Source organism: Bos indicus, chromosome X (assembly GCF_029378745.1).
Source record: "Bos indicus isolate NIAB-ARS_2022 breed Sahiwal x Tharparkar chromosome X, NIAB-ARS_B.indTharparkar_mat_pri_1.0, whole genome shotgun sequence".
Classification (NCBI taxonomy): domain Eukaryota; kingdom Metazoa; phylum Chordata; class Mammalia; order Artiodactyla; family Bovidae; genus Bos; species Bos indicus.
In genome coordinates, this window is record NC_091789.1 from 66,585,060 (window position 1) to 66,657,148 (window position 72,089).

Below are 72,089 nucleotides of genomic sequence, written 5' to 3' on the forward strand. Positions count from 1 at the left end.
ATGTTTGAGCCAGAAGTTGCATTTTATATGGTTCTGACCCAATATCCTGGCGAACATTAAGATATTCTTCTAGAGGGGCACACTGTGCTTTGAGAGGCTGAATCACCTTTTTAAATTCTGAGTTAGCATTGTCATAAGCAAGAACTTGCATCAGTAAATCTCTCAAATCAAGTTGTGAGACTGTTTTATTTAAATTTTGATGTAGAGGGGCAGTCCTAAGATGGCAGAGGAATAGGAAGGGGAGACCACTTTCCGCCCCACAAATTCATCAAAAGAACATTTAAACACTGAGTGAAATCCACAAAACAACTTCTGAATGCCGGCAGAGGACATCAGGCACCCAGAAAAGCAGCCCATTGTCTTCGAAAGGAGGTAGGAAAAATAAAAAAGATGAAAAAAGAGACAAAAGAGTTAGGGACGGAGCTCCGTCCTGGGAAGGCAGTCTTAAAAAGAGAGAAGTTTCCAAACACCAGGAAACACTCTCACTGCTGAGTCTATGCCAAGCCTTGGAAGCACAGTTCAGTTCAGTTCAGTCGCTCAGTCATATCCAACTCTTTGCGACCCCATTAATCGCAGCACGCCAGGCCTCCCTGTCTATCACCAACTCCCGGAGTTCACTCAAATTCATGTCCATCAAGTCGGTGATGTCCATCCAGCCATCTCATCCTCTGTCGTCCCCTTCTCCTCCTGCCCCCAACCCTTCCCAGCATCAGAGTCTTTTCCAATGAGTCAACTCTTCCCATGAGGTGGCCAAAGTACTGGAGTTTCAGCCTCAGCATCATTCCTTCCAAAGAAATCCCAGGGCTGATCTCCTTCAGAATGGACTGGTTGGATCTCCTTGCAGTCCAAGGGACTCTCAAGAGTCTTCTCCAAAACCACAGTTCAAAAGCATCAATTCTTCAGCACTCAGCCTTCTTCACAGTCCAACTCTCACATCCATACATGACCACGGGAAAAACCATAGCTTTGACTAGGAGAATCTTTGTTGGCAAAGTAATGTCTCTGCTTTTGAATATGCTATCTAGGTTGGTCATAACTTTCCTTCCAAGGAGTAAGCGTCTTTTAATTTCATGGATGCAATCACCATCTGCAGTGATTCTGGAGCCCAAAAAAAATAAAGTCTGACACTGTTTCCACTGTTTCCCCATCTATTTCCCATGAAGTGATGGGACCAGATGCCATGATCTTCGTTTTCTGAATGTTGAGCTTTAGGCCAACTTTTTCATTCTCCACTTTCACTTTCATCAAGAGGCTTTTTAGTGCCTCTTCACTTGCTGCCATAAGGGTGGTGTCATCTGCATATCTGAGGTTCTTGATATTTCTCCCAGCAATCTTGATTCCAGCGTGTGTTTCTTCCAGTCCAGCATTTCTCATGATGTACTCTGCATATAAGTTAAATAAGCAGGGTGACAATGTACAGCCTTGACGTACTCCTTTTCCTATTTGGAATCAGTCTGTTGTTCCATGTCCAGTTCTAACTGTTGCTTCCTGACCTGCATACAGATTTCTCAAGAGGCAGGTCAGGTGATCTGGTATTCCCATCTCTTTCAGAATTTCCCACAGTTTATTGTGATCCACATAGTCAAAGGCTTTGGCATAGTCAATAAAGCAGAAATAGATGTTTTTCTGGAACTCTTGCTTTTTCAATGATCCAGCAGATGTTGGCAATTTGATCTCTGGTTCCTCTGCCTTTTCTGAAAGCAGCTTGAACATCAGGAAGTTCCCAGTTCACATACTGCTGAAGCCTGGCTTGGAGAATTCTGAGCATTACTTTACTAGCATGTGAGATGAGTGCAATTGTGCAGTAGTTTGGGCATTCTTTGGCATTGCCTTTCTTTGGGATCGGAATGAAAACTGACCTTTTCCAGTCCTGTGACCACTGCTGAGTTTTTCAAATTTGCTGGCAAATTGAGTGCAGCACTTTCACAGCATCATCTAGGGCAACATAATAGGGAGGAAAAATAAATAAATAATTAAAACCCACAGATTACGAGCCCAACATTAACTCCCCCAGCAGAGAAGCAGCAGACGCCTGTGCCTGCCAGTAGCAAGCAGGGGCTGGGCAGGGAGGCACGGGCTGCATTGCTTAGAGTAAGGATCGGGCCTGAATGCCCCTGAGTGTAATCAGAGCGAACTAATTTGGGCTAGCAAACCAGACTGTGGGATAGCTACCACGCAAAAAGCCCTAAGACACCACCAGGCCCACACACAGAACAAAGGGTGGAACAGAACTAGCCAGCTGCAGACCATCCCCCTCCGGTGACAGGCAGCCAGAGCTGGAAACGGGCAATCACAGCCCCAGAGAGACATTATCTACCAAACTGCAAGCAGGGTTCTTTGCTTATTAAGACTTCTTGGGGTTCTGGACAGTCATCCGCCTGAGAAGGTGCGCTGGTTGTACACCCAGAAAACTGAGTGGCAGGGACGGGGAGGCGATAAGTCGCAGTGACCACACTAACCAAACACCTCATCACCCGAGTTGCTCTGAGCTGGGAAGGGCACAAAACGCAGGCCCAACGGAGTCTGTGCCTCTGAGGACTACCTGAGTGCCTGAACCTGAGCAGCTTAGACTTGGGAGGTACATGCAGCCCAGGGCTGGTCTCCGACGGTTTACAGGGGAGCAACCTAGAGCCTGAGCTATGTGGGCAGGGAGGGTGCATGCGCCATGAGCAGGGGCAGGCCCAGTGTAGCTGAGACACTACCAGTACACGCCAGCGTTATTTGTTTGCAGCGTCCCTCCCTCCCCACAGCGCCACTGAACAAGTGAGCCTTAAAAAAGTGTCCACCACCGCCCCCTTGTGTCAGGGCGGAAATCAGACACTGAAGAGACCAGCAAACAGAAGCTAAAACCGAGGGAACTGCCTTGGAAGTGACAGGTGCAATAGATTAAAACCCTGTAGTTAGTACCGACTACATAGGAAGGGGCCTATAGATCTTGAGAAATATAAGCCAGACCAAGAAACTATCCAAAAATGAACTGACCCCACAATGCCCACAACAACACCAGAGAAAGTTCTAGATATATTTTTACTATTTTTGCAATCATTCTTTTTTTCTTTTTCTTTTCTTCTTTTATTTTTTTAACTTTTTAAAATTCTTAAGTCCTCTATTACTCCTTTGATTTTCATTTTTATAACCTACTATTACTTTTCAAAAAAAAGACTATTTTTAAAGCAAACTTCATATATATATATATTAATAACTTTTATTACTTTTTTTTTCTTCTTCTTCTTTTCTTTAATATTGTATTTTTGAAAATCCAGCCTCTACTCTAGAATTTTAATCTTTGTTTTTTGGTATTTGTTATCAATTTTTTACCTTTAAGAACCAAATCTTCAGTACCTATTTTTACTTGGGAGCGAGAGTACTGGCTTGACTGCTCTCTCCCCGTTTGGACTCTCCTTTCTCTCCACTAGGTCGCCTCTGTCTCTGCCCTCCCCCTTCTCTTCTCTACCCAACTCTCTGAATCTCTGTGTATTCCAGACGGTGGAGGACACTTAGGGAACTGATTAATGGCTGGATCTGTCTCTCTCCTTTTGATTCCCCCCTTTTATCCTCCTGACCACCTTTGTCTCCTTCTTCCCTCTTCTCTTCTCTGTATAACTCCATGAACATCTTTAAGTGGTCCATACTGTGGAGCACACATAAGGAAGTGTTTACTGGCTACCTTGCTCTCTCCTCTTTTAATTCCACCTCATCTCATTTGGGTCACCTCTAACTCCCTCCTCCATGTAACTCTGTGAACCTCTCTGGGTGTCCCTCACTGTGGAGAAACTTTTCATCTTTAACCTAGATGTTTTATCAATGGTGTTGTATAGAAGGAGAAGTATTGAGACTACTGTAAAAATAGGACTTAAAACCAGAAGCTGGAGACTTAAGTCCAAATCCTGAGAACATCATAGAACACCTGACTCCAGAGAATATTAAGCGATAGGAGCTCATCAAACACCTCCATACCTACACTGCAACCAAGTACCACCCAAGGGCCAACAAGTTCCAGAGAAAGACATACCACAGCAACACAGGAACACAGCCCTGAGCTTCAATATACAGGCCGCCCAAAGTTACTCCAAATCCATTGACATCTCATAACTCGTTACTAGACACTTCATTGCACTCCAGAGAGAAGAAATCAAGCTCCACCCACCAGAACACCGACACAAGCTTCCCTAACCAAGAAACCTTGACAAGCCACTGATACAACCCCACCCACAGTGAGGAAACTCCATAATAAAGAGAACTGCACAAACTGCCAGAATACAGAAAGGCCACCCCAAACTCAGCAGTATAAACAAGATGAAGAGACAGAGGAATACCCAGCAGGTAAAGGAACAGGATAAACACCCACCAAACCAAACAAAAGAGGAAGAGGTAGGAAATCTACCTGATAAAGAATTCTGAATAATGATAGTGAAAATAATCCAAAATCTTGAAATAAAAGTGGAATCACAGATAAATAGCCTAGAGGCAAGGATTGAGAAAATGCAAGAAAGTTTTAACAAGGACCTAGAAAAAATAAAAAAGAGTCAATATATGATGAATAATGCAATAAATGAGAACAAAAACAATCTGGAAGCAACAAATAGTAGAATAATGGAGGCAGAAGATAGGATTAGTGAAACAGAAGATAGAACGGTAGAAATAAATGAATCAGAGAGGAAAAAAGAAAAACAAATTAAAAGAAATTAGGACAATCTCAGAGACCTGCAGGACAATATTAAACACCACAACATTCAAATCATAGGAGTCCCAGAAGAAGAAGACGAAAAGAAATACCATGAGAAAATACTTGAGGAGATAATAGTTGAAAACTTCCCTAAAATGGGGAAGGAAATAATCACCCAAGTCCAAGAAACCCAGAGAGTCCCAAACAGGATAAACCCAAGGCAAAACACCCCAAGACATATATTAATCAAATTAACAAAGATCAAACACAAAGAACAAATATTAAAAGCAGCAAGGGAAAAACAACAACTAACACACAAGGGGATTCCCATAAGGATAACAGCTGATCTTTCAATAGAAACTCTTCAGGCCAGGAGGGAATGGCAAGGCATACTAAAAGTGATGAAAGAAAATAAGCTACAGCCCAGATTACTGTGCCCGCAAAGGATCTCATTCAAACATGAAGGAGAAATCAAAAGTTTTACAGACAAGCAAAAGCTGAGAGAATTCAGCACCACCAAACCAGCTCTCCAACGAATGCTAAAGGATATTCTCTACACAGGAGACACAAAAACAGTGTATAAACTCAAACCCAAAACAATAAAGTAAATGGCAACAGGATCATACTTATCAATAATTACCTTAAACGTAAATGGGTTGAATGCCCCAACCAAAAGACAAAGACTGGCTGAATGGATACAAAAGCAAGACCCCTATATATGTTGTCTACAATAGACCCACCTCAAAACAGGGGACACATACAGACTGAAAGTGAAGGGCTGGAAAAAGATATTCCATGCAAATAGAGATAAAAAGAAAGCAGGAGTAGCAATACTCATATCACATAAAATAGACTTTAAAACAAAGGCTGTAAAAAGAGACAAAGAAGGACACTAAATAATGATCAAAGGATCAATCCAAGAAAAAGAGATAACAATTATAAATATATATGCACCCAACATAGGAGCACAACACTATGTAAGACGAATGCTATATAGTATGAAAGGGGAAATTAACAATAACACAATAATAGTGGGAGACTTTAATACCCCACTCACACCTATGGATAGATCAACTAAACAGAAAATTAACAGGGAAACACAAACTTTAAATGATACAATAGACCAGTTAGACATAATTGATATCTATAGGACATTTCATCCCAAAACAATGAATTTCACCTTTTTCTCAAGCGCATATGGAACCTTCTCCAGGATAGATCATATCCTGGGCCATAACTCAAGCTTTGGTAAATTCAAAAAAGTTGAAATCATTCCAAGCATCTTTTCTGACCACAATGCAGTAAGATTAGATCTCAATTACAGTAGAAAGAATATTAAAAATTCCAACATATGGAGGCTGAACAACATGCTGCTTAATAACCAACAAATCACAGAAGAAATCAAAAAAGAAATCAAAATATGCATAGAAATGAATGAAAATGAAAACACAACAACCCAAAACCTATGGGACACTGTAAAAGCAGTGCTAAGGGAAAAGTTCATAGCAATACAGGCATACCTCAAGAAACAAGAAAAAAGTCAAATAAATAACCTAACTCTACAGCTAAAGCAACAAGAAAAGGAAGAAATGAAGAACCCCAGGGTTAGTAGAAGGAAAGAAATCTTAAAAATTAGGGCAGAAATAAATGCAAAAGAAACAAAGGAGACCATAGTAAAAATCAACAAAGCCAAAAGCTGGTTCTTTGAAAGGATAAATAAAATCGACAAACCATTAGCCAGACTCATCAAGAAACAAAGGGAAAAAAATCAAATCAATAAAATCAGAAATGAAAATGGAGAGATCACAACAGACAACACAGAAATACAAAGGATCATAAGAGACTACTATTAGCAATTATATGCCAATAAAATGGACAATGTGGAAGAAACGGACAAATTCTTAGAAAAGTACAGCTTTTGAAAACTGAACCAGAAAGAAATAAAAAATCTTAACAGACCCATCACAAGCATGGAAATTGAAACTGTAATCAGAAATCTTCCAGCAAATAAAATCCCAGGTCCAGACGGCTTCACACCTGGATTCTACCAAAAATTTAGAGAAGAGCTGACACATATCCTACTCAAACTCTTCCAGAAAATTGCACAGGAAGGTAAACTTCCAAACTCATTTTATGAGGCCACCATCACCCTAATACAAAAACCTGACAAAGATGCAACAAAAAAATAAAACTAAAGGACAATATCACTGATGAACATAGATGCAAAAATCCTTTAATAAAATTCTAGCAATCAGAATCCAACAACACATTAAAAAGATCATATACCATGACCAAGTGGGCTTTATCCCAGGGATGCTAGGATTCTTCAATATCTGCAAATCAATCAATGTAATTAACAAATTGAAAAATAAAAGCCATATGATTATCTCAATAGATGCACAGAAAGCCTTTGATAAAATTTAACATCCATTTATGATAAAAACTCTCCAGAAAGCAGGAATAGAAGGAACATACCTCAACATAATAAAAGCTATATATGACAAACCCACAGCAAACATTATCCTCAATGGTAAAAAATTGAAAACATTTTCCCTAAAGTCAGGAACAAGACAATGGTGCCCACTCTCACCACTACTATTTAACATAGTTTTGGAAGTTTTGGCCACAGCAATGAGAGCAGAAAAAGAAATAAAAGGAATCCAAATTGGAAAAGAAGAAGTAAAACCCTCACTGTTTGCAGATGACATGATCCTCTACATAGAAAATCCTAAAGACTCCACCAGAAAATTACTAGAGCTAATCAATGAATATAGTAAAGTTGCAAGATATAAAATCAACACACAGAAATCCCTTGCATTCCTATACACTGATAATGAGAAAATAGAAAGAGAAATTAAGGAAACAATTCCGTTCACCATTGCAACGAAAAGAACAAAATACTTAGGAATATATCTACCTAAAGAAACTAAAGACCTATATATAGAAAACTATAAAACACTGATGAAAGAAATCAATTGCTACTGCTAAGTCGCTTCAGTCGTGTCTGACTCTGTGTGACCGCATAGACTGCAGCCCACCAGGCTTCCCCATCCCTGGGATTCTCCAGGCAAGAACACTGGAGTGGGTTGCCATTTCCTTCTCCAATGCATGAAAGTGAAAAGTGAAAGTGAAGTCGCTCAGTCGTGTCCGACTCCTAGCAACCCATGGACTGCAGCCCACCAGGCTCCTCCATTCACGGGATTGTCCGGGCAAGAGTACTGGAGTGGGGTGCCATTGCCTTCTCTGAAAGGAATCAAAGAGGACACTAATGGAGAAATATACCATGTTCATGGATTGGAAGAATCAATATAGCGAAAATGAGTATACTCCCCAAAGCAATCTATAGATTCAATGCAATCCCTATCAAGCTACCGATGGTATTTTTCACAGAGCTAGAACAAATACTTTCACAATTTGTATGGAAATACAAAAAACCTCGAATAGCCAAAGCTATCTTGAGAAAGAAGAATGGAACTGGAGGAATCAACTTGCCTGACTTCAGGCTCTACTACAAAGCCACAGTCACCAAGACAGTATGGTACTGGCACAAAGACATAAATATAGATCTATGGAACAAAATAGAAAGTCCAGAGATAAATCCACGCACCTATGGACACCTTATCTTTGACAAAGGAGGCAAGAGTATACAATGGATTAAAGACAATCTCTTTAACAAGTGGTGCTGGGAAAACTGGTCAACCACTTGTAAAAGAACGAAACTAGAAAAACACTTTCTAACACCATACACAAAAATAAACTCAAAATGGATTAAAGATCTAAATGTAAGACCAGAAACTATAAAACTCCTAGAGGAGCACATAGGCAAAACACTCTCTGACATACATCACAGCAGGATCCTCTATGACCCACCTCCCAGAATATTGGAAATAAAAGCAAAAATAAACAAATGGGATCTAATTAAAATTAAAAGCTTCTGCACAACAAAGGAAACTATAAGCAAGGTGAAAAGACAGCCTTCAGAATGTGAGAAAATAATAGCAAATGAAGCAACTGACAAACAACTAATCTCAAAAATATACAAGCAACTCCTACAGCTCAATTCCAGAAAAATAAATGACCCAATCAAAAAATGGGCCAAAGAACTAAACAGACATTTCTCCAAAGAAGACATACAGATGGCTAACAAACACAGGAAAAGATGCTCAACATCACTCATTATCAGAGAAATGCAAATCAAAACCACTCTGAGGTATCATTTCATGCCAGTCAGAATGGCTGCGATCCAAAAGTCTACAAGCAATAAATGCTGGAGAGGATGTGCATAAAAGGGATTGGCCACTGTTGGTGGGAATGCAAACTAGTACAGCCACTATGGAGAACAGTGCGGAGATTCCTTAAAAAACTGGAAATAGAACTGCCATGCGACCCAGTAGTCCCACTGCTGGGCATACACACCGAGGAAACCAGAATTGAAAGAGACACATGTACCCCAATGTTCATCACAGCACTGTTTATAATAGCCAGGACATGGAAGCAACCTAGATGTCCATCAGCAGACAAATGGATAAGAAAGCTGTGGTACATATACACAATGGAGTATTACTCAGCCATTAAAAAGAATTCATTTGAATCAGTTCTAATGAGGTGGATGAAACTGGAGCCTATCATACAGAGTGAAGTAAGCCAGAAAGAAAAACACCAATACAGTATACTAATGCATATATGGAATTTAGAAAGATGGTAATGACAATCCTGTATGCGAGACAGCAAAAGAGACACAGATGTATAGAACAGTCTTTTGGACTCTGTGGGGGAGAGGGAGGATGATTTGGGAGAATGGCATTAAAACATGTATAATATCATTTAAGAAATGAATCGCCAGTCCAGGTTCAATGCAGGATGCAGGAAGCTTGGGGCTGATGCACTGGGATGACCCAGAGGGATGGTATGGGGAGGGAGGTGGGAGGGGGGTTCAGGATGGGGAACACGTGTACACCCATGGCTGATGCATGTTGATGTATGGCAAAACCAATACAATATTGTAAAGTAAAAAATAATAATAATAATAAAAATTAAAAAAAATACATTTTGATGTAGCCTAGCAATAAAATCTACATAAGGTTCCCCATTTTATTGTTTAATTTGGGTAAATGAAATCGAGGCTTTTCCAGGTGGATTTATTCTCCCCTAGGCTTTTAGACATATCATTCTTACTTGAGTGTGTAATTGATCATCAAATTTTAACTGAGCTTGAATGCCAAAATGTGTCCCAGTACCCATTAGTTGATCAAGTGTTATATCAACTTACAGGTTTGCTCTCACATTTCTTTGAGCTTGTTGATTTGCCTCATCTTGCCACCAGGTCCTAGATTGTAAAACTTCTGAGGTGGATAGGCAAGTTCTGGCTATCATTTCCCAATCATAAGGAATTGACAGTTCAGCTTGTGAAAGTCCCTGAATTAGTCCCATGGTATAAGGAAAATTAGTTCCATATTGGGTACATGCCTGTTTTATTTCCTTTATAGTTTTAAATGGAATGGCCTTATAATCATAATGCATTCCTCCTTGTGGGAATTGAGGATCTGCTGGGATTTGAGTTACAGCCACAGGGAGAACAAAAGCATCTTCTTCCCCCTGCAATTGTGCCATACGAACTCCTTTTTGTAAAGGTGTCATTTTATTAGCCACAGTTATCTGTGGTTTAAAAGCAAATCCATCAACCCAAGGGGTTTCAGGATTGAAAGGAGGGGGGTCTGCCAAAGGTACAGTTGGTCGAGCAAGAAAGATCTGTTCTTTTGGCTCTTATTTTTCATTTTTATTGATTGTTTCTCTTCCTCATCACATATGTTATCACATAAATTCATTTTCTCCATTTGTTCTTGTATTTATTATACAGAATCCCCTGAATCCCAGGTTTCTGATTGCAGTGGTCCTAAAGCTGTGCTAGTAAGATTCCCTACTGACCATACCGACAAAGGAATCCTTTCGCCACGTTGGTATGCAAGGTGCAGGCAACGCATAACTTCTTGCCATTCCTCATTCCTCAAAGTCCCTTATCTGGATCTAGTCAGGAGCAATATTTTTCAATGGCAGAAAACAATTCTTTAAAAGAGGAGTGAGATACCTCAACCGCCGAACTTCTTAACAAAGTTTTTAACACTTGCATGTAGTCACTATGCTTAGAAGGATTTTGCCCCATTGCCCTGATTGACAATTCTGCAGGGGTATATAGGAAAAGGAGTACGTCAAGGCTGTATATTGTCACCCTGATTATTTAACTTCTATGCAGAGTACATCATGAGAAACGCTGGGCTGGAAGAAGCACAAGGTGGAATTAAGATGGCCAGGAGAAATATCAATAACCTCAGATATGCAGATAACACCACCCTTATGGCAGAAAGTGAAGAGGAGCTAAAAAGCCTCTTGATGAAAGTGAAAGAGGAGAGTGAAAAAGTTGGCTTAAAGATCGACATTCAGAAAACTAAGATCATGACATCTGGTCCCATCACTTCATGGCAAATAGATGGGGAAACAGTGGAAATAGTGGCTGACTTTATTTTCTTGGGCTCCAAAATCACTGCAGATGGTGATGCATCCATGAAATTAAAAGATGCTTGTTCTTTGGAAGGAAAGTTATGACCAACCTAGACAGCATATTAAAAATCAGAGACATTAGTTTGCCAACAAAAGTCTGTCTAGTCAAACCTATAGTTCTTCCAGTAGTCATGTGTGGATGTGTGAGTTGGACTATAAAGAAATCTGAGCACTGAGAAATTGATGATTTTGAAGTGTGGTGTTGGAGAAGACTCTTGAGAGTCCCTTGGACTGCAAGGAGATCCAACCAGTCCATCCTAAAGGAAATCAGTCCTGAATATTCATTGGAAGGACTGATGTTGAAGCTGAAACTCCAATACTTTGGTCACCTGATGCAAATAGCTGACTCATTTGAGAAGACCATGATGCTGGGAAAGATTGAGGGCAGGAGAAGGGGACGACAGAGGATGAGATGATTGGATGGCATCACCAACTCAATGGACATGAGTTTGGGTAGGCTCTTGGAGTTGATGATGGACAGGGAGGCTTGGCATGCTGTAGTTCATGGGGTCACAAAGAGTCAGACACGACTGAGCAACTGAACTGAGACAATAGTATCAGTATTTACATTTTACAGGTGAAAACAAGTAAATTCATAACGTGTAAGTAATTTGTCCAAAGACTGAAGTGCAGGTCTATCTAACAGAAAAGGACATCTATTTGACCACTATGCTACCTGTCCCTCCCACCCTGACGTCCCAGGCTGAAAAGTCAGTCTATTTATGCAGACCAGTAATCTCCTCAGTACACCCTTTATAAACCTTCTCTATCCCCATTCTGTCTTCAGTGAAAAATAACTATTCCACCCTTATCCAGAATTCCTTGTGTGGATACAAAATCAATCTGAACAGTATTTTATTTTTTGTTACTAAAGCTGTTGAAAATAATATCCAGTAATTTTTTGGCCTTTTGTAGTTTTATCCATATCTTGAGGAAAGAGTCAGAGTAGACCCCTCACTGAAGGCTTCTATTCTCTTTCCTGAGATGTAATTGGTGACACAAATCCCACTACCCTAAAAATATAGTTGGAACTTTTTAATAAAGGGGTATCCTTAACACTGGACTTTCCACGTAGCATTAGTAGTAAAGAGCATGCACAACACTGAAGCTCATCTCTCTCCCTTTCAAAAATTTTTGTTATTTTTTTCCTCCATTGATTTTAATTATAATACTACCAGGTATCAAGACTAACCACTTACTACAAGCCAGGCATTGTGCTTTAGGTTCATTTTCTCTTTTAATTCTTATAACCATGGTTTTAGACATCTGTTATTATTAACCTTATTAGGCAAATGAAGAAATTGAGGCTTAGAATGGTGAAGGATGTTTTTCTGGAACTCTCTTGCTTTTTCCATGATCCAGTGGATGTTGGCAATTTGATCTCTGGTTCCTCTGCCTTTTCTAAAACCAGCTTGAACATCAGGAAGTTCACGGTTCATGTATTGCTGAAGCCTGGCTTGGAGAATTTTGAGCATTACTTTACTAGCGTGTGAGATGAGTGCAATTGTGCAGTAGTTTGAGCATTCTTTGGCATTGCCTTTCTTTGGGATTGGAATGAAAACTGACCTTTTCCAGTCCTGTGGCCACTGCTGAGTTTTCCAAATTTGCTGGCATATTGAGTGCAGCACTTTCACAGCATCATCTTTCAGGATTTGAAATAGCTTAACTGGAATTCCATCACCTCCACTAGCTTTGTTCATAGTGATGCTTTCTAAGGCCCACTTGACTTCACATTCCAGGATGTCTGGCTCTAGGTCAGTGATCACACCATCGTGATTATCTGGGTCATGAAGATCTTTTTTTGTACAGTTCTTCTGTGTATTCTTGCCGTCTCTTCTTCATATCTTCTGCTTCTCTTAGGTCCATACCATTTCTGTCCTTTATCGAGCCCATTTTTGCATGAAATGTTCCTTTGGTATCTCTGATTTTCTTGAAGAGATCTCTAGTCTTTCCCATTCTGTTGTTTTCTTCTATTTCTTTGCATTGATCGCTGAAGAAAGCTTTCTTATCTCTTCTTGCTATTCTTTGGAACTCTGCATTCAGTTGTTTATATCTTTCCTTTTCTCCTTTGCTTTTCATTTCTCTTCTTTTCACAGCTATTTGTAAGACCTCCCCAGGCAGCCATTTTGCTTTTTTTGCATTTCTTTTCCACGGAGATGGTCTTGATCCCTGTCTCCTGTACAATGTCACAAACCTCATTCCATAGTTCATCAGGCACTCTATCTATCAGATCTAGGCCCTTAAATCTATTTCTCACTTCCACTGTATAATCATAAGGGATTTGATTTAGGTAATACCTGAATGGTCTAGTTGTTTTCCCTACTTTCTTCAATTTGAGTCTGAATTTGGCAATAAGGAGTTCATGGTCTGAGCCACAGTCAGCTCCTGGTCTTGTTTTTGCTGACTGTATAGAGCTTCTCCATCTTTGGCTGCAAAGAATATAATCAATCAGATCTCGCTGTTGACCATCTGGTGATGTCCATGTGTAGAGTCTTCTCTTGTGTTGTTGGAAGAGGAACCAGAGATCAAATTGCCAACATCCGCTGGATCATGGAAAAAGTAAGAGAGTTCCAGAAAAACATCTATTTCTGCTTTATTGACTATGTCAAAGCCTTTGACTGTGTGGATCACAATAAACTGTGGGAAATTCTGAAAGAGATGGGAATACCAGACCACCTGATCTGCCTCTTGAGAAATTTGTATGCAGGTCAGGAAGCAACAGTAAGAACTGGACATGGAACAACAGACTGGTTCCAAATAGGAAAAGTACATCAAGGCTGTATATTGTCACCCTGTTTATTTAACTTATATGCAGAGTACATCATGAGAAATGCTGGACTGGAAGAAGCACAAGCTGGAATCAAGATTGCCAGGAGAAATATCAAGAACCTCAGATATGCAGATGACACCACCCTTATGGCAGAAAGTGAAGAGGAACTCAAAAGCCTCTTGATGAAAGTGAAAGAGGAGAGTGAAAAAGTTGGCTTAAAGCTCAACATTTAGAAAACGAAGATCATGGCATCCGGTCCGATCACTTCACGAGAAATAGATGGGAAAACAGTGGAAACAGTATCAGACTTTATTTTTTGGGGGCTCCAAAATCACTGTAGATGGTGACTGCAGCCATGAAATTAAAAGATGCTTACTCCTTGGAAGGGAAGTTAAGACCAACCTAGATAGCATATTGAAAAGCAGAGACATTACTTTGCCAACAAAGGTTCGTCTAGTCAAAGTTATGGTTTTTCCTGTGGTCATGTGTGGATGTGAGAGCTGGACTGTGAAGAAGGCTGAGCGCCGAAGAATTGATGGTTTTGAACTGCGGTGTTGGAGAAGACTCTTGAGAGTCCCTTGGACTGCAAGGAGATCCAACCAGTCCATTCTGAAGGAGATCAGCCCTGGGATTTCTTTGGAAGGAATGATGCTAAAGCTGAAACTCCAGTACTTTGGCCACCTCATGCGAAGAGTTGACTCATTGGAAAAGACTCTGATGCTGGGAGGGATTGGGGGCAAGAGGAGAAGGGAACGACAGAGGATGAGATGGCTGGATGGCATCACTGACTCTATGGACGTGAGTCTGAGTGAACTCCAGGAGTTGGTGATGGACAGGGAGGCTTGGCGTGCTGCGATTCATGGGGTCACAAAGAGTCGGACACAACTGAGCGACTGATCTGATCTGATGGTAAAGGAAATTATGCAAGAAGTAGTAAGTAAAAAGTGAAGAAAGAAAGTGTAGGTGAAAGTCACTCAGTTGTATCCGACTCTTTGTGACCCCATGGACTATACATTCCATAGAATTCTCCAGGAGTGGGTAGCCTTTCCCTTCTCTAGGGAATCTTCCCAACCCAAGGATCGAACCCAAGTCTCCCACATTGCAGGCGGATTCTTTACCAGCTGAGCCACCAGGGACACCCAAGAATACTGTAGTGGATAGCCTATCCCTTCTCCAGCAGATCATCCTGCATCAGATATTGAACCTGGGTCTCCGGCACTGTAGGTGGATTCTTCACCAACTGAATTACCAGGGAAGCCCAGTAAGTAAAAGCAAGACTCAAATCTAGATACTTCTAATAGCAGAGTCCAGGCTCCTACACAGTACATTACTACTGATCTACAACCAGAGTCAACCAATGGCCAGCTGTGGGCCAACCCCAGCCTACTGCCTGTCTTCAACAGTAAAATTTTGTTGGAACTCAGTCACACCCATCATTTACATGTTGTCTGTGGGTGCTTTCATGCTGGGACATGCATGCCCACAAACTAAAACATTAACTATCTCTTCTTTTTCAGAAAAAGCTTTGACCCCTGGTCTAAACATATTAGGGTATTCAATTGGACCAGCTCATGGGGCATCTCATTGTTTATATTTCTCATTTAAAATGGCCCATTTGACCCTATTTTTTGTTTCTTGACTCTAAGTTAGTCTCGTCTACATGATGAAGCAATGAAATTTCTGTAGCGGCTTACATACTGTGTTTTAGTAGCCTAAATAAATTTCAGTGGTGATCCATTAACAAATGTCTACGTTCTGCATCAGAGAACTCTGATTATCTGGGTTGGTTATAGGGGACATTTAAAGCTTCCTCCAGACCTCTCCCACCCCAACACTTCTCCTGCAAACACTACTTTTGGCAATTGTCCCGAATTTTCATATACAGATCAAACTTCTTTTCCACTTTAGTTTACCTTCCTGGGTGGCATTCCACCTCCTAGCATGAAACCTAGGCTAATAATCCCATGGCATTTACCTGGCCACTGTGACTGTTCCAGGTGTGGGCTTTTGTCTTAAACATATTTTAAAAGAGTGAATATTATAGCCTTTCTTGAAATGTTAGAAAAATACTCTCATTTTTTCTCCACTGGAATCAAATGTAAACAGATATAGCCCTGATGATTGCTGACATCCCTTCTGACAAAGAGAGGAGAGCCCATTTAAGAGTGGAGGCTTCCTGAGAAGTAGAATTTAGGGGCAAAGAGGAAGAAATGAAGTCCTGATTTTTTTTAAGTATGAATCTTTTGAATGAAATGTGGTTTACTTACAATATTACTTTTAAGTGATGATAGTGGTTCAATATTTTTATAGATTATACTCCAGTTAAAGTTCAGTTCAGTTCATTTCAGTTCAGTTCAGTCGCTCAGTCGTGTCCTACTCTTTGCAACCCCATGAATCACAGCACGCCAGGCCTCCTGTCCATCACCAACACCCGGAGTTCACTCAGACTCACGTCCATCGAGTCAGTGATGCCATCCAGCCATCTCATCCTCTGTTGTCCCCTTCTCCTCCTGCCCCCAATCCCCCCCAGCATCAGAGTCTTTTCCAATGAGTTAAAGTGAATTATACAAAATAAGATATTGGGTTGGCCATTAAGTTTATTTGGGTTTTAATACATTACAGAAAAATCCAAATGGACCTTTTGACCAACTCAATATATCTCCCTATGCTGTACATTACATTCTTGTTGTTTATTTATTTTATACACTGTAGTTGGTACCTCTTAATCCTATACCCCTATCTTACCCCTCCTTCTTTCCCTCTCCCCACTGGGAACCACTAGATTGTTCTCTATGAGTCTGTTTCTGTTTTGTTATATTTACTTGTTTTATTTTTTATATTCTACATATAAGTGATAACATATAATGTTTGACTTCTTTCAATCAGCATAATACCATCCAGGTCCACCCATGTAGTTACAAATGGCAAAATATTTCATTCTGTTTTATGGCTGACTGATATTCCATTATAGATTATGCTACATCTTTATCCATTCATCTGTTGATGGACACCTAGGTTGCTTCTATATCTTGACTATTGTAAATAGTGCTACTATGAACATTGGTGTGCATGTAAGTAATCATATCTTTGAATCACTAAATCCACTTATTCTTGAAGGTGTTTAGCCTTGAAGCTAATTATATTCTTTTACAGAAGCACAAAGAGTTCTGATACAATGATTTTCCCCACAAAAACTATACTATTGTAGCTCAATTTCTTATATCAGTTTGAGGAGTTAATACCTATTAACAGCAAAAAAAAAAAGAAAATTTATATTGCAGTGATGGTAATGGGCAAAGAACAGACTTATGTACTCTGACCCAAGTTTAACCTTCTAATACAGAGAATCCCAGCATTTCTGCCTGAAAAAAAAAAAAAACAAAAACAAAAAACTTTGTAGAGTGTTCTGGATTCATGAGTTTTGTTTGGCCTACTGGACAGATACAGACTGATCCTGTATAAATGCATCAACTTCCAAAAGGAATAGAATGTTCTGCCCCAAAGTCCCGCCATTACTTAAACAAATGTGAGATGGCCACTTAAGATTTTGGGGACAGGTTGTGGCATAGGACTTCTTTTCCCATCATCAACACCTGCACTATGCCAAGTACAAAGGAACACAGCAAAGTACAGCGGATTAAGAGCGAGGAACTCTGACAGAATTCAAATGCTGGACTCCACCTCCCACTAACTAGATGAACATTCTCAGTTTCCTTAACTACTCTGTGCCTCGATTCCCTACTTTGTATAGGATTATGAGGGTTTCCATGGTGTTTCAAACAGTAAAGAATCTGCCTGCAATTCAGAAGACCCGGGTTCAATCCCTGGGTCAGGAAGATTCCTAGGAGAAGGAAATGGCAACCCACTCCAGTATTGTTGCCTGGAGAATTCTATGAACAGAGGAACCTTGTGGACTAGAGTCAGTGGGATCATAGAGAGTCAGGCATGACTGAGCAACAAACACACACAGGATTATGAAGTGTAAGTTAATATTAAAAAAAAAAAAAAAAAACTAAAATAGTAACTAGTACACAATAACCACTATAGAAGTGTTTGTGAAAAAATGAATAAATAGAATACAAGTACTACAACCATTTGAGATAGCTGTAGAGGATCTGTCAAAAAAACATGGTCCCCCCAAAATATAATACATGATGGAAAAACAACATAAATATTTCTGGATAAGAAAGGACCTTTAAATCTGACACATAAGATAGGTCATTCTATCCTATCCAGTCACAATCCCATATCAGGAATTCTTCTTTTTATACATGACAATTGCAGATACAGTCTTGGTTGAAAGCTATATATGGATAGAAGTCAATAGTGAACTCACCATATAGTCTTTCCCTTTTCCCACTAAAGAAGCCTTTATGCTTCTCTCCCTTTACCTAATCTCCAAAATGACACAATCTCTGACTTTTGTTTTATTTTACTAACCTAGGAAAGATTAGGTTCAAACATTCTCAAATTTCTTTTGTCTCCCACATTCCCTAAACACCCTCTGCAAGTTCAGGAATGTCTGACTCTTTGCAACCCCATGGACTATAGGCCACCAGGATCTTCTGTCCATGCAAGAATGTTGGAGTGGGTTGCCATTTCCTCCTCCAGGGCATCTTCCAGATCCAGGGATCGAGCCAAGGTTTGCCGTGTCTCTTGCACTGCAGGGGAATTTTTAACCACTGAGCCACCGGGGAAGCCCCAGGGGAGACAGATGAGACTGTATTGAGGAGACTGAACTTAAACTGAACATGGGAAGAAGAGGGGTTTTAGGTGAAGGGAGAGAGAGATTAAAAGCAGGAGTGGGCATGACTACATGGTCTTAAGTGGAGGTAGGGGCTTGGTTTCCATACATGTAGAATGCAAATAATCATACCTACTTTGTAAGACCACTGTGAGGATTATAAGGTCTAGGAGAGAGGTAACAAATTCTTGTTCAGCATGGTGCAGTTATTGCTCCAGAGCCCACAGCAGACATAAACAGTCCTTCACAACATTCTACCAGAGAAGCAAGTCACAGGCTCAGAATTCTCTTACACACAGCTCCAGATAGTCAGTACTAATCAGAGTATATAGTTGGCATAAATTGGGTACTCAAGAAATCATAAGTGTTATAACCCCTAGAGACCCACAAAATGTTGGGTACTACTAAAGGAATGCAGAACTTGTCCTTCCTAATCTTACCAAATACAAGTGAAACTCTCTGCATTTACAGTGTGTCAGAAGCCTGCCATGTCTTTAGCACTTGAAGGTCTGACAAGAGACTGAGACCCAGTCTGCTACAAAGGTTATCTGCCATATGTTGTAACATCTCTTATGAGCTATAAGTAGCAGCACACTTGATCTTTAGGAGTTGTAAAACCTCCAGAACATGGATACTTTCCCTAATGTCTTCATTTACCTCCCATAGCAATGTGGGAATCCCTCAGGGCCTGAATCAAATTGGCAAGTATAACCAAGAAGCAATAGAATCTGTCTTTGTGATTTCTTCTTGACTCCATGTAATGCTCTGCATTCAACCCTAGTGATGTGATGTCTGCCTAAGGCAATGGCAGCCCACTCCAGTACTCTTGCCTGGAAAATCCCATGGACGGAGGAGCCTGGTAGGCTGCAGCCCATGGGGTCAGGAAGAGTTGGACACGACTGAGTGACTTCACTTTCACTTTTCACTTTCATGCATTGGAGAAGGAAATGGCAACCCACTCCAGTGTTCTTGCCTGGAGAATCCCAGGGATGGCAGAGCCTGGTGGGCTGCCATCTATGGGGTCGCACAGAGTTGGACATGACTGAAGCGACTTAGCAGCAATGGCAGATCACCTTGCCATCCACCCAGCATCCAGATCCTTACCTTACTTAAAAAAGAAAAAAACTCTCCTAGTGTTTCTAGGCCTCCTTCTGTGTTGGACTGAGAGAAAAGAACAGTGTGCAAAAGGGTCGTGTATTGTGGGGCCCATGTTATTGGACAAGTATTGCAGAGACAATGTTATTCTGGATGGTGACTGAGCAGAATCATTCAGACATGCGATGTGGCTGCCAGCAGAGAGTAGGCAAAGGAGACAAGGTAAGTGATGGAGGAGACTGGGAAACATGACATTAAGAGGAATGTTAAACAGGTCCATTGAGCAGGAAAGCTGCTGAAGCTCCTTAATACCATTGTGCACATTAAGAAGGAAAACTGGGAAGCTGAAAGGGAATATTGGAGAGAGTGTTCATGACGTGTTGAACTTTATAAGCAGCTAGGCCATGGGTCCAACTGAGCCAGAGGAAGATTAAAGCTTAAAGGAAGCTGTGAGGTCTGATCTGAGCCATAGCAATGGGCAAATTGATCTCAGCTGGACTGTTCTACATCTGATATGAGGATATCAGGATGGCTTTTCTACCTCATTAACTTACAGAGCAGAGTGAAATAGTGCATAACTCCAAGCAGGGTTAACTCAACTCCTATCCTCTCTCTTGCCTCTGAGCCAGCTACATGTCCCAAGCCTGAGCCAGGTCTGTTCTAGCCCACTGTTTAGAGGTGACCATGTAGCCTCAAATAGACACTAGGAAGGAAGCAATCCACATCTCACACATCTCAGGGGCCATTTTTGGAGTCAGATACATTCTACATAAAAAAATCAAGAGAGTGCCAAAGCAGAAAGGGTGTTTTGAGAATTCTCAGCCTAGAGTGTTTTGGAAAGTGCTGATGGGGAAACTTCCACATCAACATTATCTGTGGAATGTGATTGGAATGCAAATTATCTAGTCTCATCCTAGATCCATTAATTCACACTGCCTAGAGTTGAGACCCAAATATCTGAATGTTAAAATTTCCAGGGATTCTGATGTATCCTGAAGTTTGAAAAACTCTGATAAATATAGGAGTTTTCTGTGGGCAGTTCAGTTTAGTTCAGGCACTCAGAAGTGTCCAACTCCGACACTTCTTCCCATCAGATGGCCAAAGTATTGCAGTTTAAGAATCAGTCCTTCCTATGAATATTCAGGATTGATTTCAAACATTTGGCCACCTGATGCAAAGAACTGACTCATTGGAAAAGACTCATGTTGGGACAGATTGAAGGCCGGAGGAGAAGGGGATGATAGAGGATGAGATGGTTGGATGGCGTCACTGATTCAGTGGACGAGTTTGAGTAAGCTCCAGGAGTTGGTGATGGAGAGGGAAGCCCGGCGTGCTGCAGTCCATTGGGTCGCAAAGAGTGACTGAGTGACTGAACTGAACCGATTACCTTTAAGATTCACTGATTTGATCTCCTTGCAGCCCAAGGGACTCTCAAGAGTGTTATCCAACACCTCTGTTCAAAAGTGCCGGGGACCAGCCCCGGCTGATCCAGGGAATTCGAAGGGGAGACGGCATCGGCGACCTATTCAAATGGTAATTAGAGATATAAAGAGTAATAGAATGAGGATAGCTCAGTAGGAAAATTCAGTGGAGAAAAGAGGCTGAGTAGCTTGGTTTACGCGGGAGACCAATAAAACTTCAAGACAAGAAGTTTGCACCACTTACGTAGGCCGCAGGCGCCCTCTCGAATAGCGGAAGGTGCCCCACCCTAGACACCTTCTCGAGTGGGTCTTAGAAGCCCAGGCATAATTAGTAAGCATGGTGGGTTCCGCGCTCCAGATGGAGACTCAGCTGGAAGTTAAAGGGAAGAATGACATGGGGAGACCAAGCGTTGGTGAGCAAGGCCCGTAGCTTTATTTTTAACAGGGGCTTATATACCCTAAGTTACACATAGAGGATGATAGGGGATGCAAAGTCAGCAGTCTTTGATTCTTATCAAAAACCAGGGTTTCTTTCCTGCAAATTTATCGTATACAAATGGTTTAGGTGATTTACATCATCTTCTGGCCAGAAGGCCTACTAACATTTTATGACTCTTGACAAGGACTTATCAACAAAGACTTATTTTCTCTAAGAGTAATTATTTTAAGGTTTGGCGCCATCTTCCGAAGATAAAATTGCATTCCTATAGGGCGGATGTGTAATGGGTTTACAACAAAGAAAAGAATTTATTACCTTAAGGGTCTAAAGTTACTAACACCAAGGCCACTACTTATTTTTTCTATATACCAACTATATTAATTAATACACATTCAAGGATACAATTCAGGGGATGTGAAAACTTGGCAGCAAGTATTGGCTCATCAATGAAATCCTTTACTAGTCTTATTCTGACAGTTTCTAACTCTCTGAGAGGCTCTAAGCTATTTGAATATCTTAAGCTTCCCGTGCCTCTCGAGGCTGGGAGACTGTAAACAATCATATGCATAGCTGTAGGAGTCAGGGTAAACTTGTCAGGTGAGTTAGAGAGCCATCTGAGGGGTTTGGATTTAAACACTCCTAATTGCCCAGGAACTTTATTAATTGGGGCTCTAAGTTAACTCTTTGACAGAGAGAGCGAGATGGTGGTAGGGGACAGCCCCCAGTAAAGTCAGACGTGAGAGCACAAAGCAATAAAGTAGGCAGACTCTGGTTTTTTGGGGGGAAAATGCTCGAGAATATCCGGGCGGACTCCTGAGGCTCAATCCCGCCTTCGAGTATGCCGAGCCTCCTTCCTCATGACCTTTGTCACGAGTGGAATGCCTCAGCGGCTCCCGGAACAAAAGCATCAATTCTTTGGTGTTCAGTTTTCTTTATGTTACAACTCTCATATCCATACATGACTAAGGAAAAACCGTAGATCGAATAGATGGACCTTTGTTGGCAAAGTAATGTCTCTACCTTTTAATATGTTGTCTAGGTTTATCACAGCTTTTCTTCCAAGGAGCAAGCATCTTTTAATTTCATGGCCACAGTCACCATCTGCAGTGATTTTGGAGACCATGAAAATAAAGTCTTTCACTGTGTCCATTATCTCTCCATCTATATGCCATGAAGCAGTGGGACCAGATGCCATGATCCTAATTTTCTGAATATTGAGTTTTAAGCCAGCTTTTTCACTCACCTCTTTCAATTTCATTCAGAGGCTCTTTAGTTCCTCTTTGCTTTCTGCCTAAGGGTGGTGTCATCTGCATATCCGAAGTTACTAATATTTCTCTTGGCCAGCTTGTGCTTCATCCAGCCTGGCATTTCGCATGATGGACTCTGTATATAAGTTAAATAAGCACGGTGACAATATATATCCTTGACGTACTCCTTTCCCAATTTGGAACCAGTCTGTTATTCAATGTCTGGTTCTAACTGTTGCTTCTTGACCTACATACAGATTTCTCAGGAGGCAGGTAAGGTGGTCTGGTATTTTCATCTCTCTGGTATACTCATTGTAGAAGAATTTTCCACAATTTGTTGTGATCCACACAGTCAGAGGCTTTGGCATAGTCAGTAAAGCAGAAGTAGATGTTTTTGTGGAACTCTTTTGCTTCTTCTATGATTCAACGGATGTTGGCAGTTTGATCTCTGGTTCCTCTGCTTTTTCTAAATCCAACTTGAATATCTGGAGGTTCTCAGTTTATGTACTATTGAAGCCTCAATTAGAGAATTTTGAGCATTACTTTACTAGCATGTGAGATGGTGCAAATGTGTGGTGGTTTGAACAGTCTTTGGCACTGTGTTTCTTTGGGATTGGAATGAAAACTGACCTTTTCCAGTCCTGTGGCCACTGCTGAGTTTTCCAAATTTGCTGGCATATTGAGTGCAGCACTTTCACCGCATCATCTTGTAGGACTTGAACTAGTTCCACTGGATTCCTTCACCTCCACTAGCTTCGTTCATAGTGATGCTTCCTAAGGCCCACTTGATTTCACATTCCAGGATGTCTGGCTCTAGGTGAGTGATAACCCCATTGTGGTTATCTGGTCATTACTATCTTTATTGTATAGTTCTTCTGTGTATTCTTGCCACCTCTTCTTAGTATTTTCTGCTTCTGTTAGGTCCATACTGTCTGCTCTTTATTGTGTCCATCTTTGCATGAAATGTTCCCTTTGTATTTATAATTCTCTTGAAGAGATTTCTAGCCTTTCCCATTCTATTTTTTTTTTTCCTTTAATTCTTTACATTGATCACTGAGGAAGACCTTTTTAGCTCTGCTTGCTATTCTTTGGAACTCTGCATTCAGATGGATATATTTTGCCTTTCTCACTTGCCTTTTGCTTCTCTTCTTTTCTCAGATATTTGTAAGGCCTCCTCAGACAACCATTTTGTGTTTTTGCATTTCTTCTTTTGGTGGATGTCCTGATCACCACCTACCTTGAAATGACACGAACCTCTATCCATAGTTCTTCAGCCACTCTGTCAGATCTAATCTCTTGGATCTATTTGTCACTTCTACTCTATAATCATAAGGAATTTGATTAGGTCTTATTTGAATGGTCTAGTGGTTTTCCATACTTTCTTCAACTTACATCTGAATTTTGCAATAAGCAGTCATCAAATATTGCCAAGGTAAAATCTGAAGACCTCTGATCACAGAATAATTTTGGAATACACAAACATAAAAATGGAAAAGGTCAGTTTTCATTCCAAATCCCAAAAAAAGGCAATGCCAAAGAATGTTCAAACTACCGTACAATTGCACTCATCTCATACGCTAGTAAAATAATGGTCAAAATTCTCCAAGCCAGGCTTCAATGGTACATGAACTGTGAAATTCCAGATATTCTAGCTGGTTTTAGAAAAAGCATAGGAACCAGAGATCAAATTGCCAACATCCATTGGATTATCGGGGAAAAAAAAAAAAAAGAGAGAGAGTCCCAGAAAAACATCTATTTCTGCTTTATTGACTATGCCAAAGCCTTTGACGGTGTGGATCACCACAAACTGTGGAAAATTCTTAAAGATTTGGGGATATCAGACCACCTGAGCTGCCTCTTAAGAAATCTGTATGCGGGTCAGGACGCAACAGTTAGAACTAATAGGGAAAGGAGTATGTCAAGGCTGTATATTGTCACCCTGCTTACTGAACTTATATGCAGAGTACATCATGAGAAACACTGGGCTGGATGAAGCACAAGTTACAATCAAGATTGCCAGGAAAAATAACAATAGCCTCAGATATGCAGATGACACCACCCTTATGACAGAAAATGAAGAAGAACTAAAGAGCCTCTTGATGAAAGTGGAAGAGGGGAGGTCCCATCACTTCATGGCACAGATGGAGAAAGAGTGGAAACAGTGGCAGACTTTATTTTTATGGTCTCTAAAATCACTGCAGATCATGACTGCAGCCATGAAATTCAAAGATGCTTACTCTTTGGAAGAAAAGTTATGACCAACCTAGAGAGCATATTACAAAGCAGAGACAATATATATGGAATTTAGAAAGACGGTAATGATAACCCTATAGTGAGACAGCAAAAGAGACACAGATGTATAGAACAGTCTTTTGGACTCTGTGGGAGAAGGCGAGGGTGGGATGCTTTGAGAGAATAGCATTGAAACATGAATATTATCATATGTGAAACAGATTGCCAGTCCAGGTTTAATGCATGAGACAGGGTGCTCAGGGCTGGTGCACTGAGATGATCCAGAGGGATGGGCTGGGGAGCGAGGTGGGAGGGGGGTTCAGGATGGGGAACACATGTACGTCCATGGCTGATTCATGTCAATGTATGGCACAAACTACTACAATATAGTACAGTAACTAGCCTCCAATTAAAATAAATAAATTAAAAAAATAAACAAATAGAAAGCAGAGACATTACTTGGCGATCAAAGTTCCATCTAGTAAAGGCTGTGGTTTTTCCAGTAGTCATGTATGGATGTGAGAGTTGGACTATAAAGAAAGCTGAGCACCGAAGAACTGATGCTTTTGAACTGTGGTGTTGGAGTAGACTCTTGAGAGTGTCTTGGACTGCAAGGAGATCCAACCAGTCCATCCTAAAGGAAATTAGTCCTGAATGTTCATTGGAAGGACCTATGCTGAAGCTGAAACTCCAATACTTTGGCCACCTGGTGCGAAGAACTGAATCATTTGAAAAGACCCTGATGCTCGGAAAGATAGAAGGTAGGAGGAGAAGGGGACAACAGAAGATGAGATGGTTGGATGGCATCACTGACTCAATAGACATAAGTTTGCGTAAACTCCATGAGTTGTCGATGGACATGGAGGCCTGGCATGATGCAGTCCATGGGGTCGAAAAGAATCGGACACAACTGAGCAACTGAACTGAACTGCAACATAAAAATACAGATTCCTAGGCCTCCTGATAACCCTTGTGAATCGTGATATCTTATCTTGATAAACTTTGAGAAACCTGTCCTTTCATTATGCAGATTCAGAAACTGACCCAGAGAGACGAAGTACCTTGCCCAAGTTTGTCAGTAAAGATGGTGGCAGAGCTGGGGTCACAGCCAAGTCTTCAGATAATTCCAAACAGTATGCCCCTATGGTTACCTTATGAGGGTTATTTGTGTATCAGTTTAGCTCCTATGGGTTTCCCTGGTAGCCCAGATGGTAAACATCTGCCTAGAAGGCAGGAGAGCCAGGTTTGATCCTGGGTCAGGAAGATCTCCTATAGAAGGGAATGGTTACCCACTCTAGTATTCTTGCCTGGAGAATTCCATGGACAGAGGAGTCTGGCAGACTATAGCCCATGGGGTCACCAAAAGTTGGACACAACTGAACGAATAATATGTTCACATTTAGCTCCTATACTGGCACCCCTTAGAATAACCCTAGTTCAAAGTGTCTCCTCCAATTGGTTATGTAGAACAGCTTGAAAATATAACAGGGTGAGGTCTCAAAGATCTCTTAAATGCAGCAGGTTACAGCAGGTCCTTCTCCAAAAGGAGTCTTAGTGAACCCCAGAGTGGTGCAATTTTTTTCGTCTGGGGACTCTCTTAACTATGGCTTAAGGTCAAACTGAAGACAAATATCCAAGTGACCTGCAATAGTGCACTAAGCCTATTTTCACGCTGTTGTTTTCGTAGTTGATACTCATACTGATTAAAGAAAAGTTTAAGCATGTGTAGTTTTCTATCAGACCTGATCCAGGCTCAGAAGGTGGATCCCTCAAGCCTGTTCATTTGAGTTATGAACTCTGTTTCCACTTCATCTCCAAAAGACTGTGGTCTGGAACTCTGCCAGACTGTCAGCTGACTCCTGAGGATCTGCTGGGACAATTCAATAGAAGGCCCTTGACTTCTGAAAGGAGAGCAATTTCCGAAATGATATGGCAAGGTAGGTTTTGGGAGAGTTTAGGCAATTACCATTGACAACAGTGCCATTGTATGATTTGCATTTGGGTTAATGCTTACAGTTTTAGCAAGTGTTTCACCAGTGCCACACTAATTAGGAAACATTAAATGATTTGTCATTTTGAATACATAATTCTGTAAAGAAACTGGAGATTTTAACAGAAGAATTTCTGAGGGTAGAAAGGGCAGAAAGCAGGGACAGAGAAGGAAAAGTAATAATTGTTCATCTCCCCCAAAAGAGTGTGGTAGAGGTGCACAAACACTTATCTTCCATTCTGAAATGAATGCTGTATACAACAGAAGCTACTTTTTTTAAATTAATTTGGTGCCAAAACTCATTTGGCACAAAAACCTGACCTGAACTAAAATGAACTTATTCTTGGAATATTTAGACATTTTTCTTGCAGAAATGTTAAAGGATAAATTATGAGACGTTCTCCCAGATACTATTGGGAGTGTTATATAATAAACTACATACTCTGTGTTACATTCTAAAGTCTGAAAATAATTTATATTCTAAAACACAGACTATGGGCCTAGAATAATGATAGCTAACATTTATGGAGCATTTGCCATCTGCATGGAGCTTTGCTAATCTCTTTTCATCTCATTTAATCCTCATGACACCGTGAGGCAGGTATTAAAATCATCTCCATTTTAAATTTTGCAACTGATTATCAGAGAGGTTAAACAACTTGTCCTGAGTCGTTCAGTTTTTGGAAAGCCAGGGTTTGCACCCAGGTCAGTATGACTCGAGAACCTCCATGCTGAACTCTTGCTCTCTACTATCAGGGAGAGATGAACAGTTCTTAAGGACAGTGAGGGCTCTTTGTGAGCTCTATATGGAGGTAGAATAGGCTACCACCTATTTCATGTCGTTTGAGGGTCAGCCTCCTACCTACAAATGTCACCTCCCCATCCCTACGTCTTTGAAATATCATCTCCCCATCCCTACTTCTCTGAGACGCGCTAATATGGCTTTATTCCCTGATGTTTGTGTGTACGGCTTTTAGGGCTTCCCTGGTGGCTCAGACGGTAGGTAAAGCATCTGCCTGCAATGCGGGAGACCTGGGTTCGATTCCTGGGTCGGGAAGATCCCCTGGAGAAGGAAATGGCAATCCACTCCAGCATTCTTGCCTGGAAAATCCCATGGACGGAGGAGCCTGATAGGTTACAGTCCATGGGGTCGCAAAGAGTCGGACACGACTGAACGAATTCACTTTCACTTTCACCAGCTAAACAAGTCTGCTACCACACTGGTACAGGTTCCAGGTATCCACTCCAGACTCACTGAATCAAAATTGCTAGAGACTGGGACCAAAAAGATTCTTATACACATTAAATTTGAGGGGGAAAAACCCGAATGCCTTGATAAAGGTCAATCGTTAACCTTCAATAATTAATTAACATCTTTTATTAGTTGACACCTAGCTGGGTAGGCAGTAAGAAACTCATGGATGGTCCTGGAAAGTGAAAGATCTCTGAAAGGTAAATAGGAAAATAGATAGGTGGGATATGTTAGAGAAGAAAGGATGTATGACAGTTTCTTCCTACTTCAGTATTATGCAATGAGGGAAGATTCTCACCATTGGCATTGTACACGTACATTGGAACAAACTTGGAAGCAAATCACTCATTTTTAGTTGCTACTCAGAGCACCCGTCTACTGTTTCATTAACAATAATTATTCTACCATTGTTGTCTCATTAACAACAACATTCATTGTTTCATCACAACACCCCTTTTAGGTAGACAGAATAGTCATTCTTAATACATAAAAGAGAAAACTGAGTAGCAAACAAGTCTTCAGTCAAAGCATCCAACTGATGATTTGGGCAAGTTTCCAGCCCAAGTTTCTGCCAGCAATGTTCAATTAATTAATTCTTCCAATAATACCTTCCATAGGTCTAGAGAGGAGGTGCCATCAAATAAAACCGAGGGAATCAAATCTTGCATTCAGTGATACACATTTTTTTGCCCACAAAGGGACAATTTACATGCTGCATAGCACAAGGAAAGGACAATAAGGGGAATTAAATATGTATCAGAAAAGTTCAACCAATATACAAATTATTGGGGTGTGTTTTAAGCGTCTCCTGCTTTCTTAACTCTTGTTATCAATGTAGGGAAAACTGAACATTTTGAACTTTATTACTTTAAGAATATTTTGTTCTTGTTGCCTAGGTTCTCAATCTCACCTCTTCATCTTGCCTGTGATGGCTTAATCATCTCCATGGCAACGGTTGTGACCTCAGAGACCAACTAGAAAGCCAGAAAAAATACATTAACAACCAGCACAGTAATCAGATCCCCACAGCACTGCAGACTATGGTTGGAGCACTGAGGATCCAGTTCAACGAGTAAGTATTCCATTTCTGACTGAGTGTTCTCTAGAGCAGCACTTCTCAAACGTCAGTGAACACTCACATCACCTAGAGAAACTTGTTAAAATGGAATACTCATCCAGTAGGTCTGGGATGGGGTCTTAGGGTCTGTATTTCCAACCTCCCTAGAGATGCCAAAGCTACTTGTTCCCTGAGAATTTTTGGCGTAGCCAGGGCCAAGAACTGTCATTATGCCAAATTAATGTAAGCACAGTTGGAGTCCCAGAGGCAGTGCTGTTTTGGACAGCAGTCCTGATGAACATGACACCTCTGATATTAACTTGTTGTGTGTCCTTGGGTAAATATTTTTACCTCTCTGAGCCTGGTTTTCTTCTCTGTGAAAGTATGAATGTGGTCTGGATGATTTCTAAGATCAGTTTGGATTGTAAACTTGTTTGAGTCTCTTATAAAGAAGGAAAATTTGGAACCACAGGCTTAGTCTGAGCGCAAAATGCCCCTATATTATCAAAGGAATGATGAAAGTAATCTACTATAACTGTTTCCTTTATCTTCTTAATTCCAAATCTTCTGTGTGTCTTCAGGTAATTCATTTCTTCTAAATGGGGATAATATTGGCATTTTCCTAAAGAAGAGGCAACATTGAATGGTGGATAACAGTTTTGAGCATTTCTGAGCTCTCAGCACACCCTTGTGACCTAATAGCTAACAGCTTTGGCTACTTGCTCATGACGCTGTCCCTCTGATCACAGAGCAAAACCACTGTCTGCCCACTGGTATCCAGTTCTGGTACTCAATTCTGCCTAGTCCCATTTCATTCCAGAAGATACATTCGAGAGTTACTCAGAATCACCTCCTACCCTATTGCTCTGTTGAAGCAGTATGAGAAATTTCTTCTTGAGTACCGCAGTCATTTGGTGAGCCCACAAAACAGAAAATGAACCCCCTGGTGAATACTAAGATTGACAAAGAGGACAACGTCTCTCAGCAGGATGACACTACTTTTCAGCTCCTCCCTGAGAATCTAAGATATGATGAATCCAGTCAGAGTGATCATTTCCAAGAAGAACTAGCTGACCCCATTCAGGATGAAGTTAGTGGCCCAGATCTGATGGACAATATCCCAGACCTTGTCATAACTCAGTGTATTCAGTTGCGCAAGAAATGTAGTAACCAGCCAGAGCTTCTACCAAGCTTCTCCAACCGCACACAGCCAGCACCCAACGAAGACCTTATACAGCTGCAAGGAAGCGAGCCACCTCTCACTCCAATCAAAAGAGCCCACCAGCAAAAAATTCAGGCATGCCTCTACTGCAGCCACACTAGTCAGTTCACAATAGATTGCCTTGCCAAAAGCTCTCAAGCCCCAGCAAACATGAATAACCCAACTCATCAGTAAGAGGAACCCAGGCAAGTCACATTGTTAACATACTCTCTCACCTCCAGCCTTACTGACTTATATCCTGCATTAACGTTTAAAATACAGGTGGGGAACTGTGATACCACTTAACAGACAGTCATAAATTCATGCTTCTGAGAATTTCAACAACCAGATCTTGTTCATTTGCTGACCCATCACCAAACATGATCCAACAATGATGAAAACAACTTCCATGCACTTTCTGCACCTGGGACTAACTTTCCAAGAGTACTGAAAGCCTGAAGGAAAAACTCTGCTCATTCGGACCCAATGGAAACCACCCAGACAGTGCACTGGAAGACTTCATCCTCACCAATGGGTAATAGACACCGGGGTTGAGTTTTGTGGCCCTAGTTTTTGTGCCTACACTTGGCCCCAAGCCTCTCACCCTCACTCTCATGGGTCTGTTTGCTAGTTCCCTGTTTTTTTAGGACTTTTGGCTGAAGTCCCAGTTGCATTTCCACATCCTACCAACATTTTCTACTAGAAGCTGAATCCTGATCCACCTGTTGACTAGTTCTACCTTAAAATAAACCAACTTTCATGGAAACACCTTTCTGCCACCGTTTCATATGATAATTTATTTTATTACTATTTAAATGCTTCTGCTTGCCCAACCACCCAAAACTCTTGCTATTGACAAACTAGATGGTATTGACCTCCCAGTGCTCTGCTTGGAACTTTGGGTACACTTCTTTGAGCCCTTCAGGTTGGTACGTGTTTTTCGCCAAGCCCTAGCCTCCTCCCTATTGCTTCAAACCTACTTCAGGTTCCAGCATGTCTTATGGCCAAGTCAAAATGCTCTAGGATGATGACCTCTGATAACTATTTAGTGAGAGTTGGGGAATGTGTTACATCATAGTGACTATGTCTGAAGCATGTCCTTGCTTCCTTATATAGGGGACCTGGCTGACTAAATCTCCCTGAAGACTGGGGATCAGGCCCTTCAGTAGTTTCTGACTCTAGAGGCCTCAGCATGATCTAGGATCTCTGCCCCCTGATGCTAAGCTCTACCCCTATAGATAACCTGTGGGGACCCTTTAACTAGTTGAGGACCTTAAAGAGTAGTTAATGGCAGACAATTTTCTGAACCATCTCATGTTTAAAATCCTGGAGTATATACATCAATGGGCTTCGCTGTTGGCTCAGACAGTAAAGAATCTTCTTGCAATGTGGGAGACCTTGGTTCGATCCCTGGGTTGGGAAGGTCCCCTGGAGCAGGGCATGGCAACCCACTCCAGTATTCTTCCCTGGGGAATTCCCGTAAATGGAGGAGCCTGGGGGCTACAGACCACGGGGTCGCAAAGAGTTGGACGTGACTAAACATACAGCACACATACATCAACGCCATCTGTCCATAAAACTCATAAAATGAGGGTATGATGGTTTGTGCTATGCTTTTGGCATAGCTCCACTCTCCGTATGGATTCCTAATGATACTGAACAAAAGCAGGGCTAGGCTGAAAAGGAAAAATCCCTAAAATGTTAAGGAAATGCAGTGATAATTGGTGTATTCTGGTAAAATGGCTTCCCTGATGTAATATTAGTAAATCAGTATTTCCTAGCATCCAGCAAGGCCACTCAGGACTTGAAGCGCCACTGTAGTTTGTCCTAGAAAATTATGGTTGGACAATACCTAAACCCAACTAGGACCTTATTACCCTTAGCTTAAAGCACTAACAAACAGATATTTTCACCTATCAGTGCCTCACTAACCACTGTGCCAATTCTTATTTGTATTTGCAAGTAGTCTCTCTATCAATAGCTTGCTATATATCCACCTTACTGCATATGCTCTCACAACAAGGAAACCTGAATGCACATATTTCCCCTGTGCTGAGAAATTCCCACAAGTGTACTGGTATTATTTGAGAGCCTCTATCAGGTAACTCTATTTGAAATTTAAGTGACTCTGGCATTACCTGCAGGTATCCTGATCTAGCCCACCGATTCTGTCATAAAGGACTAACCCAATGGCCTCCAGTCACTTTCCTTACTGACTCCAATGTGGTCCTGGTATGTTGATAGGAGCATTCAATTGATGTAACCACCAATCTTTCTTTATCTTAGTGCCACAATTTATCACGGACATCCCAGGTATCACCATGGTTAAGAATCTGCCTACCAAGTAGGAGACAGGAGTTCAATCCCTGGGTCAGGAAGATGCACTGAGGAAGAAATGTCATCCCCCTTCAGTATTCCTGCCTGGGAAATCCCAGGGATATAGGAACTTGGTGGGCTACAGTCCATGGGGTCACAAAGAGTTGGACATGACTTAGGAACTAAACATTGCCAACAACAATTTATCATTAATTTTTATGTTCAGTTCAGTTCAGTCTCTCAGTCGTGTCTGACCTTCTGCGATCCCGTGAACCACAGCACGCCAGGCCTCCCTGTCCATCACCAACTCCCAGAGTCCACCCAAACCCACGTCCATTGTGTCAGTGATGCCATCCAACCATCTGTTGTCCCCTTTTCCTCCTGCCCTCAATCTTTCACAGCTTCAGGATCTTTTCAAATGAGTCAGCTCTCCGCATCAGGTTTCCAAAGTATTGGAGTTTCAGCTTCAACATCAGCCCCTCCACTGAACACCCAGGACTGATCTCATTAAGAATGGATTGTTTGGATCTCCTTGCAGCCAAAGGGACTCTCAAGAATCTTCTCCAACACCACAGTTCAAAAGCATCAATTCTACAGTGCTCAGCTTTCTTTATAGTCCAACTCTCACATCCATACATGACTACTGGAAAAACCAGAGCCCTGAGTAGATGGACCTTTGTTTGCAAAGTAATGTCTCTACTTTTTAATATGCTGTCTAGGTTAGTCATAACTTTCCTTCTAAGGAGCAAGCATCTTTTAATTTCATGGCTGCAGTCACCATCCACAGTGATTTTGGAGCCCAGAAAAATAAAGTCAGCCACTGTTTCCACTGTTTCCCCATCTATTTGCACAAAGTGATGGGACTTGATGCCATGATCTTAGTTTTCTAAATGTTGAGCTTTAAGCCAACTTTTTTACCCTCCTCTTTCGCTTTCATCGAGAGGCTCTTTAGTTCTTCTTCACTTTCTGCCATAAGAGTGGTGTCTTCTGCACATCTGAGGTTATTGATATTTCTCCCGGCAATCTTGATTCCAGCTTGTGCTTCCCCTAGCCCAGCGTTTCTCATGATGTACTCTGCATATAAGTTCAATAATCATGGTGACAATATACAGCCTGGATATACTCCTTTTCCTATTTGGAACCAGTCTGTTATTCCATCTCCAGTTCTAACTGTTGCTTCCTGATCTGCATACAGATTTCTCAAGAGTCAGGTCAGGTGATCTGGTATTCCCATCTGTTTCAGAATTTTCTACAATTTATTGTGATCCACACAGTCAAAGGCTTGGCATAGTCAACAAAGCAGAAATAGATGTTTTTCTGGAACTCTCTTGCTTTTTAGATGATCCAGCAGGTGTTGGCAATTTGATCTCTGGTTCCTCTGCCTTTTCTAAAACCAGCTTGAACATCTGGAAGTTCCCAGTTCACATATTGCTGAAGCCTGGCTTGGAGAATTTTGAGCATTACTTTACTAGTATGTGAGATGAGTGCAATTGTGTGGTAGTTTGACCATTCTTTGGCATTTTCTTTCTTTGGGATTGGAATGAAAACTGATCTTTTCCAGTCCTGTGGCCACTGCTGAGTTTTCCAAAATTCCTGACATATTGAGTGCAGCACTTTCACAGCATCATCTTTTAGGATTTGAAATAGCTCAACTGAAATTCCATCTCCTCCACTAGCTTTGTCCATAGTGATGCTTCCTGAGGCCCACCTGACTTCACATTCCAGGATGTCCCACTCTGGGTGAGTGTGAGTGATCACACCTTCATGATTATCTGGATCGTGAAGATCTTTTTTGTACAGTTTCTGTGTATTCTTGCCATCTCTTCTTAATATCTTCTGCTTCTGTTAGGTCCATCCCATTTCTGTCCTCTATTGTGCCCATCTTTGCATGAAATGTTCCCTTGGTATCTCTAATTTTCTTGAAGATATTTTATGTCCATGTACTTTTGACATGTAAAATGTCCCTTTACATTATGCAGACTTTTCAGGTGGCCCTAATGGTAAAGATCCTGCCTGCCAATGCAGGAGCCAAGAGATGCGAGTTTGATCCTTGGGTCAGGAAGATCCCCTGGAGAGGAAAAGACAACAGAATCCAGTATTCTTGCCTGGGAGATCCATGGACACAGGAACCTGGCGGGCTACAGTACACTGGGTCACAAACAGTCAGAGATGACTGAAGAGACTTAGCACACACACACTTTATTTTATGCAGAAGACTTTCCTTCTGCAGCAACATTACCTTCTTCCCCAGATTTCATAGCCTCTAAGAACAATTACCCGTGGGCTAGGAAGTTCAGTTCACCTCCTACTTCTAGAAGCTACCTGTTGAGAATTTCCCGATGAGGGACCTCTTGTACTCTATGTGATGTAATCCAACAGACTGAGCATATGAAGAGGACACTAGGTCAATGCTTTCCTGCCCACTAGCTAGTGACCATTTTGTTTACCACTTCCACAAGCTGCTGTAGTAATACCATACTCTTCAATTAGCATGAGTTAGCATAAATTTATGGACATTCTGTTAGGTCCATACCATTTCTGTCCTTTATCGAGCTCATCTTTGCATGAAATGTTCCCTTGGTATCTCTGATTTTCTTGAAGAGATCCCTAGTGTTTCCCATTCTGTTGTTTTCCTCTATTTCTTTGCATTGATCGCGGAAGAAGGCTTTCTTATCTCTTCTTGCTATTCTTTGGAACTCTGCATTCAGATGCTTATATCTTTCCTTTTCTCCTTTGCTTTTCGCTTCTCTTCTTTTCACAGCTATTTGTAAGGCCTCCCCAGACAGTCATTTTGCTTTTTTGCATTTCTTTTCCATGGGGATGGTCTTGATCCCTGTCTCCTGTACAATGTCACTAACCTCCGTCCTTAGTTCATCAGGCACTCTATCTGTCAGATCTTGGCCCTTAAATCTATTTCTCACTTCCACTGTATAATCATAAGGGATTTGATTTAGGTCATACATGAATGGTCTAGTGGTTTTCCCTACTTTCTTCAATTTGAGTCTGAATTTGGCAATAAGGAGTTCATGGTCTGAGCCACAGTCAGCTCCTGGTCTTGTTTTTGCTGACTGTATAGAGCTTCTCCATCTTTGGCTGCAAAGAATATAATCAATCTGATTTCGGTGTTGACCATCTGGTGATGTCCATGTATAGAGTCTTCTCTTGTGTTGTTGGAAGAGGGTGTTTGCTATGACCAGTGCATTTTCTTGGCAAAACCCTGCTTCATTCTGTATTCCAAGGCCAAATTTGCCTGTTACTCCAGGTGTTTCTTGACTTCCTACTTTTGCATTCCAGTTCCCTATAATGAAAAGGACATCTTTTTGGAGTGTTAGTTCTCAAAGGTCTTGTAGGTCTTCATAGAACCGTTCAACTTCAGCTTCTTCAGCATTACTGGTTGGGGCATAGACTTGGATTACTGTGATATTGAATGGTTTGCCTTGGAAAGGAACAGAGATCATTCTGTCATTTTTGAGATTGCATCCAAGTACTGCATTTCGGACTCTTTTGTTGACCATGATGGCCACTCCATTTCATCTGAGGGACTCCTGCCTACAGTAGTAGATATAATAGTATTCTGAGTTAAATTCACCCATTCCAGTCCATTTCAGTTTGCTGATTCCTAGAATGTCAACATTCACTCTTGCCATCTCTTGTTTGACCACTTCCAATTTGCCTTGATTCATGGACCTGACATTCCAGGTTCCTATGCAACATTGCTCTTTATAGCATCGGACCTTGCTTCTATCACCAGTCACATCCACAACTGGGTATTGTTTTTGCTTTAGCTCCATCCCTTCATTCTTTCTGGAGTTATTTCTCCACTGATCTCCAGTAGCATATTGGGCACCTACTGACCTGGGAAGTTTCTCTTTCAGTATGCTATCATTTTGCCTTTTCATACTGTTCATGGGGTTCTCAAGGCAAGAATACTGAAGTGGTTTGCCATTCCCTTCTCCAGTGGACCACATTCTGTCAGATCTCTCCACCATGCCCTGCCCATCTTGGGTTGCCCCACGGGCATGGCTTAGTTTCATTGAGTTAGACAAGGCTGTGATCCTAGTGTGATTAGATTGACTAGTTTTCTGTGAGTATGGTTTCAGTGTGTTTGCCCTCTGATGCCCTCTTGTAACACCTACCGTCTTACTTGGGTTTCTCTTACCTTGGGTGTGGGGTATCTCTTCACAGCGACAATAAGAGGAATTAAATATGTAACAGAATAGTTCAACCAATATACAATATGTTTGGGGTTTGTTTTAAACTTTTCCTAGATTGTTTATTCTTGTTACCTTTTCAGGGAAGACTGGACATTATGAACTTTATACTTTAAGACTGGACATTATGAACTTTATACTTTAAGAATACTCTGTTCTTGTCTCTGAGGTTCTCAGTCTCACCTCTTCATCTTGTCTGTGCTATTTTAATCATCTCCATGGCAAACAATGTGACCTCAAACACAGACTAGAAAGCCAGAAAAAATACATTAACCATTACCACAGCAATAAGATCCCCACAGCACTGCAGGCTGTGGTTGGAGCACTGAGGATCAAGTTCAACCAGTAAGTATTCCAATTCTGTCAATGTATTCTCTAGAACAGCACTTCTCAATCTTCAGTGAATATTCAAATCACCTGGAGAATCTTGTTAAAATGGAGTACTGATCCAGTAGTTCTGGGATCTGGCCTTAGAGACGATATTTCCAACAACCTCCCTGGTGATGCCAAAGCTGCCGATTCCCTAATAGGTTTTGGTGTAGCAAGGGCAAAGAATCACGATTATGCCAAAGTAGTGTAAGCACATTTGTAGTCCTGGAGGAAGTGCTATTTTGGACAGCAGTCCTGCTGAACATGCCACCTCTGATATTAACTAGTCGTGTGACCTTGGGTAAACATTTTTCATCTCTGGGTCTCTGTTTTTCTCCTCTGTGAAATTACAAGTTTAGCCTGGATAATTTTTTAAGATCATTTTGGCTTGTGATGTTTAGATCACTAAAATTGTTTGAGTCTCTGATTCTCTGATAAAGAAACTAGAACCAAAGATTAACATAGGGAAAAATGCACATATATTACCAAGAAGGGAGTAGAGAAAGCAATCTACTATTAACTTCGTATTTATATACTTTTTAAAATTAATCTATTTATTATAATTGGAGGCTAATTACTTTATAATATTGTAGTGGTTTTTTCCATACACTGACATGAATAAGCCACAGGTGTACATGTATCTCCCTATCCCAAACCCCCCTCCTACCTCACTCCCCATCCCATCCCTCTGGGTTGTCCCAGTACACTGGCTTTAAGTGCCCTGTTTCATGCATGGAACTTGGACTGGTCATTTATTTCACATATGGTAATATACATGTTTCAATGCTATTCTCTCAAATCATCCTGCCCTCACCTTCTCCCACAGAGTCCAAAAATCTGTTCTTTATATCTGTGTCCCTTTTGATGTCTTGCATATAGGGTCATCATTACCATCTTTCTAAATTCCATATATATGCATTAATATACCATATTGGTGTTTTTCTTTCTTACTTCAGTCTGTATAATATACTCCAGTTTCATCCATCTCATAAAACTGACTCAAATGTGCCATTTTTATTAGCTGAGTAATATTCCATTGTGTATATGTACCACAGCTTTCTTATCCATTTGTCTGCCTGTGGACATCTAGGGTGCTTCCATGTCCTAGCTATTGTAAACAGTGCTGCGATGAACTTTGGCGTACACATGACTCTTTCAATTCTGGTTTCCTATGGTGTGTATGCCCAGCAGTGGGATTGCTGGGTTGATGGCAGTTCTATTTCAGGTCTTTTAAGGAATCTCCACGCTGTTCTCCATAGTGGCTATACTAGTTTGCATTCCCACCAACAGTGTAAGAGGGTTCCCTTTTCTCCACACTCTCTCCAGCATTTATTGTTTGTAGACTTTTTGATAGCAGCCATTCTGACCAGCATGAGGTGGTACTCATTGTGGTTTTTGATTTGCATTTCTGTGATAATGAGTGATGCTGAGGATCTTCTCATCTGTTTGTTAGCCATCTGTATGTCTTGCTTTGGAGAAATGTCTCTTTAGTCCGTTGGTCCAGTTTTTTGATTGGGTCATTTATTTTTCTGGTATTGAGCTACATGAGCTGCTTGTATATTTTTGAGATTAATTCCGTCGGTTGCTTCGTTTGCTATTATTTTCTCCCATTCTGAAGGCTGTTTTTTCACGTTGTTTATAGTTTCCTTAGTTCTGCAAAGGCTTTTAAGTTTAATTAGGCCCCATTTGTTTATTTTTGCTTTTATTCCCATTACTCTTGGAGGTGGGTCATAAAGGATCTTGCTGTGATTTATGTCAGACAGTGTTCTGCCTATGTTTTCCTCTAGGAGTTTTATAGTGTCTGGTCTTACATTTAGATCTTTAATCCACTTTTAATTTATTTTTGTGTATGGTTTTAGAAAATATTTTAGTTTCATTCTTTTACAGGTCGTTGACCAGTTTTCCTTCCCATCACCGCTTGTTAAAGAGATTGTCTTTTCTCCATTGTATATTTTTGCCTCCTCTGTCAAAGATAAGGTATCCATAGACACGTAGATTTATCTCTGGGCTTTCAATTTTTTTCCATTGATCTATAGTTCTGTCTTTGTGCTGGTACCATACTGTCTTGATGACTGTATCTTTGTAGTATAGTCTGAAGTCAGGCAGGTTGATTCCTTGAGTTCCATTCTTCTTTCTCAGGATTGCTTTGGCTATTTCAAGTTTTTTGTGTTAAACAGATCATTCACCATTGCAATGAAAAGCATAAAATACTTAGGAATAAATTTATCTAAAGAAATAACAGAGCTATATATAGAAAACTATAAAACACTGATGAAAGAAATAAAAGATGACATAAATAGATAAAGAAATATACCATGTTCATTGATTAGAAGAATCAATATATTGAAAATGAGTATATCACCCAAAGCAATCTATAGAGTCAATGCAATCCTTATCAAGATATCAACAGTATTTTCACAGACCTAGAACAAATATTTTAAAAATTTGTATTTATATTCTTAATTCTATATCTTTTATGTGTCCCTAAGGTAACTTACTCCTTTTGAATGTGCAGAATATTGACATTCTTCATGAAGAAGTTGCATCATTGAATGGTGGTAACAGTTTTAAGCATTTCTCAGATCTCAACATATTTTAGGGACCTCATAGCTAACAGCTTTGGCTACTTGCTCATGAGGCCATCGCTTTGATCATAGAGTAAAACCACTGTCTGCCCACTGGTATCCAGTACTGATACTCAATTCTGCCTAGCCCCACTTGATTGTGGAAGATACAATAGACAATTATGCAGAAACACCACCTACCAGAGTACTCTATTGAATCAGTATGAGAACCTCCTTCTTGAGTTCCAGCAGTCATTTGGTGAGCCAATAAAACATAAAGGAAACCCTCTGGTGAATACTAAGGTTGACAAAGAGGACAAATTCTCTCAGCAGATGCCACAAGGAGGTTCCACCTCCTTGCTCAGAATCTGAGATATGATTAATCCAATCAGAGTTATCACTTCCAAGAAGAACTAGCTGACAACATTCAGGATGAAGTAAGTGGTCCAGACGTTGGACAATCTCCCAGACTTTATCACTCAGTGTATTAAGTTGAACAAGAAACGTAGTGACCAGCCAGAGCTCCTACATTCAGAGGTCCAGATCCCAAGGTTATCTCCGTGGATCCACCACCAAGCCTTCTTCAACCCCACAGGTCCATCACCCAAGGAAGACCCTATACAGCTGTGAGGAAACCAGCCAAATCTTACTCCAGCCAAACAAGCTCGCCAGCAAGAAATTCAGGCATGCCTCTACTGCAGGTAGGCTAGTCACTCCACAAGATTGACTTGCCAAAACTTCTTGAGCCCCAGCAAGAATAAATAATCCAACTCATCAGTAGGAGGAGCCCTGCTAAGTCACACTGTCAATTGACCCCTTTCACCTCCAGCCTTATTGATTTATATCATGCATTAATGCTTAAAATAGAGATGGGAAACTGTGATACCACTTTACAGACAGTCATAAATTCATGCTTCTGAGAATTTCAACTACCATCAGCAAACCTGATCCAGCAATGATGAAAACTATTTCCAGGAACTTTCAGCAGCTGGGACTAATACTGCAACAGAACTGAAAGCCCACAGGCAAAATTCTGCCTAGTCTGAGCCAATGGAAACCACCCTGGCAATGCATTGGAAAACTCCATCAGCACCAATGGGTAATAGAATCTTGGGTTGAGTTTGTTGGTCCAAGTCTTTGTACCTACAGTTGGGCTGAAGCCTTTCACCTTCATGCTCGCTGTTCTGTATTCTAGTTCCTGTAGGTTTAGGACTCTTGGCTGAAGTCTTGGTTGCATTCCATAAGCAACTAAAAAATAGCAACAATTTATCATTTTGTACTCCTCATCAATGCAAAGAAATAGAGGAAAACAACAGAACGGGAAAGACTAGAGATCTCTTCAAGAAAATTAGAGATACCAAGGGAATATTTCATGCAAAGATGAGCAAAGAGGTGGCAAGAATACACAGAAGAACTATACAAAAAAATCTTCATCGCCCAGACAACCATGATTGTGTGATCACTCACCTAGACCCAGGCATCCTGGAATGCAAAGTCAAGTTTGCTTTAGGAAGCATCTCTACAAACAAAGCCAGTGGAGGTGATGGAATTCCAGTTGAACTATCTCAAACCCTAAAAGATGATGCTGTGAAAGTACTGCAGTCAATATGCCAGAAAATCTGGAAAATTCAGCAGTGGCCAGAGGACTGGAAAACGTCACTTTTCATTCCAATCCCAAAGAAAGACAATGCCATAGAATGCTCAAACTACCGCACAACTGCACTCATCTCACACGGTAGCAAAGTAATGTTCAAAATTCTGAAGACAGGCTTCAACAGTACGTGAACAAAGAACTTTCAGATGTTCAAGCTAGATTTGGAAAAGGCAGAGAAACCAGAAATCGAATTGCCAACATCTGTTGGATCATCGAAAAAGTAAGAGATTTTCAGAAAAATATCTACGTTTACTTTATTGACTATGCCAAAGCCTTTGTCTGTGCAGATTACAACTGTGAAAAATTATTAAAGAGATGGGAATACCAGACCACCTGACCTGCCTCCTGAGAAATCTGTATGCAGGTCAAGAAGCAACAGTTAGAACGGGACATGGAACAACAGACTGGTTCCAAATCGGGGAAGGAGTACATCAAGGTTGTATATTGCCACCCTGCTTATTTAATTTATATGCAGAGTACATCATGTGAAATGCTTGGCTGGCTGAAGCACAAGCTGGAATCAAGATTGCTGGGAGAAATATCAATAACCTCAGATATGCAGATGACACCACCCTTATGGCAGAAAGTGAAGAAGAACTAAAGAGCCTCTTGATGAAAGTGAAAGAGGAGAGTGAAAAAGTTGGGTTAAAACTCAACATTCAGAAAACTAAGATCATGGCATCTGGTCCCATAACTTCATGGCAAATAGATGGGGAAACAATGGAAACAGTGAGAGACTTTATTTTGGGGGCTCCAAACTCACTGCAGATGGTTAATGAAGCCATGAAATCAAAATAAAATTTAATTTTCTCCTTGGAAGAATAAACTATGACCAACCTAGACAGCATATTAAAAAGCAGAGCATTACTTTGCCAACAAAGGTCTGTCTAATCAAAATTATGGTTTTTCTAACAGTCATGTATGGATGTGAGAGTTGAACTATAAAGAAAGCTGAGCACCAAAGGATTGATGCTTTTGAACTGTTTGTTGGAAAAGACTCTGGAAAGTCCCTTGGACTGCAAGGAGATCCAACCATTCAATTCTACAGGAAATCAGTCCTGAATATTCGTTGGAAGGACTGATGCTGAAGCTGAAACTCCAATATTTTGGCCACCTGATGCGAAGAACTGACTCATTGGAAAAGACTCTGATGCTCTGAAGATTGAAGGCAGGAGAAAGGGACAACAGAGGATGAGATGATTGGACGGTATCACCAATGAATTGGACATGAGTTTGAATAAGCTCAAGGAGTTGGTGATGGACAGGGAAGCCTGGTGTGCTGCAGTCCATGGGGTTGCAAAGAGTCAGACACGACTGAGCTACTAAACCGAACTGACTCCTTATGTACTTGTGCTCTTTACATATGAAAACGTCACTTTATTTTATATGGGCTTCCCAGGTGGCGCTAGTGGAAAATAACCCAACTGCTAATATAGGAGACAGAAGAGACATGGGTTCGATCCCTGGGTTGGGATGATCATCTGGAGTAGAAAAAGGCAACCCACTCCAGTACTCTGGCCTGGAAGATTCCATGTACAAGGGAGCATGGTGGGCTACAGAGCATGGGGTTGCATAGTGTTGGAGATGAGTGAAGCGACTAACACATATGCACTTTATTTTATTCAGAAGAGTTTCCCTCTACAGCAACATTACCATCTTCCCCATATTTCATCACCTCTTAGAACAGACAATTAAACCTGGGCTATGAAATTCAGTTCACCTCAGACTTCAAGAAGCCACTTGTTGAGAAATTCCCAATCAGGGACTTCTTGCTCTCTATGTGACACTATCCAACAGCCTGACTGAGTGTATGAATAAGATGCTTGGACAATGCTTTATTGCTTACTAGCTAGCAGCCATTTTGTTTACTACTTCAACATGTTGTTATACTGACACCATTCTCTTTAATTAAAATGAATTAATTACTTAGCATAAAGAGAGTTACATGGATGAGTCCTATACCTAAATGAATTTCTCAGTGAAACTAAGTAAAATCTACAGAGAACAATGACATTCACCCTACTCAAAGATGCAGTCTGAAGTTGCAAAGGCTTGGGGAACCCTCAGGTTAAATCAAGGTTGTAGTTTTATGGGGCTAGATCTGCTACATGATTGATGCCAGCAAGAAGGATAGAAGGTAATTATTTTGCAAGACTGAAGATGAAATTGTTAACAAGAGAATGGTTTTCTTGGGATCTAGAAGTTAGAGGGAGCAATTAAAGAGCCATAGGGCATCACTAATTCTCCAGAGTCAGAGAGGGTATGTTGATGATTTGGCAGGTCCATCTACAATGGCATAGAGTCACCAGATCATCCCAATTTGTGCCATTCACCATTAAGATTGTCACCTAACTCACCTTGCTCTGACTCCATGCTCTAAGATATATTCTAATATTAATTACTTTCCCACATATATTTTGCTAACAAGTTGACATGAAGGTTTCTAGCCTGCTTTGCAGTTAATTCTCATTATAAGTGAATAAATTGGTGTTTGACTTATATATCAATTTCTGTGATTTTAATAGCATCAACTCTCTAGACCCTAATCACCTTTGAGCACACTGGAAACCAAATAAGACTCTCACCATGCAAAGTTAGCATTACCAGTGTGAAGTATAGTGAATTCATGGAGGATTGACCCTCCTGGGAGCTTTGCCTCAATAGTCTCCCTGTTTCTCTCTCTCATATGCCTACAATTCTAATAACATTTCTAATAACCTATGGTTTTCACTTCCTGCACTTTCTTCCACTCATACCCAGTACCATAGTACCTTGCATAAGTAATTGCTTCTTATAATACCATATAGTTTAATCTAATAATCAGAATGTACTGCCCTGGATGAATACACAGCACATGACTGTAGACATGAGCCCCTGACACACACCTTTAGAGAGAGAAGAGTGCATGGCGGACCTAATTCTCACCACCTCCATTCTGTCCAGTTGGCAACACATGAGACTTATGTCACTGCCTTCACCTCTATCCATGATGGTTAAAACAAATATTACTCTTTTTCTGAGAATCTGGAACATATTCACCAGCACCATCTTGCCTATGACCATAAAATTCATTGCTGAAATAAAATCAAGAACTTAAGATATACTGGAATTGGTAAACTCTAACACTTCATGCCCTTGGGAGAGCTCTGGAAGCTCATGTTACATCTGTAAAGGCTTCTACATTGATGGTCATGCTTTCTTACCTCATTATGAATCTTCAGGTCTCACTTTTCCAGGAAAATGGAAAAACATTCAGTGGACTAGGTTGTCATGAATCTTCAGTGTCACCTTTGTGCTAGAGTCACTGCCCACATTTTACAAACAAAAGTCCTGGAAGTGAGTTACACCATTTAGTAGAATCAGTAGAACTCTCTTTGTATCTGGACCACACTTTCCAGTCATTGATTGCCTGTATAACTTTGAGTTTCCATGCAGTAAATTATTGGTATTACTTCCCGGTATTGGCTTTGATTCTGCAGTCTGTTTGAACCTGCTTCTTGCTCACTGATTTCTAGTATATACCTTATGTGGCACTGGTTCTCTGATGTCTCCAATTCAGTGATAAGGCATCTATGTCTGCATTCTACCCAGTCCATTTACTTTCACATGGAAAACCTTGTAGAATTTCAGTTTTCTTTATGAGAGGAAGACTCATCCCTTTGGGCATAAAATCTGGCTTTTTGTGCATCTAGGGAAAGGGAATTAATAAGTGGCTTATCCCAGACACTGTGCTCAGTGCTGTGTTGCTGCTGCTACTGCTGCTGCTGCTAAGTTGCTTCAGTCGTGTCCGATTCTGTGCGACCCCATAGATGGCAGCCCACCAGGCTCCCCGGTCCCTGGGATTCTCCAGGCAAGAACACTAGAGTGGGTTGCCATTTCCTTCTCCAATGCATGAAAGTGAAAAGTGAAAGTGAAGTCGCTCAGTCGTGTACGACTCTTAGCGACCCCATGGACTGCAGCCCACCAGGCTCCTCCATCCATGGGATTTTCCAGGCAAGAGTACTGGAGTATGGTGCCATAATTTCACATTGCTAAAAATTAGAATATTCATTTCTGGCATTTAATGCTCACTACATTATGGGGCAGGTGTTATTATTCAGTTTGAAGATGATGACATGAAAGTTCAGATCAGTTAACTTATCCACCCTAATTCACAGGTAGCTAGTAAGTGGTAGGGCTAAGATTTGAAACCAATATCTTTCTAATGACAGAGCTGATCTCTGTCAGGGGAGGGAAACTCTTTAAGTTACACCCTTCATGATCACCCTAACTGATTTGATTACACCTTCCAAAGCCATTCAGTAGAGAAAGGCCATCCTAGTAACTGGTATTCACATAGCGACTGTTGGAAATGCATGTTCTAGACAAAACATAAAAGAAACACATAGCAAATCAATGCCTTTCAGAACTTTGAGATTTCATTTGTGTTTCTAATAGTTGTAGAAAATTCCTTGAGAAATCTGGACATACACTGTGTCTGTTTTATGTGATGGGATAGGCTCTTGCTTGTTGACTCAGGATTCTAACAAAAGTTTCTGGTTATTACAAAGCCTCTGTTTTTCTGTAGATTTTCATCCAAAGCTATAGTATTTTTGAATAATAGTTCAATGATGTTTATAGTGTTTTTACAATGCCAAGAGACAACAAGGACTTTGAAGTTTTCTGATAGTTGATACCTGCCATTGTCATAGGAATACCAAAATTAAAACAAGAGTTTGATTACTTCTGACAGTAATTTGTATGCCATTTAAACTTGAATTCTGCCCCTACTATATTAACCTCTGGGAATTTTGAGTTAAACAATCTCTCTCTAAGGAACATTTCTGGGAAGATAGTGATGTTCTTTTTTATGTTAACCTTGAGGTTAGCAAGAACTGGAGTGGATAGCTATTTCTTCCTCCAGGGGATCTCCCCAACACAGGGATCAAACCCCCATCTCCTGAGACTTCTGCCTAGCCATCCAGGAAAGATCCTGGAGAAGAAAATGACAACTCACTCAAGTATTTTTGCCTGGAAAAATCCATTGACAGGAGAGCCTGGTGGGGTGCAGACTATGGGGTCCCAGTGAGTCGGATGCTAATGAGCACACACTCACTAGCAAGAACTATCAAACAGCATGTTCCCTTAGTAACCCATGATAAGTCTATCATGTATATATCCTTCATTAAATATATTTTCATTCTCTAATGCTTCATGGGGGCAATGAATACCATTGGCTTACTGTCTGCTATTAATTTCAGAATTCCCTTACTTTCATTAGCTTTATCTAGGTACAATTTAAAGGAATACCCTTCCCCATTGAATAGTTTCAGGATATAAAAGAGTCTGTCTTGATGATGATCACTTCACACATGATTTTAGTGGCTTCAAATAATAATGTCACTGAGTGCTCACTATGTGCTGAACAAAAGATTTATTGGTGTAATCCTTACAGTAGCACTAACAGTATTTGTATTTTATAGCTGAAAACAAGTAAAGCCATAAAGTTTAAGTAATTTATCCAAAGACTGAAGCTAATAAGTCATGGATCCAGGATTCACCTCCACATCCATCTAACAGAAAAGGACACATACTTGACCACTATGCTACCTGTCCTTCCCACACTGACATCCCAAGCTGAAAAGTCTTAGTCTTTTATGCAGGCCAGTAATCTCTTCAGCACACCGTTTCCAAATCTTCTCTATCCCCACTCTGTCTTCAGTGAAAAATAAGTGTTCCACACTTATTCCAGAATTTCTTGTGAGGACACAAATTAAATCCGTACAGCATTTTCTTTTTTGTTACTAAAGCTTTTAAAAATAATATCCAGTAATTTTTTGGCTTTTTGGAGTTTCATCAGTGTCTTGAGGATAGAGTCATTGTAGACCTTTCCCTGAAGGCTGCTATTCTTTTTCCTGAGATGTAATTCATGACACATCTAAAAATGTGGTTGGAACATTTTAATAAAGAGGTGTCCTTAACACTGGACTTCCCAGGTGGCACTAGAGAAAAAGAGCACTTGCAGCACTGAAGCTCCTCACAAAACTGAAACTCATCTTTCTTCACTCTCATAAGTTTTCTTATATTTTTTTCTCCATTGACTTTACAATACTACCACATATCAATATTAACCACTTACTACATGCCAGTCATTATGCTTTAGGTGCATTTTCTCTTTTAATTCTTATACCAAAGCTCATAGACATCTGTTATTTCTATTCCTACTAAACAGATGAGAAAATTGAGGCTTAGAGTAGTAAAGGAAATTATGTATAGAACTAGTAAGTAAAAGGCAAGACTCAAATCTAGATACTTCTAATAGCAGAGTCCAGACTCCTACATAGTACATTACTATCCATCTAGAGTCAGAGTCAACCAATTGCCACCTGTGGGCTAAATCCAGCCTACTGCCTGTTTATTTATTCATTTATTTTTAAAGGAACTGCCTAATTTATTTATTTATTTATTATACAGGAAGCTTGGGGCTGGTGCACTGGGATGACCCAGAGGGATGATATGGGGAGGGAGGTGGGAGGGGGGTTCAGGATGGTGAACACATGTACACCCATAGCGGATGCATGTTGATGTATGGCAAAACCAATAAAATATCGTAAAGTAAAAAATATAATAATAATTAAAAATTTTAAAAATAAATAAAAAAATAAATACTGCCTGTTTTTAAAAATAAAATTTTATTGGAACTCAGTCATACTCATTCATGCTTTTTGGTGCTTTCATGCTGGGACATGCATAGCCAACAAAGCCAAAAGCATTAACTATCTGTTCCTTTTCAGAAAAAGTTTGACCCCTGATCTAAACATATTGAAGCATTAAATCAGACAAGTTCATGGAACATCTCATTGTTTATATTTCTCATTTTAAATGCTCCATTTATCCTTATTATTTGTTTCTTGCCTCTAAACTAGCTAGTCTCATCTACATGATGAAACAATGGGACTTTTGTAGAGGCTTAACATAGGATGTTTTCAGTATTCTAATTAAATTTCATCAGTTGTCCATGTCAAATGCCTACTTTCTGCATGAGACAACTCTAATAGATTGTCCAAATATGGTTGATGGGCATTTTTAAGCTTTGCCTCCCATCCCACTAAACAATGTTGAAGGCGATGGCAGAGGATGATACGGTGAGACAGAATCAACAACTCAGTGGACATACATCTGAGTAAGCTCCAAGAGATAGCGAAGGACAAAGGAGCCTGGCATGTTGCAGTCCATGGGATTACAGAATCAGACACAACTTAGCGACCTAACAGCAACAGTAAGCATTATACTTTTGGCAATGGTCCCTAATTTTCACATAGAGATCCAAATTCTTTCCCAGGGCAGTGTACCTTCCTGGGTGGCATTCCACTTCCAAGCATGAGACCTAGGCCTAAAGCAATAATCTAGTGGCATCGACCTGGCCACTGTGACTGTTCTAGGTGTGGGTTTGTGCCTTAAATGTATCAAAAAGAGCAAATGTTATGGCCTTTCTAGGAAATGTTAGATAAATACTCCTATTTTTCCCCCCACTGGAATCAGATGTAGAAGGATACAGCCTGATGATTGCTGACAGCCCTTCTGACAAACAGGAGAGCCCATTTAAGAATGGAGGGGTACAATTTAGGGGCAGAGAGGAAAAAATCAAGTCCTACTTATTATTATTAAGTATAAATTATTTATTGAAATATAGTTGATTTACAATATTAGTTTTAGTGATGACATGAGATGGCTGGATGGCATCACTGACTCGATGGACATGGGTTTGGGTGAACTCCGGGTGTTGGTGATGGACAGGGAGGCCTGGTGTGCTACAATTCATGGGGTCACAAAGAGTAGGACATGACTGAGCGACTGAACTGAACTGAACTGAACTGAGTGATTCAATATTTTTATAGATTATACTTCACTTAAAGTTATTACAAAATAAGTTACTGAGTTGACCAAAGGGTTCATTTGGGTTTTGATATTGCAGAAAAACCCAAACTGACCTTTTGGCCAACCCAATATACTTACCTGTGCAGTACATGATATCCTTGTAGTTTATTTATTTTATACATAGTAGTTGGCACCTCTTAATCCTATACTTTTGTCTCACTGCTGTACCTTTCCCACTCTCCAAAGGTAACCTCTAGTTTGTTCTCTACATATGTCAGTCTGATTCTGTTTTCTTTTATTCATTTAATTGTTTTATATTTTAGATTCTACATATAAGTGATAACATATACTCTTTGTCTTTGTCTGACTTTTTTCACTCAGCATAATGCCACTTAGCTCTGTCCATGTTGTTACAAATGGCAAAACATTTCATTCTGTTTTATGGCTGACTAATATTCCATTATAGATTATACCACATCTTTATCCACACATCTGTTGATGCACACATGGGTTGCTTCTGTATCTTGGCTATTGTAAAGAGTGCTGCTAAAAACTTTGGGGTGCACATATTAGATGGAAGCTTTTGAATCACTAAACCCCCTTATCATTGAAGTTGTTTAGCCTTGAAACTAATAAAATCATTTTACAGAAGCACAAAGAACTCTGATACAATGATTTACCTTATTTCAGTTCATTTCAGTTGCTCAGTTGTGTCTGACTCTTTGCAACTCCATGGACTGCAGCACACCAGGCCTCCTTGTCCATCACCAATTCATGGAGTTTGCTCAAACTCATGTCCATTGAGTCAGTGATGCCATCCAACTACCTCATCCTCTGTCGTCCCCTTCCCCTCCTGCCTTTCACCATCTGCAGTGAGTCTGACATAAAGTCTGACACTGTTTCCACTGTTTCCCCATCTATTTCCCATGAAGTGATGGGACCAGATGCCATGTTCTTTGTTTTCTGAATGTTGAGCTTTAAGCCAACTTTTTCACTCTCCACTTTCACTTTCATCAAGAGGCTTTTTAGTTCCTCTTCACTTTCTGCCATAAGGGTGGTGTCATCTGCATATCTGAGGTTATTGATATTTCTCCTGGCAATCTTGATTCCAGCTTGTGTTTTTTCCAGTCCAGCGTTTCTCATGATGTACTCTGCATATAAGTTAAATAAGTAGTCTGACAATATACAGCCTTTATGTACTCCTTTTCCTATTTGGAACCAGTCTGTTGTTCCATGTCCAGTTTTAACTGCTGCTTCTTGATCTGCATATAGGTTTCTCAAGAGGCAGGTCAGGTGGTCTGATATTCCCATCTCTTTTAAGAATTTTCCACAGTTTATTGTGATCCACACAGTCAAAGGCTTTGGTATAAACTGCCTACTAACTAGCAACCATTTGTTTACTGCTGCCACATGTTATTATGGTGACACCATCCTATTCAATTAGAATGAGTTACTTAACATAAAGACAGTTACATGATGAACCCTATACTTAAGTGAGTTTCTCTGAGAGTGAAACTAAATAAAATTTACAGAGAACAAATTACATGCACCCTACTCAAAGATGCAGACTGCAATCTTTGAGATCTTCAAAGTCTGAAAAGGATTTGTTAACTAGGGAACAGTTTGCATGGGACATAGAAGTGTGGGGGAGCAATTAAAGAACCATAGAGCATTAGTACGAAGAAGGCAATGGCACCCCACTCCAGTACTCTTGCCTGGAAAATCCCATGGATGGAGGAGCCTGGTAGGCTGCAGCCCATAGGTCGCTAAGAGTCGGACACGACTGAGCGACTTCACTTTCACTTTTCAATTTTCATGCATTGGAGAAGGAAATGGCAACCCACTCCAGTGTTCTTGCCTGGAGAATCCCAGGGACGGGGGAGCCTGGTGGGCTGCTGTCTATGGGGTCACACAGAGTCAGACACGACTGAAGTGACTTAGCAGCAGCAGCAGAGCATTAGTAATCTCTCCAGAGTCAGAGAAGGTATAATAACCAGCAGTTAATTTGGCAGCTCCATTTACAATGAGATAGAGGCAACAATAGTGGTCATCCCAATTTGTGCCATTAGCTTTTAAGATTGTCACCTACTCCCCATGTTCTGAATTCATGCTCTAAGATACAATCTGATTTTAACTACTTTCCCATATAAACTGTGTTATGGAGAGAAAATTTGCTAATAACTTTACATAAAGTGTTCTAGCCTTCATGGCAGTTAATTCTCATTATAAGTGAACAAATTGGTGTTTCCCTTATACATAAATTTCTGTGGTTTTAAAAGCATCAATCCACCTGACCCTAATCACCTCTGAGCACACTGGGAACAAAATAAGATTCTCACCATGAAAGTCAGAATTCACATTGTGAGCTATAGTGAATTCATTGAAGATTGTCCACTCTGAGAGCTTTGCCTCAACAATCTCCCTGTTTCTCTTTCTCATTTCTCATATTACAGTCTACAACTCTAATAACATTTCATATTTCTAATAACATATGGATTTCATTTCCTGCACTTACTTCCACTCATATCCAACACCATGGTACCTGGTATAAGTAACTGCTTCTTATAATACCATGTAGTTCAGTCTAATCAGTGTATACTGCCCTGGATGAAGATATAACACATGACTGTAGACATGAGCCCCTGACATACACCTTTAGAGAAAGAAGAGTGTATGACTGATCTAATTATCACCACCTCTGTTATGTTCAGTTGGCAACACATGAGTTCTATGCCACTGCCTTGACCTCTATCCATGATGGTTAAAACAAATATCACCCTTTCTTGGGACACTGGAACATCTTCACCTAGCATCACCTTGCCTATGACCATAAAAGTCATCATTGAAACAAAATAGAGAATTTAAGATATACTAGTGTCTTGGCAAAATCCAACACCTCATGCCCTTTGGAGAGATCTGGAAGCACATGTTACATCTATAAAGACTTCTACATTGATTGTCATACTTTCTTACTTCATTATGAATCTTCAGGTCTCGGCCAGGAAAATGGAGAAACATTCATAGACTATAGTGTCATGAATCTTCAGTGTCACCTTTGTGCAAGAGTCACTGCCCACACTTCACAAACAAAAGTTCGGTTAAGTGAGTTACACCATTTAGTAGAATCAAACTACTGGACCACACGTTCCAGTCATTGATTGCCTCTGTAACTTTTAGTTGTCATGCACTAAATTTTTGTTTTTACACCCTGGTATTGGCTCTGATTCTGCAGTCTATTTCAACTTGCTCTTTGCTCAGAGATTTCTACTACATACCTGTCATGGCACTGGCTCTCTTATATCTCCACTTCAGTGATAAGCCAACTGTGATTGTATTCCACCCATCCCATTTATTTTCCCATTGAAAACACCATAGAATTTCAGTTTCTCCTATGAGTAGAAGATTCATCCCTTTGGACATATAATCTGGCTTTGTGCTCATCTAGATAAAGGGAATTAATCATTGGTTTATGCCAGACACTTACTCAGTGCCTTGTTAATGATACTCATTTAATTTCACATTATTTAAATGTAAGATATCCATTATTGGTATTTAATGCTTACTACATTATGGAGTAGATGTTATTATTCAATTTAAAGATGATGACATGAAATTTCAGATCAGTTAACTTATCTGCCCTAAATTCACACATAGCTAGTAAGTAGCAGGGCTAGGATTGAAACTAGTAACTTGTTAATGCCAGGGCTGATCCCTGATAGAAGAGAGAAACTCTCTTAAGTTATACCCTTTATGACCAGCCTAACTGACCCTATTACACCTCCCAAAGCCACTCAGTAGAGAAAGGCCATTCTACTAACTGATATTCACATTGCAACAGGCTGAAATGCATCTTCTGGACTAGAGTCTATAAAAGAAGCACATAGCAAATCAATGCCTTCCGGAACTTTGTGATTTCATTTGTGTTTCTAATCGTTGCAGAAACTTCCTTGAGAATCCTGAATATACACTGTGCTGCTTCATCTGATAGGATGGGCTCTTGCTTCTTGAGTCAGGCTTCTAACAAAAGTTTCTGGCTATCACAACACCTCTGTATTTCTATAGATTTTCATGCAAAGCTATAGAGTCTTTGAATAATAGTTCAATGATGCTTAGAGTGTTTTTACAGTGCCAAGAGACAATAAGGACTTTGAAGTTTCCTGATAACTGTTACCTGTTACTGTCATCATAACATCAAAACTAAAATAAGAGTTCGATTACTTTTGACAGTAGTTAGTTGGCCATTTAATTTTGAGTTCTGCCCCCACTATATCAACCTCGAGGAATTTCAAGTTAAACAATTTCTCTTTAAGTAGCATTTGTGGGAATAACCATGTTTTCTTTTATATTAACCTTGAGGTTAGCAAGAACTTTAGTGTGTTGCTAGCTCCTCCTTCAGGGAATCTTTGTAACTCAGGGATCAAATCCACATCTCCTGCATTACAGGCAGATTCTTTACCACTGAGCCAACAGGGGAAGATCTCCTGGAGTAAGAAATGGCAGCCCACTCTGGTATTCTTGTGTGGAAAATTCTATGGACAGAGGAGCTTTGCACACACAGTCCATGGGGTTTGAAAGTGTCAAACACCACTGAACAAACACACAGTAGCAAGAACTATCAAACATCATGTTCCCTTAGTTTGTCATGATAAGTCTATCATGTATGTCAGTTCAGTTCAGTTGCTCAGTCATGTCTGACCCCATGCAACCTCATGGGCTACAGCATGCCATGTTTTTCTGTCCATCACCAACTCCTAGAGCTGGCTCAAATTCATGTCCATCAAGTCGGTGATGCCATCCAACCATCTCATCCTTTGTTGTCCCCTTCTCATCCTGCCTTCAATCTTTCCCACCATCAGTGTCTTTTCCAGTGAGTTAGTTCTTCCCATCAGGTGGCCAAAGTATTGGAGTGAAGCTCAGCATCAGTCCTTCCAATGAATTTTCAAGACAAATCTTCAGTATTGACTGGTTTGATCTTGCAATCCAAGGGACTCTCAAGAGTCTTCTCCAACACCAGAGTTCAAAAGCATCAATTCTTCAGCACTCAGCTTTCTTTATGGTCCAACTCTCACATCTATACACAACTACTGGCAAAAACAGACCTTGACTAAATGGACATTTTTTTGGCAAAGTAATGTCTCTGTTTCTTAATATGCTGTCTAGTTTGGTCATAGCTTCTCTTCTAAGGAGCAAGCATCTTTTTCATTTCATGACTGCAGTCACCATCTGCAGTGATTATGGAGTCAAGAAAATAAAGTCTGTCACTGTTTCCATTGTTTCCCCATCTATTTGCCATGAAGTGATGGGACTGGCTGCCATAATCTTAGTTTTTTGAATGTTGAGTTTTAAGCCAGCTTTTTCACTCTCCTGTTTCACTTTCATCAAGAGGCACTTTAGTTCCTCTTCATTTTCTGCCATAAGGGTGGTGTCATGTATGTATCCTTTATTAAATATGTTCCCAGTCCTTGTCTCCATTGGCTTACTACCTTTCATTTATGTCAGAATTCCCCTTACTTGCATTAGCTTCATCTAGGTATAATTTAAAGAGATTCCCCTAAATATTAAATTGTTTCAGGATATGAAAGAGTCTGTCTTGATGCTGATCACTTCACACATCATTTTAGAGGCTTCAAATAACAGTAAGTCACTGAGTACTTACTATGTGCTGAGTACAAGATTTATTGGTGTAATCTTTACAGTAGCACTATCAGTATTTGTATTTTACAGGTGAAAACAGGTAGACTCATAAGGTTTAAGTAATTTGTCCCAAGATGAATCTAATAAGTCCTGGAGTCAGGACTCATCTCCAGGGCTATCAAACAGAAGAGGACATCTACTTGACCACTATGCTACCTGTTCCTCCCACACTGACACCGCAGCCTGACAAGTCTTCGTCTTTTATGCAGGCCAGTAATCTATTGGGCACACGCATTCCAAATAATCTCTATCCATACTCTAGAGTAAAAATAATTATTCCACACTTACCCAGAATTCATTGGTTGGACACAAAATAAATCTGAACAGCATTTTCTTTTTTATTACTAAATCTTTTAAAAATAATATTCAGGAATTTTTTGACCTTTTGCAGTTTCATTAGTATCTTGAGGAGAGAGTCATTGTAGACCTTTCTCTGAAGGCTTCTATTCTCTTTCCTGGGAAGTAATAGATGACACAACCTTCAGTTCAATTCAGTGCAGTTCAGTCACTCAGTCGTGTTGGACTCTTTATGACCCCATGGACTGCAGCACGCCAGGCTTCCCTGCTCATCACCAACTCCTTGAGCTTATGCAAATTCATGTCCATCGAGTTGGTGATGCCATCCAATATCTCATCCTCTGTCGTCCCCTTCTCCTGCCACCTTCAATCTTTCCCATCATCAGAGTCTTTTCCAATGAGTCAGTTCTTCACATCAGTTGGCCAAAGTATTGGAGCTTCAGCTTCAGCATCAGCACTTCCAATGAGTATTCAAGACTGATTTCCTTTAGATGGACTGGTTTGATCTCCCTGAAGTCCAAGAGACTCTCAAGAGTCTTCTCCAACACCGCAGTTAAAAACCATCAATTTTTCACTGCTCAGCTTTCTTTATAGAACAAGTCTCACATCCATACATGACTACTGGAAAAAACATGCCTTTGACTATATGAAACTTTGTCAGTAAAGTAATGTCTCTTCTTTTTAATATGTTGTCTAAGTTGGTCATAGCTTTTCTTCCAAGGAGCAAGTGTCTTTCAGTTTCATGGCTGCAGTCACCATCTGCAGTGATTTTGGAGGCCCCCTTCCCCCACCAAAATAAAGTCTGTCACTATTTCTATTGTTTCCCCATATATTTGCCATGAAGTGATGGGACCGGGCGCCATGATCTTCATTTTTAAATGTTTAATTTTAAACCAAATTTCACTCTGCTATTTCACTTTCATCAAGAGGATCTTTAGTTCTTCTTTGCTTTCTGCCATAAGGGTGGTGTCATCTGCATATTTGAGGTTATTGATATTTCTCCTGGCAATCTTGATTCATCCTGGCATTTTGGATGGCATACTCTGCACATGAGTTAAATAAGCAGGGTGACAATATACAGCCTTGAGGTACTCCTTTCCCGATTTGGAACCAGTCTTTTGTTCCATGTCCCATTCTAACTGTTGCTTCTTGACCTGCATACAGATTTCTCAAGAGGCAGGTAAGGTGGTCTGGTATTCCCATCTCTTTAAGAATTTTCTACAGTTTGTTGTGATCTACACAATCAAAGGCTTTGGTGTTGTCAATAAAGCAGAAGTAGATGTTTTTCTGGAACTTTGTTGCTTTTCTATGATCCAATGGATGTTAGCAATTTGATCTCTGGTTCCTCTGCCTTTTCTAAATCCAACAATCTCACTACCCTAAAAATGCATTTTGAACGTTTTAATAAATAGGTATCCTTAACACTGGGCTTTCCAGGTCGTCCTAGTAGTAAAAAGCATGAATAACATGGAAGCTATCTTTCTTTCCTCTTATAATTTTTTTCTTACGGTTTTTTTCTCCACTGACTCTAATTATAATACTACCAGGTATCAATAGTAACCACTAACTACATGACAGGCATTGTGTTTTAAGTGCATGTTCTCTTTTAATTCTTACAACCTCATTCATGGACATCTGTTATTATTATCCCTATTAGGCAGATGAAAAATTGAGGCTAAGAGTGATGAAGGATATTATACATACAAATAGTAAGTAAAATGAAAGCTCAAATCTAGATACGTCTAATAGTAGAGTCCAGATTTCTACACAGGACATTACTATAGATCTACAACCAGAGTCAACCAGTTGCCACTTATTGGCCAAATCCAGTCTACTGTCTGTTTTTAAAAATAAAATTTTATTGGAACTCAGTCATATCCATACATTTACATGTTGTCTTTGGCTGCTTTTATGCTGGGAAATGCATGGCCCACAAACCCTAAAACATTATAGATCTATTCCTTTACATGGAAAGTTTTGACCACTGATCTAAGCATATTAAAGTATTAAATGAGACCTGCTCATGGGGAATCTCACTGTTTATATTTCTCACTTCAAATGGCCCATTTGTCCATATTTTTTGTTTCTTGCCTATAAATTAGTCTCCTCCACCATTCAGGTATGACCTAAATCAAATCCCTTATGATTATACAGTGGAAGTGAGAAATAGTTTTAAGGGCCTAGATCTGATAGATAGAGTGCCTGATGAACTGTGGAATGAGGTTTGTGACATTGTACAGGAGACAGGGATCAAGGCCATCCCCATGGAAAAGAAATGCAAAAAAGCAAAATGGGTGTCTGGGGAGGCCTTACAAATAGCTGTGAAAAGAAGAGAAGCAAAAAGCAAAGGAGAAAAGGAAAGATATAAACATCTGAATGCAGAGTTCCAAACAATAGCAAGGAGAGATAAGAAAGCCTTCCTCAGTGATCAATGCAAAGAAATAGTGGAAAACAACAGAATGGGAAAGACTAGAGATCTCTTCAAAAAAATTAGAGATACCAAGGGGACATTTCATGCAAAGATGGGCTCGATAAAGGACAGAAATGGTATGGACCTAACAGAAGCAGAAGATATTAAGAAGAGATGGCAAGAATACAGAGAAGAACTGTACAAAAAAGATCTTCACGACCCAGATAATCACGATGTTGTGATCACTGACCTAGAGCCAGACATCCTTGAATATGAAGTCAAGTGGACCTTAGAAAGCATCACTACAAACAAAGCTAGCAGAGGTGATAGAATTCCAGTTGAGCTATTCCAAATCCTAAAAGATGATGCTGTGAAAGTGCTGCACTCACTATGCCAGCAAATTTGGAAAACTCAGCAGTGGCCACAGGACTGGGAAAAGGTCAGTTTTCATTCCAATCCCAAAGAAAGGTAATGCCAAAGCATGCTCAAACCACCACACAATTGCACTCATCTCACATGCTAGTAAAGTAATGCTCAAAATTCTCCAAGCCAGGCTTGAGTAATATGTAAACCATGAACTTCCTGATGTTCAAGCTGGTTTTAGAAAAGGCAGAGGAACCAGAGATCAAATTGCCAACATCTGCTGGATCATGGAAAAAGCAAGAGAGTTCCAGAAAAACATATATTTCTGCTTTGTTGACTATGCCAAGCCTTTGACTGTGTGGATCACAATAAACTGTGGGAAATTCTGAAAGAGATGGGAATACCAGACCACCTGATCTGCCTCTTGAGAAATTTGTATGCAGGTCAGGAAACAACAGTTAGAACTGGACATGGAATAACAGACTGGTTCCAAATAGGAAAAGGAGTACATAAAGGCTGTATATTGTCACCCTGTTTATTTAACTTATATGCAGAGTACATCATGAGAAAAGCTGGACTGGAAGAAACACAAGCTGGAATCAAGACTGACGGGAGATTTATCAATAACCTCAGATATGCAGATGACACCACCCTTATGGCAGAAAGTGAAGAGAAACTAAAAAGCCTCTTGATGAAAGTGAAAGTGGAGAGTAAAAAAGTTGGCTTAAAGCTCAACATTCAGAAAACGAAGATCATGGCATCTGGTCCCATCACTTCATGAGAAATAGATGGGGAAACAGTGGAAACAGTGTCAGACTTTATTTTGGGGGGCTCCAGAATCACTGCAGATGGTGACTGCAGCCATGAAATTAAAAGATGCTTACTCCTTGGAAGGAAAGTTATGACCAACCTAAATAGCCAATTCAAAAGCAGAGACATTACTTTGCCAACAAAGATTCGTCTAGTCAAGGCTATGGTTTTTCCTGTGGTCATGTATGGATGTTAGAGTTGGACTGTGAAGAAGGCTGAGCGCCTAAGAATTGATGCTTTTGAAGTGTGGTGTTGGAGAAGACTTTTGAGAGTCCCTTGGACTGCAAGGAGATCCAACCAGTCCATCCTGAAGGAGATCAGCCCTGGGATTTCTTTGGAAGAAATGATGCTAAAGCTGAAACTCCAGTACTTTGGTCACCTCATGTGAAGAGTTGACTCATTGGAAAAGACTCTGATGCTGGGAGGGATTGGGGGCAAGAGGAGAAGGGGACGACAGAGGATGAGATGGCTGGATGGCATCACCGACTTGATGGACATGTGTCTGAGTGAACTCCAGGAGTTGGTGATGGACAGGGAGGCCTGGCGTGCTGTGATTCATGGGGTTGCAAAGAGTCGGACACGACTGAGTGACTGATCTTATCTGATTTGATCTGAGAATGAAAATAATCATATCTACTTTGTAACACCACTGTGAGGATTATAAGGTCTAGGAGAGTGGTAACAATACATGTTCAGCATGGGGCAGTTATTCCTCCAGAGCCCATGGCAGATATTGGAAATCCTTCATAACATTCTACCAGTGAGGCCAGTCACAGGCCCAGAACTCTCTTACATACACCACCAGGCATCCAGTACCAGTCATAGTATGTAGTTGTCATAAATTAGGTACTCAAGAAATCATAAGTGTTATTTCCTGCAAAAACCTACAAAATGCTGGTTACAACTGAAGGAACACAGAACTTGTCTTTCTTCTTCTTATCAAATACAAATGAAAGTCTCAGCATTTACAGTGTGTCAGAAAGTGAAGCTAAAGTGTTAGTTGCTCACTCATATGTGACTCTTGCGACCCCATGGACTACGGCCTACCAGGCTCCATTGTCCATGGGATTCTCCAGGCAAGAATACCTGAATGCACATGTTTTCACTGTGCTGAGAAATTCCCATGAGCATACTAGCATTGTATGAAAACCTTTAACAGGTAGCTCTACTTGAAATTTAAGTGACTCTGGCATTACCTGCAGGTATCCTGATCTAGCACCACTAATAATATTATAAAGGACTAACCCAGTGGCCTTCAGTCACTTTCCTTACTGACTCCAGTGTGGTCCTGGTATGTTGATAGAAGCATTCAATTGACTTAACCACCAAGCTTTCTTCATCTGAGGGCTGCAATTTATCATGGGCTTCCCAGATGGGGAAGAATCTGTGGTAAAGAATCTGCCTGCCAGGTAGGAATCATGGGTTCAACCCCTTGTTCAGGAAGATACCCTGTAGAATGAAATACCCACTCCAGTGTTCTTGCCTGGGTAATCCCATGTACTAAGAACACGGTGGGCAAAAGTCCATGGGGTCTCAAAGAATCAGAAATGGCTTAGCAACTAAACAATGACAACAGTTTATCATTGTGTACTCTTTATGTACATGTACTTTTTACAAATAAAAAATGTTACTTTATTTTATGCAGACCCCCCAGGTGGTACACATGGTAAAGGACCTGCCTGCCAATGCAGGAGATGCAAGAGACGCGGGTTCGATCGCTGGGTTGGGAAGATCCCTTAGAGTAGGAAAAGGCAACCCACTCCAGTAATCTTGCCTGGAAGATTCCATGGACAGGGGAGACTGGGAAGCTACAGTCCATGGGTTGAAAAGAGTCAGAGACAAGTGAAGCAACTTGGCACATACACATTTTATTTAATGAAGAAGTCTTTTCCTCTGCAGCAACATTACCTGCTTAAACCTAGGCTATGAACTTCAGTTCACCCGCTACTTCAAGAAGCCACTTCTTGAGAAATTCTCAATCAAGGACCTTTGTATTCTATGTGATGCTATCCAACAGCCAGACTGCGTGCATGAATGGGACAACGTTTAACAGCCTACTAACTAGCAACCATTTGTTTACCACATCAACATGTTGTTATAGTGATATCATCCTCTTTAATTAGAATGAAGTAATTATTTAGTATAAAGACAGTTACATGGATGAGTCTTATACCTAAGTGAATTGCTCTGAGAGTGAAAATGATTAAAATCTACAGGGAACAAATGACGTGTACCCTACTCAAAGATGCTGTTTGCAATCGCAAAGGCTTGGGGAACCCCCAGGTCCAATCAAGTTTCTAGTTTTAGGGGGGAAGATGTGCTACATGATTTATACTAGCCAGAAGGAAAGAATTGAATCATTTTACAAGTCTGAAGAAGGAATTGTTAAGAAGAGAATAATTTGAATGGTATCTGGAAGTGGGAAGGAGCAATTAAGGAGCCATAGGTCATCACCTGGTAGCTCAGATGGTAAAGCGTCTGCCTACAATGCAGGAGATCCGGGTTTGATCCCTGGGTCAGGAAGATCCCCTGGAGAAGGAAATGGCAACCCACTCCAGTATTCTTGCCTGGAGAATTCCATGGACGGAGGAGTCTGGTAGGCTACAGTCCATGGGGTCGCAAAGAGTCAGACACGACTGAGCGACTTCACTTCACTTCACTTCAGGCCATCAGTAATTTCTCCAGAGTCAGAGAGGGGATGTTGACAAGTCAATATGGGAGTTTAATCTACAGTGGGATAGAGGCAAAAGGTCATCCCAATTTGTGACATTAGCCATTAAGATTATCACCTAACTCACCTTGCTCTGACTCCATGCTCTATGATATGACCTGATTTTAATTATTTTCCCATATAAATTTTGTTATGGGGAGAAAAGTTACTAACCAGTTGACAGGAACTGTTCAATTCTGCTTTTCAGTTAATTCTCATTATAAGTCAATAAAATGGTGTTTGGCTTATACATCAAATTCTGTGATTTTAATAGCATCAATCCTCCCTAATCACCTCTGAGCACACTGGAACGAAATAAGATTCTCACCATGCAAAGTCAGCATTCCCAGTGTGAACTATAGTAAACCAACCGAAGATTGTCCTCCCTGGGAGCCTTGCCTCAACAGTCTCCTGTTTCTCTCTCATTTGCCTACAACTCAAATAACATTTCTAATAACGTATGGTTTTCACTTCCTGCACTTATTTCCACTCATACCCAGCATCATGGTATCTGGCATAAGTAATTGTTTCTTATAATACCATGTAGTTCAGTTTAACCATCAGAATATACTGTCCTGGATGAAGACACAACAGATAACTGTAGATGTGAGCCCCTGGCACACACCTTTAAAGAGATAAGAGTGTATGATTGACTTAATTCTCACTACCTCCATTCTGTGCATTTTGCAACACATGAGACCTATGTCACTGCCTTCACCTCTATCCATGATGGTTAAAACAAATATAAACCTTTTTGGGGGACACTGGAACATCTTCACCCAGTACCATGTTGCCTATGACCATAATAGTCATCACTGAAACAAAATAGAGAATTTAAGACATAACAGCATCTTGGCAAAATCTAATACCTCATGCCCTTGGGAGGGCTCTGGATGCATGTGATAAATCTGTACAGCCTTGTACATTGATGGTCATGCTTCCTTACCTCACTATAAATCTTCAGGTCTCACTTGGCCAGGAAAATGGAAAAAACATTCAACGGACTATAGTGTCATAAATCTTCAGTGTCACCTTTGTGCAAGAGTCACTGCCCACACTTTACAAACCAAAGTCCTAGAAGTGAGTTACACCATTTAGTAGAATCAGTAGAATTATCTTGGTATCTGGATCACATTTTCCAGTCATTGATTGCCTCTATAACTTTGAGTACTCATGCACTAAATTACTGGTATTATTTCCTGGCACATGCTTTGATTCTGCAGTTAGTTTGTATCTGCTTCTTGCTCACTGATTTCTAGTACATACCTTTCACGGCATTGATTCTCTTCTATCTCCATCTCAGTGATGAGCCAACTGTGACTGTATTCCAACCACCGCATTTACTTTCACTCAGAAAACCCTGTAGAATTTCAGTTTTCCATGTGAATAGAAGAGTCATCCCTTTGGGGATAAAATCTGCCTTTGTGTGCATCTAGAGAAAGGGAATTAATAATTGGTTTATGCCAGACATTTGCTCAGTGCTGTGTTAATGATAGTCATTTTTTTTTACATTCCTGAAAAATAGAATATTCATTTCTGGCATTTAATGCTTACTACATTATGGGACAGGTGTTATTATTCAAAGATGATGACATGAAAGTTCTGAGCAGTTAACTTATTCCCCCTAAATTCACACATAGCTTGTAAGTGGCAGAGATAGGATTTGAACCAGTATTTGTAATGGCAGAGCTGATCTCTAATAGAGGAGGGAAATTGTCTTAAGTCACACCCTTCATGACCAGCCTAACTGACCCAATTACACCTCCCAGAGCCACTCAGAAGAGAAAAGCCATTCTAGTAACTGGTATTCACATAGCGACTGCTTAAAATGCATCTTCTGGACAACAGTCTATTAAAAAAGCATGTAAAAAATCAATGCCTTCCAGAACTTTGAGATTTCATTTGTGTTTCTAATAGCAGCAGAAACTTCCTTGTGAAACCTGAATACACTTTCTGTTTTATGTGATGGGATAGGCCCTTACTTCATGAGTCAGGATTCTAACAAAATTTCCTGGCTATCACAACTGAGTCACCTCAGTATTCTTATAGATTTTTTTCTTTAAAGCTATGGAGTCTTTTGAATAATAGTTTAATTATGTTTATAGTGTTTTTACAATGCCAAGAGACAACAAGGACTTTGAAGTTTTCTGATAGTTGTTATCTGCCATTGTCATAGGAAAATCAAAATTAAAATAATTTGATTACATCTGACAGTAGTTAGTTGGACATTTAAATTTGAGTTCTGCCCCCACTATATCAACCTCAGGGAATTTAAAATTAAACAGTCTCTCACTAAGGATCACTTTTGGGAAGATAGTCATGTTCTCTTTTACATTAACCATGAGGTTAGCAAGAACTGCAGTCTGTTGCCATTTCCTCATCCAGTGAATCTTTCTAACCTAGGGATCGAACCCATATCTCCTGCGTCTCCAGCAATGCAGGTGGATTCTATACCTTGAGCCATCAGTGGATGATCTCCTAGAATAAGTATGGCAACATACTCTGGTATTTTTGCTTTGAAAATTCTATGGACATAGGAGCCTGCAGGCACAATCCATGGGTTTGCAAAGATTTGGACACTACTGAACACACACACAGTAGCAAGAACTATCAAACATCATGGTCCCTTAGTAATTCATGATAAGTCTAATATGTATGTATCCTTTATTACATGTGTTTTGAATCTGTGTCTCTAATACTTCATGGGGGCAATGGATATATTTGCTTACTATTGGCCATTTATTTCAGAATTACCCTTACTACCATTGGCTTCATCTAGGTATAATTTAAAGACATTCCCCTTCCCATTCAACAGTTCCAGGATATGAAAGAGTCTGACCTGATGCTTATCACTTTACACATGATTTTAGAGGCTTCAAATAGTAATATTCACTGAGTGCTTACCATGTACCAAGTACAAGATTTATTGGTGCAATCCTCACAGTAGCACTATTAGTATCTGCATTTTACAGGTGAAAACAAACTCATAAAGTTTACGTCAAGACTGAAGCTAATAAGTCATGGAGCCAGGATTCATCTCTAGATCATCTAACAGAAAGGGACATCTAATTGACCAATATGCTACCTGTCCCTCCCACATTAATGTCCCAGGCTGAAAAGTCTTAGTCTTTTACGCAGACCAGTAATTTCTTTAGCAGACCATTTCCAAATATTCTCTATTCCCAATCCGTCTTCATTGAAAAATAATTATTCCAAAGTTACCCAGAAATTCTTGTGTGGATACAAAATAAATTTGAACAGCATATTCTTTTTTGTTATTAAAGCTTTTAAAAATAATATCCAGTAATTTTGGGGCCTGTTGGAGACTCATCAGTATCTTGAGGAAAGATTCATTGAAGACTTTTCTCTGAAGGCTGCTATTCTCTTTCCTGATTGATGACACAAATCCCACTACCCTACAAATGTAGTTGGAACATTTTAATGAATAGGTGTACTTTAATTAATTTAAAAAAAAGATGTCCTTTTCATCAGAGGGGACTGGAATGCAAAAGAAGGAAGTCAAGGGATACCTGGAGTAATAGGCAATTTTGGGCTTAGAGTACAAAATTCAGCATGGCAAAGGCTAACAGAGTTTTGCCAAGGGAACACACTGGTCATAGCATACACCTGCTTCTAATAACACAAGAAATGACTGTACACAAGGACATCACCAGATGGTCAATATAGAAATTACATTGATTATATTCTTTGCAGCCGAAGATTGAGAAGCTCTACACAGTCAGCAAAAATGAGACTGGGAGCTGACTGTGGCTCAGATCATGAGCACCTTATTGAAAAATTCAGATTAAATTGAATAAAATAGGGAAAACCACTAGGCTATTCAGGTATGACCTAAACCAAATTGCAAGTGATTATACAGTGGAAGTGACAAATAAATTCAAGGGACTAGATCTGATAGACAGAGTGCCTGAAGAACTATGGACAGAGGTTTGTAATATTGTACAGGAGGTGGTAATTAAAACCATCCCAAGAAAAAGAAATGCAAAAAGGCAAAATGGTTCTCTGAGGAGGCCTTACTAATAGCTGAGAAAAGAAGAGAAGCTAAAGGCAAAGGAGAAAAGGAAAGATATACCCATTTGAATGCAGAGTTCCAAAGAAAAGCAAGGAGAGAAAACAAAGCTTTCCTAAGTGAACAACACAAAGAAATTGAGGAAAACGATAGAATGGGAAAGAATAGAGATCACTTCAAGAAAATTAGGAACATTTCATGCAAAGATGGGCACAGGAAAGGACAGAAATGGTACGGACCTAAGAGAAGCAGAAGAGGTGGCAAGAATACAAAGAAGAACTATACAAAAAAGATCTTAATGACCCAGGTAACCATGATGGTATGATCACTCACCTAGAGCCAGACAGAGTGCAAAGTCAAGTGGGCCTTAGGAAGCATCACTACAAACAAAGCTAGTGGAGGTGATGGAATTGCAGCTGAGCTATTTCAAATCCTAAAAGATGATGCTGTTAAAGCCCTGCACCCAGTATGCCTGCAAATTGGAAAACTCAGCAGTAGCCACAAGACTTAAAAAGCTTAGTTTTCATTTCAATCGCAAAGAAGGGCATTGCCAAACAATGTTCAACTACTGCACAATTGCACTATTTCACATGCTAGCAAAGTAATACTTAAAATTCTTCAAGCTAGGCTCAACATTACATAAACCAAGAATTCCCAGATGTTAAAAATGGATTTGTAAAAGGCAGAGGAACCAGAGATCAAAATGCCAACATCCATTGGATCATAGGAAAAGCAAGAGAACTTCAGAAAAACATCTACTTCTGCTTCATTGACTGCACTAAATCCTTTGACTGTGTGGATCACAACAAACTGTGGAACATTCTTAAAGAGATGGGAATAACAGATCACATTACCTGCCCTCTTCAAAACCTGTATTTAGGTCAGGAAGCAACAGTTAGAACAGGACATAGAACAACAGACTGGTTCCAAATTGGAAGAGGAATATGTCTAGGCTGTATATTGTCATTCTGCTTATTTAACTTAGGTGCACAGTACATCATGAGAAATGCCAGGCTGGATGAAGCAGAAGCTGGAATCAAGACTGCTGCTGCTGGTAAGTCGCTTCAGTCGTGTCCGAATCTGTGTGACCCCATAGACGGCAGCCCACCAGGCTCCCCTGTCCCTGGGATTCTCCAGGCAAGAACACTGGAGTGGGTTGCCATTTCATTCTCCAATGCATGAAAGTGAAAAGTGAAAGTGAAGTCACTCAGTCGTGTCCGATTCTTTGAGACCCCATGGACTGCAGCCTACCAGGCTCCTCTGTCCATGGGATTTTCCAGGCAAGAGTACTGGAGTGGGTTCCCATTGCCTTCTCCAAAATCAAGATTACTGGGAGAAATATCAATAACCTCACATATGCACATGTCACCACCCTTGTGGCAGAAAGCAAAAAGGAACTAAAGAGCATCTTGATGAAAGTAAAACAGGAGAGTGAAAAATCTGGCTTAAAAATCAACATTCAACAAACTAAGATCATGGCATCTGGTCCCATCATTTCATGGCAAATAGATGAGGAAACAATGGAAACAGTAACAGACTTTATTTTCTCGGGCTCCAAAATCACTGTGTACAGTGACTGCAGACATGAAATTAAAAGATGCTTGCTCTCTGGAAGAAAAGCTATCACAAATCTAGGCAGTGTACTAAAAAGCAGAAAGAGAGATTATTTTGCCAACAAAAACCGTCAAGTGAAAGCTATGGTTTTCCCAGTAGTCATGTGCGGATGTGATAGTAGGCCCATAAAGAAGGATCAGGGCTGAAAAATTGATACTTTTGTACTGTGGTGTTGGAGAAGACTCCAGAGAGTCGCTTGGACTTCAAGGACATTAAACCAGTCAATTCTAAAGAAAATCAATCCAGAATATTCATTGGAAGGGGTGTGCTGAAGCTGAAGCTCCAATGCTTTGGTCACCTGATGAAGAGACCTGACTCACTGGAAAAGACCCTTATGCTAGAAACTATTGAAAACAGGAGGAGAAGAAGATGACAGAGGTTGAGATGGCTGGATGGCATCACTGTCTCAATGGAGACAATGAGTTTGAGCAAGTTCTGGGAAATGGTGAAGGACAGAGAAACCTGGTGTGCTGCAGTCCATGGGGTCACTAAGTTTCGGTCACAACTGAGTGACTAAACAAAAACAATAATAAATAGGTGTCATTAACACTGGGCTTCCCAGGTGGTGCTAGAAGTATAGAGCACGCAATACACTGAAGCTCAATATTCTTCCCTCCCATCAGTTTTTCTTTCAGCTTTTTCATCATTAACTTTAATTATAATACTAACAGGTATCAAAACTAACCACTTACTACATACCAGGCATTGTGCTTTAGGTGCATTTTCTCTTTACTTCTTACACCAATGGTCATAGACGTGTGTTATTATTATCCCTGTTAGGCAATGAAGAAATTGAGCTTTAGGGTAGTGAATGAAATTATACATAGAACTAGTAAGTAAAAGAGAAGACTCAAACTAGATACTTCCAACAGCAGAGTACAGACTCCTATGCAGTACATTACTATCTAACATCTCTTGCCCCTGGGAGAGCTCTGGAAGCTTGTGTTACATCTGTAAAGCCTTCTTCATTGATGGCCATGTTTTCTTACCTCACTATGAATCATCAGGTCTCACTTGGCCAGGAAAATGAAAAAAACATTCAATGGACTATACTGTCATAAATCTTCATTGTCACTTTCTTCAAGAGCCACCACCAACATTTTGCAAGCAAAAGTCCTGGAAGTGAGTTACACCATTTAGTAGAATCAGTCTGGACTATCTTGGTATCTTGACCACACTTTCCAATCATTGATTGTCTCTATAACTTTGAGAAGTCATGCACTAAATAATTGTTATTACTTCCTGGTATTAGCTGTTATTCTGCAGTCTATTTGAACATGGTTCTTGATATACTGATTCTAGTATATAACTTACATGACACTGGTTCTGTTATATCTCCACCTCAGTGATAAGCCAACTGTGACTACATTCCACCCATCCCATTTACTATCACATGTAAAACTCTGTAGAATTTCAGTTTTCCCTATGAGTAGAAGACTCATCCATTTTGGTATAAAAACTGGGTTCGTGCCCATCTAGAGAAAGGGAATTAATAATTGGTTTATGCCAGACACTGTGCTCAGTGTTTTGTTAATGATACTCAATTAATTTCATATTCATAAAAAATAGAATATCCATTTCCGCCATTTAATGCTACTACATTATGGGGCAGGTGTTATTATTCAATTTAAAGATGATGATATGAAAGTTCAGAACACTTAACTTATCCATCCTATAGTCACACACAGCTAGTAAGTGGCAGGGCTAGGATTTGAAGCTAGTATTTGCTAATGGCAGAGTTGATTTTTGATAGAGGAGGGAAAATGTCTTAAGTCACACCCTTCATGACCAGCCTAACTGACCCTATTACACCTCCCAAAGCCACTCAGTAGAGTAAGGCCATTCTAGTAACTGGTATTCACATAGCCACTGGCTGAAATGTATCTTCTGGATAACAGTCTATAAAAGAAGCACAAAACAAATCAATGCCTTCCAGAACTTTGTGATTTAATTTGTGTTTTTAAAATGCCAAGGGACAACAAGGACTTTAAAGTTTTCTGATGGTTGTTACCTGCCACTCTCCAGAATATCAAAATTAAAATAAGAGTTTCATTACTTTTGGCAGTAGTTTTCTGGCCATTTAAACGAGTTCTATTCCCACTATGTCAACCTTAGGGAGTTTTCAGTTAAACAATCTGTCTCTAAGGAGCATTTGTGGGAAGATAGCCATGTTTTCTTTTACATTAACCATGAGGTTAGCAAGAGCTGGAGTGTGTTGCCATTTCCTCTTCCAGGAGATCTTCCCCACCTAGGGATCAAATCCCTGTCTCCTGAGTCTTCTGCTGAGCCATCCAGGAAAGATCCGGAGAAGGAAATGGCAACTCACGCCATTATTCTTACCTGGAAAACTTCATGGAGAGAGGAGCCTGGCAGGCTACAGTCTATGGGGATTTGTAGCTTTTGTGGCTACAGTCCACAAAGAGTTGGACACTACTGAGCCCACACACACTAGCAAGAACTATCAAACATCATGTTCCCTTACTAACCCATGATAAGTCTATCATGTATATATTCTTTATTAAATATGTTTTCAGTCTCTAATGCTTCATGGGGGCAATGGATACCATTGGCTTATTGTCATTTATTTCAGAATTTGCCTTACTTCCATTAGCTTCATCAAGGTATAATTTAAAGGTATTCCTTTCCCCATTCAATTTTCCGGGATATGGAAGAGTCTGTCTTGATACTGATCACTTCACAGATGATTTTAGAGGCTTCAAATAATAACAGTAGTCACTGGGTGCTTACTATGTGCTGAGCAAAAGATGTGGGGGCATAACCCTTACAGTAGCACTATCAATATTTGCATTTTAGCAGGTGAAAACAAGTTAACTCATAAGGTTTAACTCATTTGTCCAAGATTGAAGCTAATAAGTCATGGAGTCAGAATTCATCTCCAGATCTATCTAACAGAAAAGGACATCTACTTGACCATTATGCTACCTGTCCCTCAAACACTGACATCCCAGTCTGAAAAGTCTTAGTCTTTTATGCAGGCCAGTAATCTCTTCAGCACACCCTTTCCAAATCTTTTCTATCCCCACTCTGTCTTCAGTGAAAAATAATTATGCCACAATTACCCAGAATTCCTTGAGTAGACACAAAAAAATCTGAATAGCATTTTCTCTTTTGTTACTAAAGCTTTTAAAAATAATATCCAGTAACTTTTGACCTTTTGGAGTTTCATAGGTACCATGATTAAAGAGTCATTCTAGTCCTTTCCCTGAAGGCTTCTATTCTCTTTCCTGAGATGTAATTGATGACACAAATCCCACTACCTTAAAATGTAGTTGGAATGTTTAATAAATAGTTATCCTTAACACTGGGCTTCCCAGTGGGCACTAGATGTAAAGAGCATGCACAACACTGAAGCTCATCTTTCTTCCCTCTCACAAGTTTTTCTTATTGTTTTTTAATCCAATGACTTTAATTATGATACTAGTAAGTAAGTGTTAGTAGCTCAGTCATGCCTGACTCTTTGCGACCCCATGGACTGCAGCCCACCAGGCTCCTCTGTCCATGAGATTTTCCAGGCAAGAATACTGGAGTGCGTTGGCATTTCCTTCTCCAGGGGATCTTCCCAACCCAGGGATTGAACCCGGGTCTCCTGAACTGCAGGCAGATTCTTTACCAACTGAGCTACAAGGGAACCACATATATATATATTTTTTACTTTTATTTTATTTTTTAACTTTAAAATATTGTATTGGTTTTGCCATATATCAAAATGAATCCACCACAGGTATACATGTGTTCCTCATCCTGAACCCTCCTCCCTCCTCCCTCCCCATACCATCCCTCTGGATGGTCCCAGTGCACCAGCCCCAAGCATCCAGTATTGTGCATCAAACCTGGACTGGCGACTCATTTCATATATGTTATTATACATGTTTCAATGCCATTCCCCCAAATCATCCCACCCTCGCCCTCTCCCACAGAGTCCAAAAGACACTATACATCAGTGTCTCTTTATGCCTTAGGTGCATTTTCTCTCTTAATTCTTACACCAACACTCATAGACATCTGTTATCATTATCCCTATTAAGCGGATGAGGAAACTGAGGCTTAGAATAGTAAAGGAAATTATGCATAGAACTAGTTAAGTGAAAAGCAAGACTCAAATCTAGATACTTCTAATAGCAAAGTCCAGACTCCTACACAGTACATTACTATCCATCTAGAGCCAGAGTCAACCAATTGCCACCTATGGGCCAAATCCAGCCTACTGCCTGTTTTTAAAAATAAAATTTTATTGGAACTCAGTCATACCACTCATTTACATGTTGTCTTTGGGTGCTTTCATGCTGGGACATGCATGGCCCACAAAGTCAAAAACATTAACAATCTGTTCCTTTACAGAAAAAGCTTTGACCCCTGATTTAAACAGATTAAAGTATTAAGTCAAACCTGCTTTTGGAGGCATCTCATCATTTATCTTTCTCATTTCAAATTGCCCATTTATCCCTATTATTTTCTTTCTTGCCTCTAAATTAGTCTCATCTATTTGATGAAACAACGGGA